Source organism: Arachis hypogaea, chromosome 1, assembly GCF_003086295.3.
Source record: "Arachis hypogaea cultivar Tifrunner chromosome 1, arahy.Tifrunner.gnm2.J5K5, whole genome shotgun sequence".
Classification (NCBI taxonomy): Eukaryota; Viridiplantae; Streptophyta; class Magnoliopsida; order Fabales; family Fabaceae; genus Arachis; species Arachis hypogaea.
Genome location: NC_092036.1, coordinates 43,690,398 through 43,762,486, shown reverse-complemented (window position 1 = coordinate 43,762,486; position 72,089 = coordinate 43,690,398). Strand labels below are relative to the sequence as shown.

Below are 72,089 nucleotides of genomic sequence, written 5' to 3'. Positions count from 1 at the left end.
CATTGTTTTTGGGTTCGGCCATGTCTCTTTCTTTTCCGATATTCTCTGTAAGGTTTTCTCTGGATTGTTGTGTTTTAGCTTCTCTTAGCTTCTTCTTCAGAGTCCTTTCAGGTTCAGGATCTGCTTTAACAAGAATGTCCTTGTCCTTGCTCCTACTCATATGAAAAAGAAGAGAACAGAAAAGAAGAGGAATCCTCTATGTCTTAGTATAGAGATTCCTTTATGTGAGTAGAAGAAGAAAAGAAATATAAGAAGGAGGAGAAAAATTCGAACACAAAAGGGGAAGAGAGGGTTCGAATTTTTAGATGAAGAGAAGTGTTAGTAAATGAATAAATAAATAGAAGAAGATGAGAGGGAGAGAATTTCGAAAATTATTTTTGAAAAATAGTTAGTGATTTTCAAAAATTAAGAGAAGAAATACAATTAAAATTAAAATTTGAAACAATTAGTTAATTAAAAGAATTTTGAAAAAGAGGAAGGACTTTTCGAAAATTAGAGAGAGAAAAGTAGTTAGGTGGTTTTGAAAAAGATAAGAAACAAACAAAAAGTCAATTAGTTGGTTGAAAAAGAATTGAAAATCAATGTTGAAAAGATAAGAAGTTAAAAAAGATTTTGAATTTGATTTTGAAAAAGATATGATTTAAAAGATATTTTGAACAGATATGATTGAAAAAGATATTTTGGAAAAGATTTGATTTTTAAAATTAAAATTTTATTACTTGACTAACAAGAAATTAAAAGATGTGATTCTAGAATTTAAAGATTGAACCTTTCTTAATAAGAAAGTAACAAACTTAAAATTTTTGAATCAATCACATTAATTGTTAGTAAAGTTTTCGAAAATTTGAAATAAAGATAAGAAAAAAATTTTGAAAATGAATTTAAAAAAATTTTCGAAAATATAAAAGAAAAATGAAAAAGATTTTATTTTTGAAAAATATTTTGAAAAGATAAGATCTTTAAAATTGAAATCTTGACTTGACTAATAAGAAACAACTTATTTTAAAATTTTTTGACTAAGTCAACCCAAAGATTTAAAAAATTTTGAGTAAAATAAGGAAAAGATATTTTTTATTTTTGAATTTTTAATGAGGAAAGAGAAAAATACAAAAATGACTCAAAACATAAAAATTTTGGATTAAAACACATGATGCATGCAAGAACACTATGAATGTCAAGATGAACACCAAGAACACTTTGAAGATCAAGATGAACATCAGGACTTATTTTTGAAAAATTTTCGAGGAAAGAAAAACATGCAAGACACCAAACTTAGAAATTTTTAATGCTTAGACACTATGAATGCAAAAATGCATATGAAAAACAACAAAAGACACAAAACAAGAAAATATGAAGATCAAACAAGAAGACTTACCAAGAACAACTTGAAGATCATGAAGAACACCATGCATGAATTTTTCGAAAAAATGCATAAATTTTAAAAACATGCAATTGACACCAAACTTAAAAATTGACACTAGACTCAAACAAGAAACACAAAATATTTTTGGTTTTTATGATTTTATTAATTTTTTTGGGTTTTTTCCGAAAATTTCTTTTTGGAAAAACGAAAACAAATAAAAAATTTTTGAAAGATTTTTGAAAACTTTTTGAAAATAAAATTACCTAATCTGAGCAACAAGATGAACCGTCAGTTGTCCAAACTCGAACAATCCCCGGCAACGGCACCAAAAACTTGGTGCATGAAATTGTGATCATCAACAATGGCGCCAAAGACTTGGAGCTCTCAAACGTGAATCACACTTTGTCACAACTTCGCACAACTAACCAGCAAGTGCATTGGGTCGTCCAAGTAATAAACCTTACGTGAGTAAGGGTCGATCCCACGGAGATTGTTGGTATGAAGCAAGCTATGGTCATCTTGTAAATCTCAGTTAGGCAGATTCAAATGGTTATAATGGTTTTCGAATATAAAGATAAATAAAGCATAATATAGAGATAGAGATACTTATGTAATTCATTGGTGGGAATTTCAGATAAGTGCATGAAGATACTGTGTTCCTTTTGAATCTCTCCTTTTCTACTGCTTTCATCCAATCATTCTTACTCTTTTCCATGGCAAGCTGTATGTTCGGGTTTCACCGGCGTCAATGGCTACCTCCCATCCTCTCAGTGAAAATGGTCCAAATGCGCTGTCACCGCACGACTAATCATCTGTCGGTTCTTGATCATGTCGGAATCAGATCTATTGATCCTTTTGCGTCTGTCACTACGCCCAACACTCGCGAGTTTGAAGCTCGTCACAGTCATCCCATCTCAGATCCTACTCGGAATACCACAGACAAGGTTTAGACTTTCCGTATCTTAGGAATGGCCGCCAATAATTCTAGCTTATACCACGAAGATTCTGATTAAGGAATCCAAGAGATACGCGCTCAATCTAAGGTAGAACGGAAGTGGTTGTCAGGCACGTGTTCATAGGTGAGAATGATGATGAGTGTCATGGATCATCACATTCATCATGTTGAAGTGCAGCGAATATCTTAGAATAAGAATAAACTGAATTGAATAGAAGAATAATAGAAATTGCATTAATACTCGAGGAACAACAGAGCTCCACACCTTAATCTATGGTGTGTAGAAACTCCACTGTTGAAAATACATAAGTGATGGTCCAGGCATGGCCGAATGGCCAGCCCCCATGAAGGTCTAAAATCGCATACACTGATTAAAGATCAATCAAAAGACTTCGAATACAATAGTAATAAGTTTTATTTATACTAAACTAGTTACTAGGGTTTACAGAAATAAGTCTAAGTGCAGAAATCCACTTCCGGAGCCCACTTTGGTGTGTGCTTGGGCTTATCTTGAGCTTTACACATGCAGAGGCTTCTCTTAGGGTTAAACGCCAAGTTGTAACGTGTTTTTGGCGTTTAACTCTGGTTTGTGACGTGTTTTTGGCGTTTTACTCCAGAATGCAGCATGGAACTGGCGTTGAACGCTAGTTTGCGTCGTCTAAACTCGAATAAAGTATGGACTATTATATATTGATGGAAAGCCCTGGATGTCTACTTTCCAACGCAATTGAGAGCGCGCCATTTGGAGTTCAGTAGCTCCAGAAAATCTATTTCGAGTGCAGGGAGGTCAGAATCCAACAGCATCAGTAGTGCTTTTTCAGCCTAAATCAGATTTTTGCTCAGGTCCCTCAATTTCAGTAAGAAAATATCTGAAATCATAGAAAAACACACAAACACATAGTAAAGTAGACAAATGTGAATTTTGCATAAAACTAATAAAAACCTCCCTAAAGTAGCTAGATCCTACTAAAAACTACCTAAAAACTATGCCAAAAAGTGTATAAATTATCCATTCATCAGAGCTCATCATTGAAAATCTTATTTAATGCATATATTAGATCAAATAGAAAGAAAAGGAATGAGAGAACCTACCAAAGCAAAGTAGAAACAAGATGAATGCAATGTGTGTAGAGAAACAATAATAGAAAGATAATATGGAACTCATTTGAGGAGAATATAATTTGATGACAATATATATTATGGTAAGAGAAGAATAGAGATTGTGACATGTGACAATGTTTTAGATTTTTTATTATTTGAACTTGTAACAATTTTTTTTTGTGTTTCAACAGATGGATTTAGAGTATTAATTTTTTTTTAGTTAGGCAATTTAATTGGTAAGTGATAAACCACTATTTTATGGTTTATATTGTGTTTAATTGTGTGGTTTTATCATAATCCTTACCCACTTATTCATTAATTTAGCAGGCATTTATATTTCCTTCCTGAAATTATTACATGGTTGAAAACTGCTTCCTAGAGACTTTTTAATTATGCATTTTAGTTCTCCTTTATCCCATTCGATGCCATGATCTGTGTGTTAAGTGTTTCAGGCTTTATAAGGCATGGATAAGTTGGAGATTGGAAAGGAAGCTAGAAAAAATGGAAGGAACACAAGAAATTGAGGAAATAACCAGCGAGAAGTGACGCGGCCGCATGGCTCACGCGTTCGCGCGAAAGAGGAGAAATTGCAGTGACGCGGCCGCATGGCTCACGCAACTGCGCGGAATGGAAAAGCACAAGTGACGCGGAGGTGTGGACGACGCGAACGCGTGGCAGGGAAAAACGCGAATGACGCGTCCGCATGGATGACGCGATCGCGTGACGTGCGCGATCTGCATAATCTGCAGATTCCGCTGGGGGTGACTTTGGGCCCCGTTTTGACCCAGTTCTCGGCCTAGAACAGCAGACTAGAGCCAGAGAACATGCAGAAACCCGAGACAACATTCATTCTACACAGTTTTAGATCTAGTTTTTACTCCTCTTCTAGGTTTTTCTCTCTACACATTGATAGTTTTTAGGATTTTATTTTTCTATCACTTTTTGCATTGGGATATTTAGAAGAGTTATTACCTCATCAAGACTTCGTCATTCTAGTTCATTTTCTTAACTTGGCTTTACTCTTCTATGTCCTTTGCTTTGTTAACTTTACCATTGGAATATTATTAGGATTTATTTAATACAAGGATTACTTTTATTTTTATTTGATTATTTTGATTTTTATTTACAATGTCCTTCTTTAATTCCTTTTCATATGTTATTAATTTTACATTCACAATGAGCGAGTAGTTCCCTAACTTGATGGGGAGTTGATTGAAAGGAACCAATTGAGTTAGAAGGCTTAAAAGAAAGATTGTAATTGGGTTTATTGTTGGATTGCCCTCTAGTTACTAACACCAACCCCTTTTAATTAAGTGGGTTGCAACTTGTGAACAGACATAGCATTCCAACCTGTTTGACTTTCTCTTACCTAGTAAGAGATAACTAAACAGGATAACCTTTAATTATCAATTAATCTAGAGAGTAATCCGACAACAGCGGGACTTCCAACTAATCAACTCCCAGTCAAGTCTTTTATTTACATTATTCAAATTCTCCAATTTTATTTCCTGTTTACTCAACCCAAACCTTTTGAAAACATCTGATTAATAAAAATAACACACTTTTCTACAACTCGTTGGGAGACGACCTGGGATTCATACTCCCAGTATTTAAAATTTAAATTTCTGTGACACTTTTCTAAATTGATAAGTGAATTTCTAGTGAGTTAAGAACTATACTTGCAACGTACACATTTTAATAATTTTTAATTCACCAATTTCCGCCGCATCAGTAAGTTATGTGTTTCTTATTGTATACAACAGCATTATATATTATTATATTATGATAGTGAAAGAACTAACCCACCAAATGCGTGAAAACCAAGGAGTTATATGAAATTAGCTACTATATATACTAGTTTCGATTAGAAGGTTTTATTAGCTTTATATTTTTTTTACCAACATATATTATTCAAGGATGTTATCACCAATGAAAATTTTGTTTGGGCTTTTAGGATGTTATCTAGTGGTATAGAAAAAGATAGTGATAGATATCAGCCATATTTTGAGGAAGGTTATATTGGTATAGAAAAATGTTCTAGATATACTGAAAAAGGTATAAGTATTAATGTGGGAGTTAGTATTAAATTTTAACACAAATCTTAGTTCTTCTAAAAAAAATATTAGTCATAAGAGTACTAAAAAAACAAAAAGAGACGTGATTTTTGAAATAACAAAAAAAAAACATTCTAAAGCCTTTGTCCCAAAATAAATTGTAGATGCAATAAGTAGAATTGCTTTTGTATTTGAATTACGCTTAATCATTGTGTCTATATTTGTAGTACCTGGTGCATCTATTGAAAAAAATAATGACTAAGATTCAAAAGATAAAAATTATTATTAGTGATTTCGATTTTCATAGTCATTGTTGTCACTTAATGATGTTTAAGCCTGTTAAAAATTATCCTTAAAAAAATACGAGCAAAGATGGTTGGATTGACTTAAACGTGTAACTTATAGACATTATTATTCATGTAAAACTAATTAAGTTATTATTGTATTCTGTTTTAATATTTGGCCATAAATTTCTTGTTATACTAAGTTAAAATAACAGAAAAAATTTGTATGCTGTTTATATATTATTGTCTTATAAGATATTATTTATCATACTTAATTATTGTTCTTATTATATATTATTTATTCTTTACTTTATATTGTTATGTTTATAAAAAAAATTTTTTTTTTTTGTAGGTCTTAATAAGAGTTAATTAATTTGGAATGAACATGGAACATTTTTTTGAAAATACTAGAAAAGAATAAAATGAAAAATTAAAATTACTTTTCATTATAGAAGAATATATAGATGATATTGAATATTATACGATTGATTGGTCAATATGCAGTCAATTATTTATATAAAGAACTATGTAGGACTAGTGAACAAACATGTCATTAATCGGTGTAAGAAATTTTATATGGTCATGACATTTATTGTTATGAAATGTTTCGGATGAAAAAATATTTTTTTTTAATTTTGTGTTGAATTGGTTGAATATGGCCTAAACTACACAAAGCATATGGGAGTTTAAGAGATGGTTGCAATATTCTTAATTACGGTTTGTCATGAAATAGATAATAAGATGATACAAAAAAATGTTTCAACACTCTAGAGAGATAGTAAATAGATATTTTTCATGAGATATTGGTTGTTTGTGTGAGGTTGTATATTAAATATATTAAGTGTAAGAATCAGAAATAATTATCGATTAATTAACATAAAATAATAATAAATTAATTGTCCAAAATAGGTTCCAAAAATATAGAATATTAATTAGAAAATATAAATATGATATTTGAACATAATAGATTTTTTTGAGTTGGAGAATGTAATTTTCTGCAAAAAACTGCATAAGAACGCGAACCAGTAAATTAACTGGCAGTACCAGCTAAATCTATCTGGTACTGTGTGAGATCAATAAAAAAATTGTAGAAAACCTTAGGAAGATAATTAAAGTTGAAAATCGGGCACTAATTTTAAAGGTTTGGCCCGAAATTAGGCCAAATGGGCCAAAAACGCTAACGGGATGGACCGGGTGTAACACCGCAATTACTCTAAGCCTTACCTCAAGCCGTAAAGAGAAGGTTAATCAGAGGTCATGACAAGTCTAAGGCTTATACAATAATATACATAGAAAGAGATAATAATTCTAGAATCTCGATGAAGGAGTAGAGCTCAAAGTCGCATAAAGCGGAATTACAAAATGCGTAGCATTCACACCCGATAACTAAACGCGTAGGCACGGAAAGATCGAAACAGAATATATACAAAACCTTGTAGATAGCTCTAGGATACACAAGGTAATAATTGAATTAATAATATATATATATATATATATATATATATATATATATATATATATATATATGAAATACCAAAAAGAGGACTAGTCACAGCCTACGGAGTTTATGCCGGCTAGTCAAACGGAACACAATAGAGTTATGGAAGTTTAAAATAGCTTATACAACTTATCTCTCAAATCAAGCCTCTAAGGCCATAATGTCTAAAAATAAAGAAATGAGAGAATACTACAACAAAAGTAAAGTAAAATAAGGCATATGAAAGACCATCCTCCGCTCTGTCACCATATTCATAAACTCACCAAAGTGGGTTGCGACCTGCATTTGAAAAGCAACAACAATATATGGTATTAGAACCGAAGATTTTCACTATGGTAACAGTGCCCAATATATAAGATGTAAGGTTCCGGGATGTCAAAGACAATCCTAGAACTTCACACCGATACAAATATTCAAGCTTAACGAAAATAAATAAATTAAACCATAAACCATAAATAGGATTATCTAAATTTAGGAGATTTCTAAGTAATACTAGTCACACTGCTGTATCCCACAACCTTTACCAACCAAACCTCCGTGCGATCCCATCGCCACTACTTCCCTATCCTCCTCAACGCCAGTAAAACACATTTAATACAACCAAGTAACACACAAGTAATATACATATACAGCACGTAATTCAACTAGCATTTAGGCATGTTATTCAAATAGGCATAACTCAAGTAATCAAAGGAAGCAAGCATGTAGAAGATGCATATGATGAATGCCTATTTGGCTCGTGATATCAATTGTCAGTTCAAAATGCTAACCCGACACATCCCCGGGATGTCGTCTTTCTGCCACGACCAGGTTATAGTGCCCTGCTCACTATTACTTTATCTTGCGCCCCACGAGTTATAGTGTCTGGCACACTCTTTCGGGTTATAGTGCCCGAGTTCACTCTGGCAGCAGAAAGGTTATGTGAGTGGGAGACTGTCACAGCCCTCACATCTCAACGTAGGCGGGAGACTGTCCCGTCCCCTACCGGCATTGCTACCTCAGACAAGTAGGAGACTGCTACAGCCCTTGACAAAGGCGCATAGCGACTTTCTAAATCAATGCATGTTACGTGAGCGGGAGTCTGCCACAGCCCTCACATCTAAACATAGGCGGGAGACTGCCACAGTCCCTATGACGGAGAACAATGCATGTCACAATCACATAATCCATCTCAGAGGCAACTGCTCATAGCACACTTTCATTCATACTCATTCCATTAACCATAGTCATTCATTTTCAACTTCCCCTATCATCATCCATTATCAATCCTCAAGTTCCGCAAATACGACTTAATCATTCGAAATCTCAAAATCTTGTCAAAAAATACCTCACCACATGACTTTTGTTACTCTCATCCCCAAACCTTCCAAAGCCTAAGTCACTGTCTTCTAAAACCCATATATAAATCTATTAGTCTCTAACGTAAACCCCTATATACTAGTTTTTTGGCCTAATTACTATCCATTAGTCTTTAGGAGAAGTTAAAGAAGTTTGGAAAGCAAGAGAATCCTTAAAAGTGAAGAAAAACACATTTTCAACAAAGCAGGGGTCATGTGTCCGCGTGGGCCACGCATACGTGTGGGTACATTTTCCTTTGTTCTCATACGCATGCACCTTGCTCCCGTACGCGAGATACCAAACCAAAAGGGTTGGTCGCGTCGCGTGCAGGTGGTCGCCAATGCATGCTGCATCAGACCCAGAAATTAAATGCTGCAGAATTTTAATTTTTAAACACCAAACTTTAAACGCTCATAACTTTCTCTACAAAACTCTGTTTTCTAAAAACTTTATATCAATTTAAAGCTCTTGAAAACATCTTTAATTTAAAATAAAACCCAATCAATTTTGAAAATCTAAGCTCAAGTTATGATTCGCCAAAGTTCATCAAAAATAGATTTTTACCAAATTTCACTGGGTTCTCTATTTTTCCAAAACTCAAAATCAAACCAAAACATTTACAACCATAATTCATTACCAAAACACTACCACATATTTTCCATTATTCCTCGATCATATCCAAAACATTTTCACACCTAATCACTCAATTCATTCTCAATCCGAAAACTCCTCAATATGTTACCAAACCTCAATCTCCTTATCATTCAACAACACCACCACTGCATACTACAAATTCTCATCAACATTCAACACCAAGCATCAACAATAACCATCATAATTCATCAAAATCATTATAATAATAAACAACACAATTACTCATCATTTTATTATCATAAGGCATATATCACACATTACCACACTCCATATCATCCTCTTCATCATCAAACATAAATTCACATACATATAATTAATCACACACCAACATCATTCAATCCTATCTTAGGTGGTCAACTAGCCTAAGTTTTCAGAAACATTACATATTACATAAAGAAAACCAAAATCATACCCTGGCCGATTCCCAAAATGCACCAAACACCAAAACAAAGCCACCAAGCTCAATCCAAAGCCTCAAACCAACTCCAACAAACACCAAAACTCAATCTAACATCACAGAACATACAAACATCAAACCTAGGATTCACAAAAATAACTAAACACAAGGGTTTAGTGAAACTTTACTTTTTCCAATGAGATTAAGGGAAAAATCCAACCATAGTCCAATGCTAAATTACCCCTAAACAAACAAAAAAAATCACAAAATATATTCAAAAACCAAACCTAAAAATGCAGAAAATGTTAGGGCTGGAAATTGGATTGCAATTTTAGAGATCTTACCTACGAAACTTAGCTAGAAATGATGGACTCGGCAAGAGCGATGCATGGCCGTAAATGGTGATGAGTGGATAATTTATACGCTTTTTGGCATTGTTTTTAGGTAGTTTTAGTAGGATCTAGCTACTTTTAGGGATGTTTTTATTAGTTTTTATGCAACATTCACATTTCTAGACTTTATTATGAGTTTGTGTGTTTTTCTGTGATTTCAGGTATTTTCTAGCTGAAATTGAGGGACCTGAGCAAAAATCTGATAGGAGGTTGACAAAGGACTGCTAATGCTGTTGGATTCTGACCTCCCTACACTCGAAATGGATTTTCTGGAGCTACAAAACTCCAAATGGCACACTCTCAATTGCGTTGAAAAGTAGACATCCAGGACTTTCCAGCAATATATAATAGTCTATACTTTATTTGCGTTTTGACGACACAAACTGCCATTCAACGCCAGTTCCATACTGCATTCTGGAGTAAAACGCAAGAAACACGCTACAAACCAGAGTTAAACGCCAAAAACACGTTACAACTTGGCGTTTAACTTCAAGAGAAGCCTCTACACGTGTAAATCTCAAGCTCAGCCCAAGCACACACCAAAGTGGGCCCCGGAAGTGGATTTCTGTACTTAGACTTATTTCTGTAAACCCTAGTAGCTAGTCTAGTATAAATAGGACTTTTTACTATTGTATTAGAAGTTTTTGGATTGATCTTTAATCAGTGTATGCAATTTTAGACCTCCATGAGGGCTGGCCACTCGGCCATGCCTGGACCTTCATCACTTATGTATTTTCAATGGTGGAGTTTCTACACACCATAGATTAAGGTGTGGAGCTCTGCTGTTCTTCGAGTATTAATGCAAAGTACTATTATTCTTCTATTCAATTCATGCTTATTATTATTCTAAGATATTCATTCACACTTTAACCTAATGAATGTGATGATCCGTGACACTCATCACCATCCTAAACCTATGAAAGCGTGCCTGACAACCATCTCCGTTCTACTTTCGATTGAATGAGTATCTCTTGGATTCCTTAATCAGAATCTTCGTGGTATAAGCTAGAATCCATTGGTAGCAATCTTGAGAATCCGAAAAGTCTAAACCTTGTCTGTGGTATTTCGAGTAGGATTCAGGGATTGAATGATTGTGAGGAGCTTCAAACTCGCGAGTGTTGGGCGTAGTGACAGACGTAAAAGGATCAATGGATCCTATTCCGACATGATCGAGAACCGACAGATGATTAACCGTGCTGTGACAGAGTATTTGGACCATTTTCACTGAGAGGACGAGAGGTAGCCATTGACACCGGTGAAACCCGAACATACAGCTAGCCATGGAAAGGAGTAAGAATGATTGGATGAAAGCAGTAGGAAAGCAGAGATTCAAAAGGAACACAGTATCTCCATGCGCTTATCTGAAATTCCCACCAATGAATTACATAAGTATCCCTATCTTTATTTTATGCTTTATTTATCTTTATTTTTGAAAACCATAATAACCATTAGAATCTGCCTAACTGAGATTTACAAGATGACCATAGCTTGCTTCATACCAACAATCTCAGTGGGATCGACCCTTACTCACGTAAGGTATTACTTGGACGACCCAGTGCACTTGCTGGTTAGTTGTGCGAAGTTGTGACAAAGTGTGATTCACATTTGAGAGCTCCAAGTCTTTGGCACCATTGTTGATGATCACAATTTCGTGCACCATGTTTTTGGCACCGTTGACGGGGATTGTTTGAGTTTGGACAACTGACGGTTCATCTTGTTGCTCAGATTAGGTAATTTTCTTTTCAAAAAGTTTGCAAAAATCTTTCAAAAAAATTTTTTCTCTGTTTTCATTTTTCCAAAAAATTAATTTGCAAAAAAAAAATTAATAAAATCATAAAAATAAAAAAATATTTTGTGTTTCTTATTTGAGTCTAGTGTCAATTTTTAAGTTTGGTGTCAATTGCATGTTTTTAAAATTTGTGCATTTTTCGAAAAAAATTCATGCATTGCATTTTTCATGATATTCAAGTTGTTCTTGACAAGTCTTCTTGTTTGATCTTCATATTTTCTTGTTTTGTGTCTTTTGTTGTTTTTCATATGTATTTTTGCATTCATAGTGTCTAAACATGAAAAATTTCTAAGTTGGTGTCTTGCATGTTTTTCTTTTCTTGAAAATTTTTCAAAAATAAGTCTTGATGTTCATCTTGATCTTCAAAGTGTTCTTGGTGTTCATCTTGACATTCATAGTGTTCTTGCATGCATCATTGGTTTTGATCCAAAATTTTCATGTTTTGGGTCATATTTATGTTTTTCTCTCTCATCATTAAAAAAATAAAAAAATATTAAAAAAATATCTTTTCCTTGTTTTTCTCATAAATTTCGAAATCTTTGGGTTGACTTAGTTAAAAAATTTTAAAATAAGTTGTTTATTGTTAGTCAAGTCAAGATTTTAATTTTAAAAATCCTATCTTTTCAAAATCTTTTTCAAAAATCAAATCTTTTTCATTTTTTTTATATTTTCGAAAAATTTTTTAAAATTGATTTTCAAAATCTTTTTCTTAATTTCATTTCAAAATTTCAAAAACTTTATTAACAATTAATGTGATTGATTCAAAAATTTGAAGTTTGTTACTCTCTTGTTAAGAAAGGTTCAATCTTTAAATTTTAGGATCATATCTTTTAGTTTCTTGTTAGCCAAGTAATCAATTTTAATTTTAAAAATAAAATCTTTTCCAAAATATCTTTTTCAAATCATATCTTTTCAAAATATCTTTTTCAAATCATATCTTTTTCAAAATCTTTTCCAACTTTTTATCTTTTCAAAATTGATTTTAAAATCTTTTTCAACTAACTAATAGACTTTTTGTTTGTTTCTTATCTTTTTCAAAACCACCTAACTACTTTTCTCTCTCTAATTTTCGAAAATTCCTTCCTCTTTTTCAAAATTCTTTTAATTAATTAAATGTTTCAAATTTTAATTTTAATTGTATTTCTTCTCTCAATTTTCGAAAATCACTAACTATTTTTTAGAAACAATTTTCGAAATTCTCTCCCTTTCATCTTCTTCTATTTATTTATTCATTTACTAACACTTCTCTACATCTTAAAATTCGAACCCTCTCTTCCTCTCTGTGTTCGAATTTTTCTCTTCTCCTTCTTCTATTCTTTTCTTCTTCTACTCACATAAAGGAATCTCTCTACTGTGGTAAAGAGGATCCCTATTATTATTTTCTGTTCCCTTTTTTTTCATATGAGCAAGAGCAAGGACAAGAACATTCTTGTTGAAGCAGATCCTGAACCTGAAAGGACTCTGAAGAAGGAGCTAAGAGAAGCTAAAGCACAACAAATCAGAGAAAACCTTACAGAGAATCTCAAAAAAGAAGACATGGCCGAACCCAATAACAATGGTGGAGGCGCAAGGAGGATGCTTGGTGATTATACTACACCTACTTCCAATTTTTATGGAAGAAGCATCTCAATCCCTGATATTGGAGCAAACAATTTTGAGCTGAAGCCTCAACTAGTTGCTCTAATGCAACAGAACTACAAGTTTCATGGACTTCCATCAGAAGACCCCTACCAGTTTTTAACTGAGTTCTTGCATATCTGTGATACTGTTAAGACTAATGGAGTAGATCCTGAAGTCTACAGGCTCATGCTTTTTCCTTTTGCTGTAAGAGACAGAGCTAGAACATGGTTGGACTCACAACCTAAAGATAGCTTGGACTCTTGGGATAAGCTGGTCATGGCCTTCCTGGCCAAGTTTTTTCCTCCTCAAAAGCTGAGCAAGCTTAGAGTGGATGTTCAGACCTTCAAGCAGAAAGATGGTGAATCCCTCTATGAAGCTTGGGAAAGATACAAGCAGTTAACCAAAAAGTGTCCTTTTGATATGCTTTCAAAGTGGACCATTCTGGATATATTCTATGATGGTCTATCTGAGTTCTCTAAGATGTCACTGGACCATTCTACAGGTGGATCCATTCACCTAAAGAAAATGCCTGCAGAAGCTCAAGAACTCATTGACATGGTTGCAAATGACCAATTCATGTACACCTCTTAGAGGAATCCTGTGAGTAATGGGATGCTTCGGAAGAGGGGATTTCTTAAAATTGATGCTCTAAATGCAATATTGGCTCAGAACAAAATGTTAACTCAGCAAGTCAACATGATTTCTCAGAGTCTGAATGGATGGCAAAATGCATCCAACAGTACTAAAGAGGCATCTTCTGAAGAAGAAGCTTATGATCTTGAGAACCCTGCAATGGCAGAGGTGAATTACATGGGTGAACCCTATGGAAACACCTATAATTTCTCATGGAGAAATCATCCAAATTTCTCATGGAAGGATCAACAGAAGCCTCAACAAGGTTTTAATAATGGTAGAAGAAACAGGTTTAGCAATAGCAAGCCTTTTCCATTATCTTCTCAGTAACAGACAGAGAATTTTGAGCAGAGCCCCTCTAGCTTAGCAAACATAGTCTCTAATCTATCTAAGGCCACTTTAAATTTCATGAGTGAAACAAGGTCCTCCATTAGAAATTTGGAGGCACAAGTGGGTCAGCTGAGTAAGAAAATCACTGAAACTCCTCCTAGTACTCTCCCAAGCAATAGAGAAGAGAATCCAAAAAGAGAGTGCAAGGCCATTGATATAATCAATATGGTCGAATGCACAAAGGAGGAGAAGGACGTGAATCCTAGTGAGGAAGACCTCCTGGGATGTCCCTCAGACAGAAAGAAGTTCCATATTGAGGACCTAAAGGAATCTGAGGCTCACATAGAGACCATAGATATTCAATTAAACTTCCTTCTGCCATTCATGAGCTCTGAGAATTATTCTTCCGCTGAAGAGGATGAAGATGTAACTGAAGGGCAAGTTGCTCAATATTTAGGAGCCATCATGAAGCTGAATGCTAAGTTGTTTGGTAATGAGACTTGGGAAGATGAACCTCCCTTGCTTATTAGTGAACTAAATACATGAGTTCAACAAACTTTACCTCAAAAAAAAATAAGATCCTGGTAAATTCTTAATACCCTGTACCATAGGCACCATGACCTTTGAGAAGGCTCTGTGTGACCTGGGGTCAGGTATAAATCTTATGCCACTCTCTGTAATGGAGAAACTGGGGATCTTTGAGGTACAAGCTGCAAGAATCTCATTAGAGATGGCAGACAAGTCAATAAAACAAGCTTATGGATTGGTAGAGGATGTGTTGGTAAAGGTTGAAGGCCTTTACATCCTTGCTGATTTCATAATCTTAGACACTAGGAAGGATGAAAATGAATCCATCATTCTTGAAAGACCCTTCCTAGCCACAGCAAAAGCTGTAATTGATGTTGACAGAGGTGAACTAGTCCTTCAATTGAATGGGGACTACCTTGTGTTTAAAGCTCAAGGATCTTACTCTGCAACCATGGAAAAGAGGCACGATAAGCTTCTCTCAATACAGAGTCAAACAAAGCCCCCACAATCAAACTCTAAGTTTGGTATTGAGAGGCCACAACCAAACTCTAAGTTTGGTGTTGAACCCCTACATTCAAACTCTAAATTTGGTGTTGGGAGGCCCCAACAATGCTCTGAACATCTGTGAAGCTCCATGAGAGCTCACTGTCAAGCTATTGACATTAAAGAAGCGCTTATTGGGAGGCAACCCAATTTTTATTTATATTTCTATTGTTCTTTTATGTCTTATTAGGTTTATGATCATGTGGAGTCACAAAACAATTGCAAAAATTAAAAATAGAATAAAAAATAGCAGAAGAAAAAGCACACCCTGGAGGAATAGCTGTCTGGCGTTTAAATGCCAGAAACAAGCATCTGTCTGGCGTTTAACGCCAGAAACAAGCACCAAGCTGGCGTTTAATGCCAGAAACAAGCATCAGGCTGGCGTTAAATGCTAGAAACATGCTACATCTGGGTGTTTAACGCCAGAAACAAGCTACAGTCTGGCGTTAAAATGCCAGGATTGCATATAGAGGGCGTTTTACACGCCTAAAAGGTGCATGGATGAGAAATTCTTGACACCTCAAGATCTGTGGACCCCACAGGATCACCTCCGGATCTGTGGACCCCACAGGATCCCCACCTACCCCACTTCTCTCTTCTTCCTTCTTTTGCTCGAGGTCGAGCAACATTCTAAGTTTGGTGTGGTAAAAGCATAGCTTTTTATTTTTCCATAACCATTTATGGCACCTAAGGCTGGAGAAAACCTCTAGAAAGAGGAAAAGGAAGACAAAAGCTTCCACCTCCGAGTCATGGGAGATGGAGAGATTCATCTCAAGGGTCCATAGCTCAGTAGTAGAGTATTTGACTGCACATAAAGAGAGCCCACTTATGGACCTCAACAAGAGCATGAGGAATTCTCTCATCAAGAAATCCCTGAGATACCTCAGGGGACACATTTTTCTCCACACAATTATTGGGAGCAACTAAGGATAGGAGCATCAAAATCACTAGGGATCAAGCAATAGAGGCAAGGAAGAGACATAGAGGAGCTCAAGAGCACCTTTGGTTCTTCAAGAGGAAGACGCTACCCTCACTAAGGTGGACTCATTCCTTAACTTCCTTGTTCTTATCTTTCTGTTTTTTGGTTTTTGAGCTTCATGTTTGTCTATGTTTGTGTCTTTATTACATGATCATTAGTATTTAGTAACTATGTCTTAAGGCTATGAATAATTCCATGAATCCTTCACCTTTCTTAAATGAAAAATGTTTTTAATACAAAAGAACAAGAAGTACATGAGTTTCAAATTCATCCTTGAAATTAGTTTAATTATATTGATGTGGTGACAATACTTTTTATTTTCTGAATGAATGCTTAAACAATGCATATTTTTGATCTTGTTGTTTATGAATGTTAAAATTGTTGGCTCTTGAAAGAATGATGAAAAAGAGAAATGTTATTGATGATCTGAAAAATCATAAAATTGATTCTTGAAGCAAGAAAAAGCAGTGAAGAACAAAGCTTGCGAAAAAAAATTTAAAGAAAGAAAAAGAAAAGTGAGCAGAAAAAGCTAATAGCTCTTAAAACCAAAAGGCAAGGGTAAAAAGGATCCAAGGCTTTGAGCATCAATAGATAGGAGGGCCCAAGGAAATAAAATTCAGGCCTAAGAGGCTAAATCAAGCTGTCCCTAACCATGTGCTTGTGGCATGCAGGTCCAAGTGAAAAGCTTGAGACTGAGTGGTTAAAGTCGTGATCCAAAGCAAAAAGAGTGTGCTTAAGAACTCTAGACACCTCTAACTGGGGACTTTAGCAAAGCTGAGTCACAATCTGAAAAGGTTCACCCAGTCATGTGTCTGTGGCATTTATGTATCCGGTGGTAATACTGGAAAACAAAGTGCTTAGGGCCACGACCAAGACTCATAAAAGTAGTTGTGTTCAAGAATCAACATACTTAACTAGGAGAATCAATAACACTATCTGAACTCTGAGTTCCTATGGATGCCAATCATTCTAAACTTCAAAGGATAAAGTGAGATGCCAAAACTGTTTAGAAGCAAAAAGCTACAAGTCCCGCTCATCTAGTTAGAACTAATATTCATTGATATTTTGCGATTTATAGTATATTCTCTTCTTTTTATCCCATTTGATTTTCAGTTGCTTGGGAACAAGCAACAATTTAATTTTGGTGTTGTGATGAGCGGATAATTTATACGCTTTTTGGCATTGTTTTTATGTAGTTTTTAGTAGGATCTAGCTAATTTTAAGGATGTTTTTATTAGTTTTTATGCAAAATTTACATTTCTGGACTTTACTATGCGTTTGTGTATTTTTCTGTGATTTCAGGTATTTTCTGGCTGAAATTGAGGGACCTGAGCAAAAATCTGATAGGAGACTGACAAAGGACTGCTGATGCTGTTGGATTCTGACCTCTCTGCACTCGAAATAGATTTTCTAGAGCTATAGAACTCCAAATGGCGCGCTCTCAATTGCTTTGGAAAGTAGACGTCTAGGGCTTTCCAGAAACATATAATAGTTTATACTTTATTTGAGTTTAAATGATGCAAACTGGCATTCAATGCCAGTTTCATGCTGCATTCTGGAATAAAACGCCAAAAACACGTCACAAACCAGAGTTAAACGCCAAAAACACGTTACAACTTGGCATTTAACTCCAAGAGAAGCCTCTGCACGTATAAAGCTTAAGCTCAGCCCAAGAACACACCAAAGTGGGCCCCGGAAGTGGATTTCTGCACTTAGATTTATTTTTGTAAACCCTAGTAGTTAGTCTAGTATAAATAGCACTTTTTACTATTGTATTAGAAGTCTTTGGATTGATCTTTAATCAGTGTATGCAATTTTAGACCTCCATGAGGGCTGGCCTCTCGGCCATGCCTGGACCTTCATCACTTATGTATTTTCAACGGTGGAGTTTCTACACACCATAGATTAAGGTGTGGAGCTCTGCTGTTCTTCGAGTATTAATGCAAAGCACTATTGTTCTTCTATTCAATTCATGCTTATTCTTATTCTAAGATATTCATTCGCACTTCAACCTGATGAATGTGATGATCCATGACACTCATCACCATCCTCAACCTATGAACGCGTGCCTGACAACCACCTTCGTTCTACTTTCGATTGAATGAGTATCTCTTGGATTCCTCAATCATAGTCTTCGTGGTATAAGCTAGAATCCATTGGCAGCTTTCTTGAGAATCCAGAAAGTCTAAACCTTGTCTGTGGTATTACGAGTAGGATTCAGGGATTGAATGATTGTGACGAGCTTCAAACTCGCAAGTGTTGGGCGTAGTGATAGACGCAAAAGGATCAATGGATCCTATTTCGACATGATCGAGAACCGAGAGATGATTAGTCGTGCTGTGACAGATAATTTGGACCATTTTCACTGAGAAGACGGGAGGTAGCCATTGACGCCGGTGAAACCCGAACATACAGCTTGCCATGGAAAGGAGTAAGAATGATTGGATGAAAGCAGTAGGAAAGCAGATATTCAGAAGGAACACAGTATCTCCATGCGCTTATCTGAAATTTCCACCAATGAATTACATAAGTATCCCTATCTTTATTTTATGCTTTATTTATCTTTATTTTCGAAAACCATTATAACCATTAGAATCCGCCTAACTGAGATTTACAAGATGACCATAGCTTGCTTCATACCAACAATCTCCGTAGGATAGACCCTTACTCACGTAAGGTATTACTTGGACGACCCAATGCACTTGCTGGTTAGTTTTGCGAAGTTGTGACAAAGTGTGATTCACATTTGAGAGCTCTAAGTCTTTGGCTCCATTGTTGATGATCACAATTTTGTGCACCAAACGGCTTGTCAATCGAAGCTCTGTAGCTTAAGTTATGATCAAAACAAGGTTTGGGTGAATAGTGAAACCCCAAACCCCTTCTCTTCTCTCTTCTCACCGTCCTTCTCTCCCTCTTTTCTGCAAAATGAGGCTGAATGCCTCTTAATGATCATATATTGGGTTTGGGCCAACTTAGGTCCGATCCAACCCGTTAGCATTTTAGGTCCATTTGGCCTACTTTGGGCCAAAACCTTTAGAATTAGTGCCCGGTTTTCAATTTCAACTGATTTTTATCCTTTCAAAACAATAAATTCAATTTTCAAAAACTTATTTTCTTAAAACACGGTATCGGACAGTCTAGAGCTGGTACTAACAGCTTAAATACTGGTACACATTTTTACAAAAATTTTTCACAACAGATGCATTTTCCAACTCAGAAAAATTCATTGAAATCAAATTTCACCTTTTTATTTTCAAAATATAAGTTTTATATTTTCAAACCTATTTTGGGCGATTAAATTATTATTTTATTAAAGCGATTAAGCTGGTTCTTACACTCTCCCCTCCTAATTAGGAAGTTTGTCCCAAAAATTTGAATCGCGTGATATTCTCCACGAAGCGTTCTACTTCCAACGTTGTCACATCATCCCGTCCATCATAGTCCTACCGTGTTGATGTTCCCTCTCGCTTTCCGCTGCGTCACTCTGATTATCGTCTTTAAGAATCCGAAATTTTTCCTTAAAGTAAATACCATTTTAGTAATATTTTCCAAAGCCTTCAAAACAAGTTCAATCTAAACCTTTTCAATGTCAAAACTTTTCAAAAGACTCAAAATCATTCATTCTTAAATCAATTACTTTAAATCATTATACTCTTAAATTCACTAAAATCCTTAAATCACATCTTTTCAATTTGACCCAATTCGATAAGTTAAATTACAAACCAATTTCACAACTTAACAAAATCATAGAACTCACTTTTCTTTTAAAACATATCATTCAAACCAAGAGTTTCGACCTAGTTTCAAAACCGAATCATTTAAACCAAAGTTCCAAACCAAATTTTAAAATCATTCTATGCTCTAAAATTTTTCAACATGATTCAAATCCATACCGGTTAGAAATTGAAAATCTTAGTTAAAAACCGCAAAAGCATTTAACCTTAGTCTGTAGCTGCATCAGTCGGCACTTCTCCTGCCACTAGTGCTGAACCTCACCCATCAACTGATATGCCGCAAACCCCACGAACTAGTTTTTTTTTTGGAACATGTTGAGCTAGTAATGCATAGGCTAGGTTAATCATCCTTACTAACTCTCTGTTAACGTGATTGATCTCGTCTGTGAGTTGCCATTCAAGTTTTCTTTCCACACCAAACAATCGATGTCAAGGTGATTAGTCTCGATATCTCAAGTTCAATGCTTCAATTATTCCCAAAGGCACTCGCAAATAAGCATGATATGCATATCAAACAGATACCCTAAATAGCATGAAAAGAAAAGACAACCCAGAGTATGCAATGAAGCACAATCCGTCTATCCCTCAGGCTTACGAGAACGAACCGCTCTGATATCATAAATGTAACACCCCAATTACCCTAAGCCTTACCTCATGCCGTAAAGCAAAGGTTAATCAGAGATCATGACAAGTCTAAGACTTATACAATAATATATATATATATATATATATATATATATATATATATATATATATAAAGAGATAATAATTCTAGAAGCCCGATGAAGGAGTAGAGCTCAAAGTCACATAAAGAGGAATTACAAAATGCGTAGTGTTCACACCCGATAACTAAATGCGTAGGCACGGACAGATCAAAACATAATATATATATAAAACCTTGTAGATAGCTCCAAGATACACAAGGTAATAATTGAATTAATAATATATATATATATATAAGTATGAAATATATATATATATATATATATATATATATATATATATAAGTATGAAATACCAAAAAGAGGACTAGTCACAGCCTGCAGAGTTTAAGCCGGCTAGTCAAACTGAACACAACAGAGTTTTGGAAGTTTAAAACAGCTTATACAACTTATCTCTCAAATCAAGCCACTAAGGCCATAAAGTCTAAAAATAAAGAGATGAGAGAATACTACAACAAAAGTAAAGTAAAATAAGGCATATGAAAGACCATCCTTCGCTCTGTCACCATATTCATAAACTCACCGAGGTAGGTTGCGACCTGCATATGAAAAGCAACAACAATATATGGTATGAGAATTGGAGATTCTCAGTATGGTAACAGTGCCCAATATATTAGATGTAAGGTTCCGGGACGCCAAAGGGAATGCTAGAACTTCACACCGATACAGATATTCAAGCTTAACGAAAATAAATAAATTAAACTATAAACCATAAATACGGTTATCTAAACTTAGGAGATTTCTAACTAATACCAGTCACACCGCCGTATCCCACCACTTTGCCAACCTAACCTCTGTGTGATCCCATCGCCACCACCTCCCTATCATCCTCAATGCCAGTAAAACATATTTAATGCAACCAAGTAACACACAAGTAATATACATATACAGTACGTAATTCAACTAGCATTTAGGCATGTTATTCAAATAGGCATAACTCAAGTAATCAAAGCAAGCATACATATAGAAGATGCATATGATGAATGTCTATCCTATTTGGCTCGTGCTATCACTTGTCGGTTCAAAATGCCAACCTGACACATCCCTGGGATGTCGCCTTTCTGCCACGACCAAGGTTATAGTGCCCTGCTCACTATTACTTTATCTTGCGCCCCACGAGTTATAGTACTCGGCACACTCTTTTAGGTTATACTGCCCGAGTTCACTCTAGAAGCAGAAAGGTTATGTGAGCGGGAGACTGCCACAGCCCTCACATCACAATATAGGCGGGAGACTGCCTCGTCTCCTACGCTGGCACCGCTACCTCAGGCAAACGGGAGACTACCATAGCCTTTGCCAAAGGCGCATAGTGACTTTCCAAATCAATGCATGTCACGGGAGCGGGAGACCGCCACAGCCCTCACATCTGAACATAGGCGGGAGACTGCCACAGTCCCTACGACGGAGAACAATGCATGTTACAATCACATAATCCATCTCAGAGGTCACTACTCATAGCACACTTCCGTTCATACTCATTCCATTAACCATAGCCATTCATTTTCAACTTCCCCTCTCATCATCCATTATCAATCCTCAAGTTACTCAAATACGATTTAATCATTCTAAATCTCAAAGTCTCGTCAAAGAAATACCTCACTACACGACATTCATTACTCTCATCCCCAAACCTTCCAAAGCCTAAGTCATCGTCTTTTAAAACCCGTATATAAATCTATTACTCTCAAACGTAAATCCCTCTATACTAGTCTTAAGGCTTAATTACTATCCACTAGTTTTAAGGAAAAGTTAAAGATGTTTGGAAAGCTAGGGAATACTTAGAAGTGAAGAAAAATACATTTTCAGCAAAGCAAGGATCACGCATACGCGTAAGTCATGCGTACGCGTGGGAATGCAGTATAGAAAGGTCACGCGTACGAGTGGGCCACACTTTCGCGTGGGTGCGTTTTCCATTGCTCACGTATGCATCCACCTTGCTCGCGTACGCAAGATACCAAACCCAGAAAGGTTGGTCACGTTGCGTTCAGGTTGTCGCGTACGCATGCTGCATTAGACCCAGAAACTAAATGCTGTAGAATTACAATTTTTAAACACCAAACATTAAATGCTCATAACTTCCTATACAAAATTCGGTTTTCTACAAACTTTATATCAATTTAAAGCTCTTGAAACTATCTTTAATTTAAAATAAAACCCAATCAATTTTGAAAATCGAGGCTTAAGTTATGATTCGCAAAATTTCATTAAAAACATATTTTTACCAAATTTCACAGGGTTCTCTATTTTTCCAAAACTCAATCAAACCAAAACATTTACAACCATAATTCATTACCAAAACACTACCACATATTTACTAGTATTCCTCAATCATATCCCAAACATTTTCACACCTAATCACTCAATTCATTCTCAATCCAAAAACTCCTCAATATGTTACCAAACCTCATACTCCTCATCATTCAACAACACCACCACTACACACTACAAGTTCTCATCAACATTCAACACCAAACATCAACAATAACCATCATAATTCATCAAAATCATCATAATCATAAACAACACTATTACTCATCATTTTATTATCATAATGCATGTATCAAATATTACCACACTCCATATCATCCTCTTCATCATCAAACATAAATTCACATACATATAATAAATCACACACCAACATCATTCAATCCTATCTTAGGGTCAACTAGCCTAAGTGTCCAGAAACATTATATATTACAAAAAAAGCCAAAATCATACATTGACCAATTCCTAAAATGCACCAAACACCAAAACAAAGCCACCAAGCTCAATCCAAAGCCTCAAACCAACTCTAACAAACACCAAAACTCAATCTAACATTACATAATATACAAACATGAAACCTAGGGTTAACAAAAATAACTAAACACAAGGGTTTAGTGAAACCTTACCTTATCCAACGAGATTAGGCACAAAAGCCAACCATAGGCTAATGCTAGATCACCCCTAAACAAATAAAATCACAAAATCTATTCAAAAACCAAACCCAAAAACGCAGAAAATGCTAGGGCTGGAAACTAGAGCGCAATTTTAGAGATCTTACATACAAAACTTAGCTAGAAATGATAGGCTTAGCGAGGGTGATGCATGGCTGTAAACAATTTGTCAATCGGAGCTCCGTAGCTCAAGTTATGATCAAAACAAGGTTTGGGTGAGTAGTGAAACCCCAAACCCCTTCTCTTCTCTCTTCTCACCGTCCCTCTCTCCCTCTTTTCTACAAAATGAGGCTGAATAGCTCTTAATGATCATATATATATTGGGTTTGGGCCCAACTTAGGTCCGGTTAAACCCGTTAGCATTTTAGGTCCGTTTGGCCTACTTTAGGCCAAAACCTTTAGAATTAGTGCCTGGTTTTCAATTTCAACTGATTTTTATCCTTTCAAAGTAAAAAATTCAATTTTCAAAAACTTATTTTCTTAAAACACGGTACCGAACAGTCTAGAGCCGATACTGCCGGCTTAAACACCGGTACACACTTTTACAAAAATTTTCCGCAACAGATACATTTTTCAACTTAGAAAAATTTATTGAAATCAAATTTTACCTTTTTATTTTCAAAATATCATTTCTATATTTTTAAACCTATTTCGGAGCTTTGGATTAATTGTTGGTGATTGGAGGCTTTGGATTAATTGTTGGTGATTGGAGGCTTAGTTTGGGCTCAATTTCGGTGATTGGTGCATATTAGGAATTGTCCAAGGTATGGTTTTAGTTTTTTCTATGTAATATATAATATCTCTGGACACTTAGGCTAGTAGATACTAGGATAGGATTGAATTAATTATTGGAAATTGTTGAATTTGATAATGTATGATGGTGTTGTTGATTTTGATGAATTATGGTGTTGAACTTTGAAGATGTTGTTGATTGTTGAAATAGAGGTTGAAATTGATGATTTTGAGTGTTGATAATAGTTGTGAATCTTATTGATATTAATAAATGTTAGAAATGGTGATACAATGCATTGTGTGGATTAATTGTGAATTGGAGGAAGGTAAATGAGGATTTTTGGATGAAATTAGTGGAATTGCATGTCAATAAGCTGTGGAATGAATTGGAAGGTATATAGACATCATCTAGGCCCATTGGAACTATTTTACGTGTAGGATATTTGGTGTTGGTTATGAATTTTGGAAGTTGAAAACCTTGTTAACTTTTGGTAAAAACCAATTTTTTGGTGAACTTTGACGGATCATAACTTGAGCCTCAGTATTCAAAAATTGTTAAAATTTATTTTAAATAAAAGTTCATTTAAAGATCTTTACATTGATATAAAGTTTGATGAAAATGAATTTCTGTAGAGGAAGTTATGACTATTTGAAGTTTGGTGCCACAAACTGAATTCTGCAACTTTGAAATTTTTCTGAGTTTGGTGAGAGTCATGTACGCGACGTAGTGCGCACGGCGCAACCAAACCACTCGGGTTGGACATCTCGCGTATGCAAGGCACTTGATGCATATGCGAACTATAAAAAATGCAACCTTTGCATATGCGAACTTTTACACGTGACGCAAGCAACCCATTCGGGTTGGGCATCTTGCGTACGTGAGTAAGGGGTTGCGTACGCGACCACCCTTTTTCAACAGCATGTGTACGCGAGGCAGGGACTTGTGTACGTGAGACCCTTATTTTGCTAAAATTTGATTTTACTCTGTTTTCAAAGATTCTCATACTTTCTAAAATTCCTTCAAAGGCTGATTAAGAGTATTGTCTAATATTTAGGTTCTAATATTACTAAAGATAAGTTAGTAAATTATTTTAGTAAGTTTCTATATGAATTTAGAAGACATAGACTTAGGTTTTTGGGGTATTGAGGAAAGATTAGTTGAGTGAGATGACGGAGTGTTCTAGTGACGATTGAAATGATGAATTGTGAATTTCAGATTGATGATGTTGAGACGAGTCTAGGACTCGGAGTGGACTGAATATTGAAAATGATTTTTGAAAACCACTGATGTATTATTTTATAATTATATTGATGAGATACTATGTTGCTGGCAAGGACGGTGGTTAATCTCACTTGTCGAGATCGCGGCGGCGGTGTAAGGATGGTGGCTAATCTCGCTTACATTGAGATGTGAGGTCCGTGGCAAGAGTATCCTGCTCGCATTCCTTCAGAATAACTAGATTGTGCAGGCACTATATCCTAGACCGTATTTCGGGCATGATATCTCGGAGGTTCCCATTTCGAGACCGAAGGGCGACATCTCCATGGAAATGTGTCAGGTTGGCAGTTGAACTGACGATGTGATATCATAGCCAAATAGGACAGGCATTTATCATGTGCATCTTCTATCTGTTTGTTTGCTTTGCCCGACTTGAATTGCTTGCCTAATTGTATAACATGATTAATTGCTTCTTGAATTTCTTGATATACATGCTATACTTGTGTCTTACTTGCATTGTTTTTACTTGTATTTTCTACTGAGATTGAAGAGGTTCGGTAGGCGGTGGCGATGGGATCGCATGGCGGTTAGGCTAGTGAAGGCTGTGGGACAGCGGTGAACTGATAGTTAGAAATCCTTTAAGTTATTTTACCCCATTTCGTAAAGGTTTTAACATTGTGGTTTGAATTTCAGTTATGCCTTAAGTTGAATCATGTGTGGATATGAAGTTCTAGGGTTGTCTCTAGCATCCTGAAGTCTTATATCTTACATTACTGGGCACTATTACCATACTGAGAACCTCCAGTTCTCATTCTATACTTTGTTGTTGTTTTTTAAATGCAGGTCGCAACCCGCCTCTATGAGTTGCTTGATGGTGATGCAGCAGAGGACCTTATTCCATTTTGTTATCATTTTGGTTATTTTGATTAGTTCTCTCACTTTTATATTTATATTTGCCTTAGAGGCTAACTTTGAGAGAGAGATTCTGTATATGCTGTTTTAACTTTTAAAACTCTGTATGTTTGTATATACTAGTGGGCCTAAATTCCGCGGGATGAGGCTATCTAGTTCCTTATGACTATTATAATCTCTTATATACTTATATCTTGTATCTTTATCTTGTGCCTTAAGTTTGTAGTTTCGTGTGAACATTTTGCGCTCTTGTAACTCTGTTTTTGAGCTTATATCTTCATCGGCCTTCTAGAATTATTATTCCTTTCTATATATATAATGTGTATAACCCTTAGGATGTGTCGTAACCTTTGATTAACCTTTGCTTTACGGCATGAGGTAAGACTTAGGTTAATTAGGGTGTTACAATAGGAGAAATTGATGGTACTCATATTCCATGTGTAGTTAGCCCAAGTGAACAACTTAAATTTATTAGAAAAAAAATAATATCTAACACAAGATATAATGGCTGTATGTGATTGGGACATGTGCTTTATTTTTACATGACCTCAATAGGAAGGCATTGCGAAAGATGCACGTGTATTTGATAATGCTATTACAACTTCTACTATGATTTTTTCACATTCACCTCCAGGTTAATTTTTATCATATTCTTATAAATGAGCTATATTTACTTGGTTATCATATGATATGTTACTAATTTTGTTATTTATTAGGTAAATATTATTTAGTAGATGTCAGTTATCCAATACCAAAAAAATATATTGGTCCATATAAATATGTATCCTATTATTTTGCAAATTTAGGTGTTTCTCTAGATTTACAAATTATAATGAAGTGTTCAATTATTATCACTCAAGCTTAAAATGTATAATATAGAGGACTTTTTGAGTGTAAAAAATAGATTTGTTATCTGCGACATATGTCCATGTTTAACATTGAAATTCAAATTTAACATTGAAATTCAAGTTCAGATAATATGTACAACAATGACTACTCATAATTTTATTATAATATTGGTGAAAGTTTTGATCAAATTTTAACTGTTAATTTTTTTATAGAAATGGACTGTATTCGAGACTCGATTAAAGATCAAATTATTAATTACATATAGTAAAAATAATAGTGTTTTTATGTAATGATTTTATATAACATTATATTATCTTTTATGTACTTTATTAGTATTTTTTCCTTAATTTAATATTTATTTACACTAACAGGTTAAACTATCGGTTTATTCATATAATATTTTTATTTCTGATATAAATTATTAATTTTTATATGTTATTTTTTATTTAATAAGTAATGTTAATTTTTATTATAAAATTAATTAATAAAATTTATTTAAATATTTAAAATAAAAAGATAGGATAATATAAAAATATTATTTAAATTTATGTCTTTTTTAATAATTTTTTTATGTAAAAGTGATTTTGAGTAGTGCAATTCAAATAATATTTATTTATTATAATTTATTTTGATATAAAAATTACGAAACATAAATCACGTTAACACAAATTTACTTTTTATTAAAATCAAATTTAAAAAAATAATTTGTAGCAAACTCCCATTTACAAATTTTAATATAAATACACACTAAGTTAGTTAAGTTAATTTTATATCTAACGGCTACATAGGCAATAACATCAATTCATGATAATTGCATAGTTCATCATAAAATATATCTTAATTAACGGGTAATAGTACCTAAAAATATATTAATTATTCTGAAGTATAGATAATTTATAAAAAATAATGAGAGTATATGATTTATATTTAAATTTGGAATTGATATCTATACTCACTTATTTTGGATAATTTCATGTGATCTAATTGTTTTGAATAATGAGATATTTGAATCAATTATCTTATATGAAGATTGAAAATAAGGAAAACTGGAAAGATTTGCGAAGATTCAAATTTTAAATTTAAATATTTTAAAAAATTTAGAAATAAAATGTGGAAGACATGATAAGCACAACTTAGAGAACAAGAATTAAGAATATGAATTTTTCTTTCTGATAAATAGAATACTAGAAAATTTCACTCAGGTTCATCTTCTAATCTATTATTTTCTTACATATCTATGGCTTGCCGTGGTTTTTTAGGGTGTTACAGTAGATGGATCCTTTACAATTATTCTCTTGATTTGTTTTCTTTTTGCCTTTCTAATTTAATGGATTATACACTTATTTTACTGCTTTTCTTATGAGTCATAAATCTAAGAGTTGATGTACATTTCTAATTATTGAACATGAGTTCATATGTTAAAATAAGTTAAACAAATAGTTGAATAACTTAAAGTTGTCGAGAAAGTGCTTACTTATGTGGTCTTAGGAATTCATGTGCTTTATCACTAGTTTAGTTTAAGTTGGAGTAGTTAAGTTATTAACCTAGTTAATCTAATTAGGAGGGTCATTGCACTTGAGCCTTCAAGCTGTGACTATAGTTAAGAGCAATTCGACTATAATTACACTACATTACAAAAATTAGGGACAAACAATTATTAGAAAGTCTAAGATATTGGGTGAAATTGAATTCTAAGGCCTACTTTTGATACATATCTTTAAAGTTTACTATTTTTGATACTTTAATACTTTTCAATTATGGTCATGCTACGATGAAGAACGCCTTTTTTTTTTTTTTTCTTCAGGTTAGGAACAAGTGTGGCTCAAGATTAAACTTAACACATATTAGGATAGCTACTGTTACGTTCTACCACTACTTCTGGTTTCTGTTCTTTCTGTCCCTATGCCATAGTATTTCTCTTCTTTTTAGATGGATAATTAATGATAATAATCTATTTTAGTTGAAATTTAATAATATTTTTTAAAAATGCCATTTAATGAAAATTTTTTATTAATTTGAAAAATTGGACTAACATTCTTAAAGGTAGTTGGGCTTTTTGGGGGTGGAGTAGTAAGAAGTCTAAGAACATGCATTCGGATCAAATAATAATAATAATAATAACAATAATATCAAAAGTGTAAGTGATTTTTAAAAATATAATAATGAGACGTATTTTATACATAGAAATGTATTGTGGGTTTTTGCTCAACTCTTTTCCGAAAATACTTCAATACAAATTTGAACAGGAAACAATTATAATATTTCAATATCTTTTATAGAAAAATATTTTTTAAAAAATAGATAAAATAATTATACAATTCTATTATAGAAACAATGAGAAATCTTGATAATGTGAACAATAGATTGGTTATCTAACCCAATAGGAGTAAAAAATAAAAATACCTATGCAAATTACTCTAAATCCAAAAAACTCCCGTTCAGTTATTTCACAAAAACAACCATCCAAACCCTAATTACAAACAGTTTTCACCTCTAAATTCTTCTTCCTCCCTAGCCAGTAGCTACCCCCAACGTTCTTCGCTGACCATCCTACCTCAGTGGCATCAGAGACACCAACACCGTCCATCAGCTTCAACCCCAGTCCACCCTTCTCTGTCGCGTGCATCTGTCTCAGTCGTTGGCAGCCAACAGTTCGGACGGACGCCACCTTCCCGTTGTGAGTCTCTGTGTCATCCGCGGTAGCCCGCGTCGAGGAAGGCCTTCATCGTTCCCGCCGCGCGTCCCTGGTGCTTGGCTTGCCGCTGTCTCCTGTATCGATACCCAGCCTGGAGGATGTAAAATCCGGTCAAACCGTGATTAATTAGAAAATTTAGCAATCGGAATTTGGTAATTTAAATATGATATTTGGATTAAGTAATTTTTTCTGAGTCAAAAACATAGTTTTCTGCGTAAAAGCGCGCACTGAAATTTTGACTGGCAATACCGGCTGAGATCTGTCTGATACTGCAGTTGAGAAAATTGAATATAAGTAAATGAGTTTAAGAAATTAGAAATTTTAATTAGGGAAGGTAGAAATTTTTAAAGTGCGATTTAGAGCGCGAATCTTAAAGGTTTTGGCCCAAAATTGGGCCAACGGATAAAAATAAGTGAACCGGGTCTAAGTGAGTCCAAGACCCAATATATATAAACATTAGTTATGAGCATTTCAGCTCGTTTGCCCTAAAGAATGGGGTTTGGGGCGCTGAATTGAGAAGGGAGGAAGAAGAGAAAACCCTAACTATCTTTGATCTTCAAATCACCATAACTTTCTCTCCAGAGCTTCGATTGACGAGCCGTTTGCAGCCACGCGTCACTCTTCTCATCCTCTATAATTCTATCTAAGTTTTGTGGTGAGTATTTCATTCATCTCTGCCCAGTTTTCGAGTTTTCCCACTGCTATGCATTTTTGCGGTAGTTAGTGTTAAAATCTTGTGATTTTGGTTGTTTAGGGATACTCTAGCATGGATTCTAAGTAGGTTCTATCCCTATTTCATATGGTTTAAGGTAAGAAGTGCTAAAATCCTTGTGATTTATCAATTTCATGAATCCTAGGTTAATGTATATATGTGAAATTGGTTACGTTAGTGTATTTGGTGATTTTGGTGCACAATTGGGAGATTGGTGTTGCTTGAGGAGCTTTGGTGAGGCTTGGAACCAAGGCTGGTGGAGACTTCCAAAGAAGAGGCTCAATTAGTTTGGCTACAAGAGGTACGGTTTAAGTTTCATTTATGTACCATGTGGTGTGATGAGAATTCCTAGGCTAGATGCTCTAGGATTAAGTTTGGATTGTGTGAATGGTTGGTGCTACTATGCCTAGTTGATATGTAATGAAAATTAATGATTGGGTTGAGAATTGTGTGAATTATATATTTGGTGTGTTGAGAATTTGATGAATTGGATAATGAATATTGGTTTGTGGAATATGCATTTAAATTGTGAATTTGGGCCGGAGGCCGTGAATTTTGGGCCGGAGGCCAGAAAGATGTAAGGAAGGTAAGTTGATGTGTGTATTGTGTGCTGATATAAGAGATTGGATGGATTTTTTATATTGAATGTATGAATAATTGGTTTGGTTATTGAACAATAAAGTTTGAGAAAATTGAAGTGTGAAATTTGATGGTTTTGGGTGAAATTGTGTAGATGAGGTAAGTTTGGTTTTGGTTGAGTGTCATTATGTGAATGTGATTGGGTTGTGGTCATTTGCATGAGTGGAAATAAATTTGGCTTGTGAGCATGGAAAAAGTTGGTAATTTCTATGTTTGGGTAAAAACTAATTTTTGAGCAACTTTGGTGGTGCATAATTCGGCCCACAGAGTTTGGAATTCTTCAAAACTGAATTTTTATGAAAGTTTATTCAACGATCTTTCCAACGGATCAAAAATAGTTGAAAAAGAAATTTTGTAAAAGAAGTTATGTGTGTTGGAAGTTTGGGGTTTGAAACTGTGAATTCTGCAGCTTGTTAACTTAGTAAAACTTTTAGCAAAACGCACTCCCACGCGTAGGCGCGGCCTTCAAAAGTTTACTACCCACGCGTGCGCTTGGCCGACGTATATGCGTCGATGAGCTGCATCAGTTGCCCAGCCAAATTCCCGAGAGATGTGCGAGAATTACGCTGGCTTTGTGCGTGGGGCACAAAACGCACCCACTTGTACGCATGGCTGACGCGCGGGCATCACTTGGCTTTTCTCCCATCCACGCATACGCGTGGGCGACGCATACGCGTCACTATACCTTTTGGCTTTCCACGCGTGCGTGTAGGCGACGCGCACGCATGACCCTGTTTTCACCCCAAGGTTGATTTTTTACTTTTCAAAGCAAAATTTCAGACTTCTAGGTCTCCATTCTCATCCTTTTTGTCCTAAATCTTTATAGTATGCCTAGTAATGAAAGGAAGCTAGGACACGTGATAACTTGTGGATGAAGCAAGTGAGATTAATGATGAGTTATGATTAATAATGACTGTATGAGTTGCTGAGGGTAATGATAGAAATGCAGTGTATGTCGTGAGCCAAAGGGCTGTATTTGATAGTGATTATTGGCTAGTTATGGGTTATGCCATGAGCCGGATGGCTGCAATAAGAATTGAGTTATGGCTAAGTATGTATATGTGTTTGATTAATGATCAACTGTGGAATGTGACGTGTGACCCCGGGTAATAGGTAGTATAGTTGTCCACTTGCTCTGAGTATGAGATGGGAAAGGAGGATTATGATAATGAGTTTAATTATAGAATTTTGAATAAATGTGTATCTGTGATACCTGGGTAGTAGCAAGGGTCGTGGTTTATCCCGCTTGCTCCGGGTCATTATCTGAGAATGGATAATAATGAAGGGTGATTATGAATAAATGTGTGTTTGTGATACCTGGGTAGTAGTAAGCGTCGTGGTTCGTCCCGCTTGCTCCAGGTTAATGTTTGAGATTTAATAAATGATAATTGATTGAGGAAGCGTTAACATGTGGCGAGTATGCCGGAGATGCATATGTGATTAATGAATGAATGTGGTAAATGAATAATGTTGGAAAATGTTGAATGTGAGTATGCTTGTGTTTTCTCTCTGGTTGTAACGGCGACAGGGCATAAATACCCTCTAATGGCGATAGGGTGCAGATACCCTCTAATGATATTAATGTGCAATAGAGAGACTGTGCCTGGGTTAGCTACCGGACGTGTCGGGTTGGCTTGATAACCGACAGATGATATCATCAGCCATAGAACAGGCATGCATCATTTGCATATGTTTGAATTGTTTGGGTTTGCCTATTTGTTTTAGATTGCTATATCATATATGCTATGTTACCTGATTATGTGCTACTTGTTCTACTTGTACTTTAATTGTGTATTACTTGTTTGTATTGCTTCTGTTTGTACAACTGAGAGGTCCCTCAAGCTGGTGTCGGTGGATGCTGAGGGCTGTGCTTGATGAGACGAGTTGATGATGTAATTGAATAATGACGATGACTATTGAATGAGATAATTTGAGCTCCCTAGGTAGACGTAGTGAAGTGAATTCACTTGCTCCAAGTGAGGATATGATGTATTGATATAGAATTGCTGAGACAGAATAACTAGCGATGGTTTTGTTTATGATTCTGATTCTGATTCGTTGGAGAGTTAGAAAGTTGAGAAGCATGAGGAAGATGAATTAGATTTAGCATTCCCTTATGATAGTTGCCTGTTTATGGAATAGTAAGAACATAGGGTGAATATTCGGTGAAAGGAAGTTTAGGATGCTTAGTGAGTTTTTATTGCAGTGCATTGTATTTATTTGGCACTTTTACCGTACTGGGAACCCATGGGTCGGGGATTCTCATTCCGTATATATCTCTTGTTTCTTAGATACAGGTCCAGGTGCTCAGAAGTGAGCTGTGGTTCATCTGAGAGATGGCAAAAATCTTTACATTCTCTACTTTATATTTTGCTTAGAATCTCTCCACCTTTATTTTTGAAAAACTTATGTTATGTATTGAACTCTTTTGAACTTGAATATAGAGGCTCTTATGTTTCTTTTGGGAAAGATTAGGAGGTGTTGTTGTCATCTACTTTTATACTGTATCCTAGCCGGCCTAAAGTTCGCGGGTCGCGACTAGTGGCTGTTTACTTATATTATATATATCTATATGTTGTCTATCCCTTAATCTCCTCTATGCCTTTATCCTTATATCGCTTTCAACTCCACGCTTTATCTTTTAGTTGTCAGAACGTGAGTGACACGTCTTCGCAATTTTATTTTTTACTCTTTTCAGGCTTTTCGTTTAATACTCTTTTTGAATTTACCTATATTTATGTATTAAAAATCCACCTGAGAGTCGTACCACCATAATATCATGGACTTATGACTCGAGCATAAGGATTTGAATATTAGGGAGTTACATTATGGTATCAGAGCAGTTCGTCCTCGTGAGCTTGAGGGATGGAACTGCTTATGGTTAAATGCATACTCTGAGTCTGTGCCTGTGGTAGTTAGGGTATCTGACCGATTCGTCTAACATGAAGTTCATAAGTGTACATTTGGTAAATTGAAGCACTTAACTTGAGATATTGAGACTGATCAACTTGATATCGATTGTTTGGTGTGTATAGGAACTAGATGGCACCTCATGGACCCGATCGGGGACGTGAGAGAGATCATACTAATACTCAGGAAATGGAAATCAACCCGAATAACCCAGTAAACCTTATGGCGGCATTGGAGAATATGGCTGCTGCTATGCAGGCCACTACGGAGGCTCTTGGGTAACAGATAAATAATAATGGCAATGGCGAACGTGGAGCTCAGGGCCCGATGACACTGGAAACCTTCTTAAAGGTTAATCCACCTAAGTTCAAGGGAACCACCAATCCGAATGAAGCTGACACGTGGTTTCAGGCTATGGAGCGAACAATGTAAGCGCAGTTGGTGCCTGAAGAGCAGCATGTTGAATTTACTACCTATCTGCTCACTGGAAAAGCATCGCATTGGTAGCAAGGGGCCCGACGTCTCCTGCAACAGAGGGATGATCCTATCACCTAGGATGCCTTCCAGGTGGAATTTTATAAGAAGTACTTTCCGAATTCTTCTAGGACAGCCAAGAAACTTGAGTTACTGCAACTGAAGCAGGGTACTATGTCTGTATCTGAGTATACGGATAAATTTGAGGAGCTATTTAGCTTTTCTCGCATGTGTCAGGAAACTCTGGGAGGCTTCGAGGAATGGAAGTGTATTAAGTATGAGGGAGGACTTAGAAGTGACATTCTGAGCTCTGTTGGACCGATGGAGATTAGGGTCTTCTCCAAACTTGTGAACAAGAGCTGTATTGCTGAAGAATGTGTGAGGAAGGCTGTTGAGGCAGAGAATGACTGTCGGGAGTCCCACCGTAGGGAGCACAACCAAGGATACGCAACAAGGGGTCAAGAGTTTAAGGGAAGAGGATACCCACAACATTTTTTCCAAGGACGGAATAACCTTGCGACGAATGAGAATTCCCAAGGAAACAGTAAGGAAAAACAGATAGTGGTTGCTTCAGATATTTTGAGCTGTCAGAGATGTGGAGGTTATCACCCAAATAGGCCGTGTTGTTATGGTTCGGGTTTGTATTACAATTGCGGGAAGCCAAGACATTTGGTCAGAGATTGCCCACACTGGAAGGACCGGGTTACTGCCAGGTCCAATTCTCATACCTGCGGTAATAAAAAAACTGATAACTTAATTCTTTACTACTTTAGACAATGCTGAAGGCTGGTATTCACTCATAACACATGGTCGAATGAAAAATTATGATTTGTTCTAGACGACCCTAAGTTATCTTAATAGAAGGTTTGGCGAGCAGAAATGATTAGGTAGGCCTTTAATAAAAAGCAATCAGAGTGATGCAGCAGAAGCAGTAACACAGGATAATTACGTATAGGAGGTGTAAAGTTGACTAGAATGTCTTAAGCTTCAAATACTCGAAGGGTCTAGTGAGTTAATGCAAGTAATGATTCTCAGGTACTTGAAATTATTGTGGCTATGAACTTTGATGTCTCTAAAATGGATGAGGAAATGATCATTGATGCGTAATTAGATTTAGATGATGAGTGAGTGCAAGTCGCCGTGTTTGAGAGATGAGTACTATGATATTTAGTCATGGTGATTGTTTGAGGTTTTGGCTTCCAAAACTATTAGACAAGGTAAGATCTCTTGAAACCCTTGTGATTTTATGTTTATGTTGAGCCTTAGATTGTTTAGTGATGATTGGTGTGTATATAGCTTGTTTGTTGTGAGTTTGGGAGCTTTTGGAGCTTGTTGGAGTCATATTGGAGGCTTACTTGTGGTTGGAAGCTCACCTTGTGCTCTTTTGGGGTTTTGGTTCATATTGAAAATCGGCCAAGGTATGGTTTCGATTTCCTCTATGTAGTATATAATATTCATGGAGACTTAAGTTAGTTGACCCTAAGATAGGTTGAGAGATGTAAATGTATGATTTGATTGTATATAAATGTATGCTTGATGATGGGTTGAATGTAGGTAAATGGGTTTGAATGTGATGAGTTACATAGTGTTAGATGATGATTATTAATGATTTGTGTTGGTGGGTATTGAGATTTGAAGATGGATGTTGATGATAATTTTGATTATTGGTTATTGTGGTTGATGATGATGTTGAGATTATGATGTATGATAAATTTGGATGTTTGATAATTGTTGATCATTGATATGAAGCATGAATGAGTTTAATGATGGAAGTTGATAGTGATATAGTGATGAATGGTGAATGTATTGGAGGAAAATTGTTTGCAAATGTTATATGTTGATATTTGAGAATGAGAATGATGAAGTGTGGTGGAAGATTGGTATATATTGTGAAATTATGACCTAAGAGGGTAGGATTTGGTTAAAAATGGAGTTTGGAATGGTTTGGTATGGTTTTTGTTGTGTTTTGTAAGAAATTGTGGAAATTGTGGTATTTGGTAAGAGTTAGTTTTTGGTGAACTTTGTCTGATCATGACTTTTGCCTCAGTTTTTCAAAATTTGTTGAAACTGGTTTAGAATTAAGTATTTTTGAAAACCCTTTGATTTGATATAAAGTTTGTAAAATTTGGAATTCTGTAGAGGGAGTTATGATCATTCAAAGAATGGGGTAAAAATCTGAAATTCTGCAAAGTTGCAGAATTTTGTGATTTCTGGTATGTGCGTACGCACAGCCTTGTGCGCACGCACAACCCTGCGAAAAGTTTGACCTGTACAGATGGATAGACCTGTGCGTACGTACACGCAGGGGAAGGCTCCCTGTTTGCAGTGCTAGCACAGCTTGTGCGCGTGCATACCAATGAGGAATCGCAACCTGTGGGTACGCACATCCCTGTGCGCACGCACACGTTGGGTAGAGTCGTCTGTTGGGGGCCCTAGCACACCCTGTGTGAGTGAATAAAACTTACAAAATTTAGTACATGTGCGTACGCACACCTTTTCGCGTATGCACACTTTCAAAAACTTCTTCTGGGCGTGCACACACACACCCTTGTGCATACGCACACGCCCTGTTTCTCAATTTTTAACTTTGTTTTCAACTATTCCACCTTCCCAACAAGATTCTAAGCTTCTATAACACCATCTTAAGACTTTTGGGCTTGTTTTTGAGTATGAGGATGTGGGAAATAACCTAAGGGTTTTAGTTGAGGATTATTATGAAAAATTAGTAAACGGAGGGTTTAGGTTTCTAGTATATTGAGAATGAGTTTGGTTGAAAGAGAGGGAAGAGCAGTGAGCTTGGTGAGTAATGACAATGAGTTGAGAAACTGATAAACATGAGAAGTATGAATGTTTAAGGGTGTTGCTGGGAATGATGAATCTGTATGAATAGTGAGAGTGTGCCAGGCACTATATCCTTGGAATGATTTTGTTTGAAAGAGAGTGTGCAAGGCACTATATCCTTAGAATGTTGAGAATTGATAAGTTGAAAGTGGATTGAGATGAGAAATGGTGATGACTGGTGATGATTTAAGGTGAATGGACTTGTTGGATGTGGAAAGTGTGCCAGGGACTATATCCTTGGAGTGATAGTGTGCCAGGCACTATATCCTTGGAATGATTTATGATGAAATATATGTTGTAGTTGTTTTTCTTCTCTGCCGCAAGAGTGTGCCAGGCACTATATCCTCGGAAAGAGCATGCATGTGTGCCAAGCACTATATCCTTGGAACGATAGTGTGCCAAGCACTATATGTTCGAAACAAAAGCGTGTCAGGCGCTATATCCTCGGATGTGGCAGAAAGGCGACATCCGAAAGGATGTGTCGGGTTGGCATTTATAGACCGACAAGTGATATCATGAGCCAATAGGATAGACATTCATCTTGTGCATTTTCTATATGTCTTGTTTGTTTTGCCTAATTGTAATTCTTGTCTAAATGAATAATATGATTAAATGCTAGTTGCCCTACTTACTGTATATGTAAACTACTTGTGTTTTACCTGCTTGTATCAATTGTGATTGTCTAGTGCTGAGGAGGTTAGGTAGGCAGTGGCGATGGGATCGCATGGAGGATAGGCAGGTGGAGGTTGTGGGACAGCAGTGTTTAGTTAAAATAGAAATCCTCTAAGATAGGGTACCCTGTTTATTTCTATGAAGATATATATATATATATATATATATATATATATATATATATATATATATATATATATATATATATATATATATATATATATATATATATATATATATATATATGATTTATTGTTTCAGTTATGTCTTAAGATGAATCGTGTGATGGATATGAAGTCTAGGATTGCCTTTGGCGTCCTGGGGTCTTATATCCTACATCACTGGGCATTGTTACCATACTGAGAACCTCCGATTCTCAAACCATATTTCTGTTGTGTTTTTCAGATGCTGGTCGCAACCCACCTCGGTGAGTTGCTTAGATGGTGACAGAAGCGGAGGATTCTGTTACTCTTGGAGTCTTTTTGGTTTATTTTGTTTATATATCTCTTACTTTTGTATTTTGTTTTTGGCCTAGAGGCATGTATTGAGAGAACAAAACTTGTATAAGCTCTTTTTATTGTCAGGTTTCTGTTAGTCTATATATATGACTAGCCGGCTTAAACTCTGCGAGCCGTGGCTAGATTATTATGATATCATACTCCTTATCTTTTGTTATATCATATCTGTTTCTTGTGCTCTAAGTTAGGAGCTTCGTTAGTATGTTTTGCGCTTTTAAATCCTATTTTTGAGCTATATTCTTCATCGGGCTTCTAGATTATATTAATTATTTCTATATAATATATGTATAAGCTTAGAATTTTCGTAATCTCTTATTAACCTTTGCTTTACGACGCGAGGTAAAGCTTAGGCTAATTGGGGTGTTACAATGAATAGGAAACTAAAGTTAATTGGCTAAAAGGTCAATCCTGAAACTAGCATGGTAAAAAATTTAGAACTTAAAAGGTTTCAGACACTTGCAACTTCTTCTTATCCTAGTAGAAAGAATTGGCTATATAAAATAAATGACACTATTGGATATCATAGAAATTAATAAATGAATAACGGCCTATACAACAAGCAGTAGTTACCTAACATAGCTTAAGTTTTCCTCTTATAAAGCACATGAATGTTACAAACGACAACTTTAGTTGAATCTTTCGTGCTGTAGAATATTACTATCCTAGCATTGGTATTGAGTATTCTATCTTTAAATGTCTGAACAAGTTCCATGCCTTCTAATATTTGGACTTCAGAATCTTCTGATGTGATCATGACTCTTTGGTGGTTTTTCTTGGAAAACTGCAATAGAACCAAGTGTTGCACCATTAACAAAGTAAGTATAAGATATAAGATTCTTTTTAGTGAGGAATGTCAAGATCAAAACCAGAATTCCAGTTATCTTGTTGCAAGATATTGATGTTCTTATTAATCTTTGCCTCAAGATGGAAATGTTTGCCTAAATCATTAGTAATCAAATTTAGACACTCGTTTAATTCATTTTCTATCTTTTTTTTTTTTCAGAAAACCATGTATCAAAACTATGGTAATCTCTAAACTCACTACAACATTTTTTAGTTATCGCAACATATGTTCAAGACAACACTTAAAAAATGTTGTCCAATATATATATAAGCAACATTTTATACTAGTAGTAATAAAATAGAATTATAACAACAAGTTTGTAATCAACACACTATAAGTGATGTCTTTAATAAATTAAAAGACACTTATCAAGTGTTGCTATATTAAATATACAAACACAACTATTATAAAAATAATATATTACTTTTTTTTAAAATTTGTCTTTAAATTTATTTTAAACTTCACTTTTTAAATGTTGCTTAAAATTTTAAAAATTTTTAAAAAATAAAAATAAGTTATATCGTGCAGAAAAAAGAGAAGAAAATCCCAATCCATTCCAAAATGTTTCGTTCCTAAAACTCCAACCCTAACAAAATTCCTAAAATATTTTAATTAAAAAAATCACAAAATCCCCAATCCATTCCAAATGTTTGGTTCCTCTTTGGTTCTTCAATCTATTCGATGATGGAGCGCGTTCCTTTATTGAGCTTCAATCTCAATCTCTCTCACGAATGAGCTTCGATCTTCTTTGCTCGTGAATGTGCTTCGATCCTCTGCTCCTCTTCTCGTTGAGCTTCGATTCCCTGGTCGTTGAGATTTCCATCATCTACTCGTTGAGCTTCAATCTCTGCTTCTTTTTTCGTCAAGCTTCAATCCTCTACTCGTGTTCATCACCGCTAGTCAATGTTCGATTATCACTGCTCGCATTTTTGGTGAGATTCTCATTTTTGGCATTCTTCAGGAGGTATTGATGATTCTACCGTTCTTTTTCAATTCTATTTTAGCACTTGTTTTAATTAACTGAGCAATTATCGAATATATGCAATTACCGAACATAGATTGTTGTGTCTGAGTATAGGCATTGAATCAGCGAGTGTGAACTTAATTATAAGTGTGATTGTTGCACTGAATCAGCGTTGGTATATATATCTAGAAATTCTTTAATAACCTCACTCTTAGTAGCTATGTTTCTTTGATTCTAATATTGTCTTGTATGTTACATACAAATTGGAATAGTGTGATAAATGGTGGTGAGAGCAGCAATAAGAATGATCAAGTTCCAAAGGTAGTGAATTTTCTTAGTGTGAGGAAGGCAGAGGAAGATTCATCATCATCATCAGATCTTGTTGCCCTCACTACACACCTCTTCACCGGTAACAGTCTCTTGCCGTTACAGCAAAACAACAACTATGAGGTGGAGGAGCAGCAGTTTCAAACAAATAATAATCTGCAAGCACTCACATTGTCCATGGGAAGTGGTAGTAATAATAATAATAATAATAATAATAAGGATTCATCAACAACCAGCTGTGACAATAATAGCATTATTGAAGCCCCACCTTCTAATAGAAGAACTCTAGATACCTTTGGCCAGAGAACTTTAATATACCATGGTGTAACAAGATTTCAATTTCATTATTTTGTGTTTAATTTGGAAATTCCTGCCTTGTATATTCCAATATTAATTAATGAAAAAAATAAATAAATAGACATAGATGGACTGGAAGATATGAAGCTCATCTTTGGGATAATAGCTGCAGAAGGGAAGGACAATCAAGAAAAGGTAGGTGTGTGTCTACTACTTTATTTTATTTTATTTTATTTTTACATTCAACCAAGGTTTTTATGACTTTTCTCTTGTGATTTTTATGAATGCAATGCGACTTCTCTCTTCCTTCAGTGTATTTGGGTAAGAGTCTCTCTTTGATTCCTTCTTGTTATTATGTGTTTAGGGAGAATCTAGTTTATTTAATTGGTATGCATATATAAATGCAGGTGGATATAATAAAGAAGATAAAGTAGCTAGGGCTTATGATTTGGCTGCATTGAAGTATTGGGGGACATCCACTACTACCAACTTTCTTGTAATTTACTCTATGTACCTTGATGCTTCACTTCAATCAATTAATTCTATATATAACTCTGTATCTGTCACTATTTTTACAGATCAGCAACTATGAGAAAAATTGGATGAAATAAAACACATGACAAGACAAGAATCTGTAACCACCATAAGAAGGTTGTACTAGTGCAATAAAAATTCCTGAGTAGAATATTATTCAAACTCATTTATTTTTTGTTCATCAATTGCAGGAAAAGTAGTGGTTTCTCGAGAGGTGCATCAATGTATCGTGGAGTTACACGGTTTCTACTCAAGATTAATTTATCTAATCTATATTCTGTAATCATCACCAATGGAGTTTATATAATTTATTATTGTTATTATTAGGCATCACCAACATGGGAGATGGCAAGCAAGAATTGGAAGGGTCACCGGAAACAAAGATCTTTACTTAGGAACATTTAGTAAGAAAGACAAATAATAGAGAAAAATGAAAAGTGAATTATAAGAAATAATGTGAATATAAGAAAAATTGTTGCATGCAGGTACGGAAGAAGAGGCTGCAGAAGCTTATGACATAGCAGCCATCAAGTTCAAAGGCCTTAAGGCCGTTACAAACTTCGACATGAGCCGTTACGACAACAAAGCCATTCTTGAAAGCAATGCTCTCCCAATTGGAGGTGGTGCTGCTAAGAGATTGAAAGAAAACAGTTGCTTGCACTCGGAGCTGGTGCCTCTTCTTCTTCTACTGGGTTCCCTTTCATGCAACAGCACCATCTCTATTATTCTTTTCATTTCTTTCATCATCAGCCTCTTATTCTTCTTCTTCTTCATGAATGGTTACTAAGATGTGGCAAGAGTTGTAGATTGAGAATGATCAACTATTTGAGAAGACTTTAAGATAAATTTAAGATAAATTTAAATTTAATAAAATCATTAATGAGAAGACTTTTAGTATGTGTTCGTTAGATCTTAGTGAACATATATATGTAGTTAGATGTGGAATTTGTTGCTAAATTGATTAAATTTTAGACTGTGGCCTCATGACATTAACTAAGCTTTCATTTTTCGCATTGATTGTGTTTGGATATATCTTTTGTTTCAACGAAATCCCATCGTCCTATACCTTGGCCACATTAGAAGGAGTTTTTCAGACCTATTTATAATTTTTCAGTTTTAATGATAAGTTGCTTATTTTTTGTTGTGTATTATTTGCAGATTTAGGCATTTAGCGTATGGGACAAGTCAAGCATGGATATAAAATATACAAGTAGATTGACATCTTTTTGATAAATATTAATTACTATTTTGTTATGACAATTATTATTAGACAAGAATTTTATTATTTTGTTGAGAATTATTGATGAACATGTATTTGAAATACTAATTGAACATTTTAATATCTATTTTAATTAGAACTTTATTATTAGTTATTTTGTCTCTTTTATAATTTTTTTCTATTATGCACAAATTTATTTATTAATTAAAATAATTACACATGTATAAACAAAAAAATTTATTGTAAATTTTATTTTTTGTACTTTTATTACAAAAGTAATTTTTATTTTTACCAAAAAGGCCACCCTTCTATTAGTTGCATATTTTGTATATTATTAGACAACACTTGTATGGTTGCATATCCAGAAGAAAAAGCAACACTTGCATAGGTTGCATATCCAAAAGAATAGGTTGCATATCCAAAAGAAAAGGCAATGCTTTAAAAGGTTGCATATTCAAAACTAATAGGTAACACTTTAAAGTATTACAAATTCAAACTTATAAGCAACACATAAAAGGGTTGCATTTTATTGCAAATAGGCAACATTTTTTAGTACTGGCCAAAATAGGCAAAGTGTTGTCTCAAACACACCTTTGAAGTGTTGTTATTTTTCAACCAAAGGCAACACTTGCCAAGTGTTGTTCTCAAAAGCGTTGCTTTTGAAGCAAAAAAGTGTTGCCTTGATCTAAAGCAACGGCTGCATCTGCAATGCCGTCCAAAAAAGTTGCCTTAGGTCTAAAAGTGTTGCCATAGATCAAAAGCAACCTTTTGGCAGCCTTTAGACAACACTTTTTAAATGTTACCTCAACCTGAAAATGTTGTAGTGACTATAAGTACTTACCCGAAGCAACATAAAAGCGACATATGCTGGTAAGGAAACTAACAACAAATCCTTGCACAAATAAATAATCTAAGGTTCCAAATCCCCTAGTTTTTATATTAAGAATAAGCAAAAACAGATCAAAATTTTTTTTGACAAGATTTAGTTGAGTACTGATAAGATTAACATACATTTTCAATTGGTTGGTAACTTATGGCAGTTATGACATCTCGAATGTCTGCCCAGTCAACCACTCGCTCTTCGTGCATTCCCCATATTCGAACTTTAACATCTATAGAGCCACTGCTGAAGTAATTTTCATCAACAGGGTTGAATTGAATGCATGTCACTGCTTCCATGTAAACAAGAGATACAATAATTAAATATCATACTAGTTGAAGTGTTGAAATAAGTTATGCTAATAGCAGTTCATATTATAGTTAAAACTAATAATGGTTCATATTAAAGATTGGATACATCAATTGATACAACATGCCAAATGCAAACAACGCCGTCTTGGCCTCCACTAGCAAGATACAAGCCACTGGGAGTAAATTTCATGGTCCAAATTAGGCCATTGTGAGTTATTCTGTCTAGTAAACAATACACTCAACTCCATCCACCTCTTTTAATGTTACTTGAACCACAACTTTATTTCTTTCTTGGCCTACGAATGCACTCCAGCCAATTGAAAGCAAGTAACTCTTCGGATGCCCTTAACAAATTGTGCAAAACAATAAGCAAGATTTCTCAGTTAAAACATAAATTCAAAGAAAAACAATGAAGATTTTCCAATATTATAAACCAAAAAAAAAGTTACCTCTGTATATATACTTAAACTTCCATTCAACCCCATGAATATCTTTTGCTACCAACTCCTGAGTAGGATTTTTCATTGTCATATCCTACAACAACAAAACCCGATAAAAAATAGCAAAATCAATTAAACATTTTTCAATTTTCAATGAGAGAATTAATTGTTCAGAAAATGTATCAAATTCTCAATCTGAAGATGGTTCCAAGGTGGTTTGAGCATAAACCTTACTACTTTTCATCTTGGCCGACAAAACAAAATTAACAAGATTCTATAATCAGTATATGAAAAATCATCATTCCAATGAGCCAATCAATAATACATAACACAACATAAGGAACCAAAAAAAGATAAACATTACCACACACTTAACATCAATGACACGACATAAGATCTTAGATGGAAAATCGTATTTGGGAGATTTCTAATTCTTCATCTACCTCAATTCTGGTTCTGGCAACTACAAAAGAAAAAAAAACAAAATTATATAACACTAACTACACCCTTTAAGGCTTAAATTTGAAAGCATACAAGAACAAAAATGGAAAAAATGAAATTCACAAACAAAATCAGAAACAAGGTGAAGAAGTATATATTATACCAATTCACTGGGACCCAGGGAAATAGAAAACTCTGTCTTGAACACAAGGAAGATCCATTAATGGCCCTGCACACAACCAGAGAGAAACAGAGGAGGAGCAACAACCGTTGGCGACAGCGATAACAACAAAATCCTGATGAATTTCAGAATTAGCAAAAATATAAAATTAAAAACAAAACATCGAAAAAATAAAGGGACTATAAACTTATGTTTCTTGTGAATTAATTAATTAGCATGAATCATATAAACCCTAGAAAATGAGAATTTCTCAAATAAGGAACCACAATTAAACAAGAGAAGGTTGAAAAGGTTACTGAGATGCAAACTGAAACCAGAGATCATAATGTATGGTAGAGGTGGCGATAGAAACCACCGCATGAGGCTACAACCCATCGACAGAAACTGTAACATGTATCAGCGACAACCAACGCAGATTAAGGATGAGGTAGTAGCGAAGAATGTTACTTGAGTCGTTCGGCATAAAACTTGGTGTGAGGAAGAGGAGGAGATGGCGGCAACGGCGAAGTGAAGAGGTTGCGACACCAAAGTGAGGTGGAGGCAGTGACAAAGTAAAAAGGTGTGAAATGCGAGAAACGAGAAAATATCTTCAGCTGTGAAAGTGATATTCTTCGTAATAAAAAAAGATTGAAAGAAGAAGAATTACAGGCATAATTAATGATTATTTCGTGGCCAATCATCTAATTGCCGTTACAAATGAAGTATTAAAGGCAATTATTTTATTTTCCGTAAAAGAAGTCATTTAACAAAAGAAATTACGGCTATATTAATATGACGCTAAAAATTTGTCAGTAAAAATCAAATTTTTTGTAGTGCCACCGTCCTCACCGTGGTGGGACAAACCATCATCCCCACATCACACCGCAACCACGGACAAGCAGGATAAGACCACCATCCTTACCCGATGCAGGTGCTTCAATCACAATCGGGAATATAATCGCAATCAAATATATCTATTATTATTTTATAAATCAAATTAAAATTCATAATCATTTAGGTTCACATTTATCACAAGAATGAATATTCTCAGGCCGTGAGTGGGATAAAAAAACCACCGTCCTCACGTAGGCGAGACGAACCACCGTCCCTACAACATTTTCATCCGGTTACCCAAGTGTTTATCCGGGAATTTATCAATTCAATTCATTAGATTTACCCATTCTCTTTTCAAAGCTTTAAAATTGGTCATCGGATGTGATATGGAGGTTACGGGAGGTTACAAGCTTGTCGAGAAGGTTAAACAATAAAAAAAAACAGCATTTTGTAGAAAACAGGTCGTGTGCACACGCACACCTCTGTGAGCGCGCACCGATCAGCAAGCTTCTCAGAGTGGTGCTACGCACCACCCTGTGCGTACGTACAAGTCCATTATTTTGTCTTGTGCTGCGCACATCCCTGTGCGCATGCAAACATCAGAAGTTTTTTGGTGTGCTGTAAAATCTGTAATTTTTATTTATCGACACAGATTTTTAAACCTTTATAACTTTTGCTACAAAATTTATTTTTTCTTCGTTCTTCGATGGTTTTAAAGTACTTATCACCAGCTTCAATTCAAGACAAGTTTCACTCAATTCCAAACTCCAACTGCCAAATTATGGCTTGTCCAAATTGACTAAAAATGACTTTTTACCAAAATTTTTTGCATAATTCATTTTTGTCATTTTTTCAAATCCACCTCTTTTAACACCAACATAAACCAAACTTCATCCATCATTTACACTACCCCATCAAGTCACTCAAACACCCAATTCGTTACCAAACCTAAATCTCCATTTTCAAAATGATTTCATTTCTCATTAACAATTAAAACCGTGGCTAAATCCATTATTTCTTGTAGTGACACTTTTCTTACCTATAATAAAAACTGTTTGATAATTTTAATTGGCGAAATAACCTTACTCTTCTTAGGGTGGTATACTACTATATGATTTTTGAAGCTGGCATTTCACCGAACAAAGTCTTCTATCCCTACTAGTTAACCTAAAGAATTACGATAAGCTCTAGCGAGAAGAAGAATGCAGCAGAGAGATCACAGAATTCATGGAAGTGATAAAACGAGCAAATTTACAGTAGCTGGTGCTTTGGTCTTTAAGCTTTTCGGAACATATTGCATCTCTAAAGACCACCCAAAAATGAATAAAAAATTATACCATTTTTAATTGAAACCAGCTGTAAATTTGAATTGAATGTACATGATTATGCTTTGGGAGTTGATATTAATATAGTGCTAGTAGTCTGTACTTGGTTATGAAGTAATGGAGTGGCTGAAATAATGGCATCTTTCGTGGCCAACATGGTTTTGGTTGATCCTTTTCCAAGCCAAGTTATTCGTCTTAGATATGCAAATCTTGATCATAATAATTATTCATAGCCAACATGGTTTAATTACTATGTTTGGTTTAATAATTTGTTTTTCTAGTGTTGTAGAGTAGTGGAATCGAATTATTTATTCCCCACTCTATGGTCCATTTATGCCTGTTTGTATTGAAAAGAAAAAGTATACAAAATAAGCTTAATTTTAAACTAAGAAATTTAATGTTTTAGTAAATAGAATACTTAGTACTTTATCAATTTTAAAACAAACGAGAATATTTTATTTGAAAAGAAAAACTAGACGAGGAACGAATACCATGAATAGAAGGCACCTCCCACGCTCTAATAATTTATAATTCTCAACAAAATGCTATTTATTATTTGTACTGCAGTTGATATGGCCAGACAGATTGTAAAGTACGGAGTTGAGAGTGATAATACTAATTTAATCTGACAAGAGTCAACATCCAACGATGTCAAGCCAAGCCAAGCCAATCCATGAATATTTGTTTCTTCAAGAAAAGAGTAATTATATTGCATCAAGTTATAGTAGTATGTTAGGACTTACATCTTACAAGTATGTTACATGTTTATTAATAATTTAATATAATACATGTCCATTTCTTGGCCCATATGCATGCCATAACTACTTACAAAAAACAGTTGTATATATGTTATTTATGCTGTATCTTACTTATATGCTTGTTATAAAATTTAAAAGTTTAAATTATTATTATTATTATTATTATTATTATTATTATTATTATTATTATTATTATATCACATTTAAAATTGATAAAAATACTGAGTGATTAAATCTCTTTTGTGATTAAATCCAACCAAGTTAGACAATAACAGATTGGCCTAAAAATCAATTCATGTACCACTTCTTTTTAAAGTCTATTTAACTTCATAACATAAAGTTGATAAATGAGTAAATGATCAAATTCGTCTCTAATTACTCGTTTTTTAAATTAGACTCTAAAATATTTTTTTAATCAAATTCATAGTTAGTTACATTAGTCCTTTTATCACTTTTGTTACTGATTTTATCAAAATTTATCGATCTAGCACATTAAGTGATACCATACTGACCACAGAGCACATATCTGACCATTCTAATTGACTACTAATTTGATAAATTGATAAATTTTTTAAATTAGATCAATTCAATCTCAAATATAAAGGGGACCTTGAAGTATTAAAATTCTTCAATTTAGGATTGATTTGATCAAATTTCAAATCCTATTATGTTAGCAGCTAATTAGGGCGGTTAGGTGTGCAATGTGATGCAACGAATTTTGACGCCATCAACAACAGAAGTGACGAAAAGATTAATATGACCAACTAAAATATTTAAAGGACGAACATGATTAAAAAAAAAATATTTTTGAGACTAATTTAAAAAACGAGTAATCTTTTAAAAATGAATTTGACTATTTCCTCGTCCATAAACCCTTCTCTTCTTGAGACAACTTTTCAATCCGTTACATACGTCTTCGTAGTTTTGAGTCTTCCTCGGTTCTTTTATACATTTCTCTTTCGATTCTTCATCTTCAAGAGTTTAAAGTGATGAGGTGAGGATATCATCGCAAATTCTGTCTTTTAAGATTCTAATGCAGCTACAATAATATCTGAAATTCTGGAATTCTTTTATTTTTAATCTTCTTCATATTTGTCTTAAGATCATTTTCAAGCTCTTTAAACTTTATATGGATAGTTTTTTCAATTCAAAGTCTTTTTACTATATACTTTGTATGCTTTAGATAACTGTGAATGTTTTAAAAATATACCATCATCGAATTTGAGATTAAACTTTGCGAGTTTATCCCTTATTGTGTTAAGTATAAAGCCATGTGAGTCAAATATATAAAAGTAAAAAATTTTGGGCTTATTCATTTTCAGAACTCATAAAGTGTAAGTTTGAGGACTTTGAGGACTGATCTGATAAAGATTCGGTTTTGAATATGACATGATAGTCTAGTGAAGCTGGAATGATCCGTAAAATTCAAATTTGTGGGTTGGGCGAATCATATTTATTTTTGTTCACCTGGAAACAATTAATTTGAAATATTGAGAAGGAACTTGTTACTTGGATGGTGAAATTGCTACGTAAATCAGATAGAAAGGTTCTAAATAAAATTTTTGGTGCTGGTCTTGCAAATTTTGTTTTGTTGTAAACCCTATGATATTACTTTGGACAATTCTAAAGAGCCACTTTTTTTGGCTAAAATTCCCAAAGGAAATCAGGATTCAATACAAACTTCAGCAATATATCGGAGGTATAGAAGCCCCCTCTCTATCATCAGCTATGATCTGCTTTAAAACCAAAGGAGGTAAATCTATAAAATCCACGAAATCCCCTCTACCAGTACGATTTTTGCTAATTATGACGTGGGCTTTATAGATGCAAATATGAAGAAACCGCCCAACCTACTCTTTACAATCATCGGCCCAGCCCACTGTTTTACCCATATACTAAACTGACTCCAAATCCAATATTTGTTCAACAATGCTAGGAACCAAAAAGGTATTAGCCAAAAATCAAGCAAATATCTTTGAATGAATCCAAAATCTCTACGAGTTAATATATATAGATGTTTTTCTGCTAAATATCAGAATGTTTCTTTTTCATACTAAATGGATGTTCTTTTATTTATTTTTCGAATTTTATTGTATTACAAATATGAATGTTTCTATTTCTTTAAGAATTTCATAATTTTTTTAAATTTTATAAATATTTAATTATTTTTGCTAAAATATAACTGAATATTTCTTTTGTTAAGTATTAGAATATTTTTTTCATATTAAATAAATATTTTTTATATAGAAAAGTATATGGAATCAAGAGGTTACCAGCCAAAAATTAAACAAAACTATATTAATTTATATTAATAATTAATTAATTTTAAATTTTTAAAATTCAAAATTTAAAAAATTTTAAATTGATTAAGTAAACCTAATTAAAACTTATAAAAACCTTTCTCTTCTCTCTCACGTTAACCTACGCACCTCCAACAATCACACACACAGACTCCTCTCTCTCACCGTCAGCCCTCTCTGCCTCTCCATCGCGACCCACTCCTCTTCTATCACCGACATCTGGCTCATCGGATTCGCCACTGTCGACGAGAACCGATCTCCTCTTCTTGTTCCAATTTTGAAGCTTTATTCTTCTGGCCCCTTCCATGGATTGCTTGGTGATGCCGGTCTCGTTGATCTGGCGACGCTCTATGAACTCTCGGATGGGATATAGGTTAGTGGGCAATGATGGGCTATTTGATGGTCATGAGAGGCTGGTGACTGTTGTGGTTGGGAAAGAGAGGAGGGTGTTTATGGTGGAGCCTTTCATCTTGCGAGAGAATTCATTCAGGGTTTTGATGAAAATTTCGATGAAGAAGGCGGAGAAGAATCACTTCCACTTCACGAGCAACAAGAAGAGGGTGATATTTGTGGATGTGGATTCAATATTGTTCGAGCATATGATGTGGCTAATGCAAACTACACACTTGATGATTAAAGAGATTGCAAACTACACACTTGATTTTAATAAAAAAGAGTTCTTGAACAATTACAGAAAAATATAAAAAAATATTTATTTAATATGAAAAAAAAATTCAAATACTTAACAAAAGAAATATCTAGTTATATTTTAGCAAAAATAATTAAATATCTATAAAATTTTAAAAAAATTATGAAATTCTTAAAGAAATAGAAACATTCACATTTGTAATGCAATAAAATTTGAAAAATATATAAAAGAACATCCATTTAGTATGAAAAAGAAATATTCTAATATTTAGCAGAAGAAACATCTATATATATTAATTCGTAGAGATTTTGGATTCACTCAAAGTATTTGTATGATTTTTTGCTAATAGCCTTTTGTTTCTAGCATTGTTGATATCAAATACTGAGTCATAAATGGAATTCTTGCAAGTACAATTGCATTGACATGATCAAATTACAACTACTTTACCAGTCATTAATCAAACTAAAAATCGCGGGTATTAGCCTTTGAAGAATAACCGGTAACAAACTCTGGGTAATTCACTACAAGGCCTTTTTTCTTTTGTGTCCTCTCTAACTAAAAACCGAAAAATGTTCAAGAATAATTTTGATGAGCCAAGATGAAGATATTCTAAGTGTCAGTTTCAGGGTGGTATGGGCGAATAAATGCAGAGTTCATCTGCCAAACTTTGATTGATGCTGTGACAGTGGCATCAGTTGCATTGTTGAAGACGAATAATTTGGCAGCTCCATAGATTGCTCTTGTTGGATACACCCGAGATGTGACACAAGTCCTTCCACCTTGAGCAAAGCTTTCAACTATAGAATGGTCCACCAGTACTCTTAAAGACAACTTTTCACCTCCAAAAACTGGCACAACGCTACCTAACACCTTCTTGTTAACATTCGTTGCTACAGAAGACCTACAAAAAACCAGGGTAACAAAATTTCAATATAAAATATGAAATATACATTTGAAAGTAAATTAAACACATATATTTATACATTAATAAATGATAGTTGATTTAAACAATACCTTGACTGGTCAGAGCAGAAAGTAGTGCGAAGACTTCCATTGAGTCCTTTGGAGACATAGAAGTACAAAGGAGTAAATTCAGAAAGTCCAGCATCTGCTAACACAAGAAGACCAAAAGGTCCCAAGGCACCACGGCCAGAAGCTCCGCCGCTGCTTTCGCAAATGTAGTCTGTATCGCTCTCCGGTAATGTCGTCTCCAGTGCTTCCTTGTCTACTTCAAATTCCGCAACAATATCCAACTGTTACATTATCCAACAAATATACATTAGGCAAGCTACGGAGGCAGGAATCTCGTAGTAATATAACTATATAAGAGGCAAAAATTAACAAACTCAAATAAATCTTTTACAATAATTACTTAACATGTAGTTAAATAAATAGCTATTTAGAAATATACGTTGTAATATAAAAATATATTAGAAAATTGAATAAAATAATTAAATAATACTTTTGTAATTCATTTGGTACTTGAAAAATATTTTTAGACTAATTTGTTATCAAATTTAATATTATTAAGAACAATTTGTCTTTCACCAAATATATCATTTGGTAAAGTATTGTTTTATGTATTTTATTAAGTAAATTATAATACTTAAATATATTAACTTCTAATAAGTTATTATTTTGATTTTACAAGAAAATTAAATGATTTATTTTTAGAAAAAATGAATAAGAACAAGAATTCGAATGTTTTTTTTTTTTAAAGAAATATCATTACATATGAATGAAAAAACCCCTTAGGTTGTGTTTGGAATACAAGAGTTAGAATTCTTAATTTCATTTTAAAATTAAATTCTTTGTTTGAAATGAATAAGAAATACGAATTGAATTAATTTGTAAATTCGGGGAATTTACATTATAAGTAAACTAGAATCTCTCCATTTTCTTTTATAGAAACAGTTGAAATTGAAATGATCTAGTATGTTAAAAATATAAAAATTAATTTTATCATCTAGTTATTTATATAAAAGAGAAGATTTTGGAGAAGAAAAGACGTGGTAAAGATCCACAATAATCTAATGGTGGTCATGGTTATTGGTGGTGATGAAAAATGTATATTAAATAAATGAAAAAAATATAAAGCCAAATAATAATTTTATCAATTTTGAAATAAAATTAATTTTTATTTTACATAATTAATTTCATTTATAATAATATGATTGATTTAATATGTTTTTAAACTTTTAATGAAATAATAATTTAATCATTTGTTAAGTAATATAAAATATTTTAAATATTTTACGTTTTATATATTTCTTTTATGTATTTAAAAGCAAAAGATTATGTCACAAAAAAAAAAAGCAAAGATTATACTTAATTGTGATTTTAATAAATAAAAAAAATTATATCTGTCTATAATGTGCACAAAATTATTTAAGCTTATTTTTAAACACACTCAAAATATTAGCACTGATTATTAATTGTAAAAGAATTAATCTTTAATCTTTTTCCTTTTGATATATTTGTTCATCATATTATATATAGAAAAAAATCTAAAACAGCTCTTAAAATTACTTTAAAAAATAATGAAACTTTTGACAAAAAAAAATATTCAACTGAACTCTTGAATTTTATTTTTATGAAATTGATTAACTCTTATATTAAAAAAATTAATGTTATTTTTTTTTGCACAAAAATTAATTAATCCCAAAACAAAAATATCAAAGATCAGATTAAATATTTTTTTTGTCTGTCTTTTCAAAATAATTGCCACCATAGTGATGTATTCACTCAATTCCTTCTTAGTCAATATGACAACATGGACGCTAACCTGTGTGGCTGTTTCAACTTGTAGTGGAACAACTGAACCAGGCTTGGCCTTCAAATCCTTAAACTCACTGCTTCTCAATCTTAAACTATTCACCTCCTCAACAGGCCACTGAATCAAATTGCTCCATGTCTTCCTATCAAGTCTCACTGTCCTCGGAATGCCCTGCACAATTAAAATATAGCGGTATATTTTTTAGTATATTATAGAAGAATCGAAACCAAACAATGCTTAGTTTGGTAAAGCCTTTTAAAAAGCAAACATATCATCTTTTGTTTAATGAATAAAAAAAAACAAAAATACTATATATATATATATATATATATATATATATATATTAAAATTAGCCATAATATATTTGTGTATAAATATATATTGTTTAATTTATTTTCAAAATATATTTTATATTTCACCATATATTCTATACAAATTGTTAAATTTGACCTCTAACATAAATAAAAAAATAGGTTAATAGTTAAATTAGTCCATAAAAGATAAGATATTTTTTAAATTTATCCCTGAAAGATTTTTTTAATTAAATTAGTCCTTTAAAAATTACAAATTAATCATATTTATCTTCTAGTTACTCTATTAATAATTTTTTTAATGATTGATATTGTAAAACGTTACTTAATAACATATATAATATCTAATATGTCTAATTAGATATTGATTAGATATATTTATGAAAATTTATTAATTTAGTCATTTTTTTCAATTACAAAAATCTTATTCCTAATATAACCTAACGACTAAATTGATAAATTTTCAGTAAGCATAGTTAATCAACGTCCAATTGTACATGTTATGTGTCATGTATGCTATCATCAGTTAACATTTCACATCATCAATCGTTAAGAAAATTGTGAGTGAAGTAATTGAAGGACATATATGATTAATTCGTAATCTTTAAAGGACCAATTTGATTGAAAAAATCTTTAAAAGATGAATTTAAAGAATGTCTTATCTTTCATGAACTAATTTAACTATTAACCCATAAAAAAATTATATACTTATACTTGTTTTATATTTATATTTTCTACAAATTTTTTAAATATTAAAAATTATTTCACCAAACACAATTATTATTTATACTTATTAAATATTATTTTGAGTTTAATTTTATCAAACATAAGTTTGAAAGACACTATTGTTAAAATATAAAAGACGAAACTAAAGGCTTCAAAACGCAATACCTGAAGTGATGCCCAGCTCTTGGTTCTATCAACACACTCGCTATCATACTCTGTAATCCAACCCCACAAGATTCTCCTTTGCTTACTTGGATCAAAGAATGTCTTGGAAGCATAGAAATTACCATAGTCATACCTCAGTCCAATACCAACATCATTCTTAACATCATCAGGCAAGAAGCTTGCAAGCTTCTCATCATAAGAACCAATTGCATAGTAATCATTTCTATCATCATCCAAGCTCACCTTCACCACATGCTTAACACCATCCCCATAGGCAGAGGTATCCAATCCAACATCATTGATGCTTGACACTGGATAAAAGTCAACGCACTCCCACATACCGGTTCCCTGCACGGCCCGGAGCCACCCATTCTTGAGCTCGAAATTTTTGAAATCCTCAGTGTCATAGATAAGCGCAATGCCGGTTTTGTTGATCTTGGACCCAATGCTGATACGCCACTTGCCTTCCGACGTCAGCATGGCCGTCGTCGGATCGCGGAAGTCGCGGTAATGAATGCCCGGAGGAGGGGATAGAACCGGGTTTTTGTCGTACTTGGTCCAATTCAGAAGGAGAGGGTCGGAAGGATCAGCCGGATAAGCCAGGTTTTGTACTTGAACCGACTCGTTGGTCGAACCGGTGTAGAGCATGACGAGTTGGCCATCGGATAAGATGGTGGCTGAGCCGGTCCACACACCATTTGCATCGTACCATTGGTCTGGAACCATTGCGATTGGAAGGTAAAGCCAATGTATCATGTCCCTTGACACTGCGTGGCCCCAAACTATGTCACCCCAAACGGCATCGTTTGGATTATACTGGTAGAAGAAGTGATACCATTCCTTGTAGTATACAGGTCCTGAGATATTATAATGATGTTTGAATATTAAAACTTTTTACGAATAAAATGATTTAAAGGGTAAATAAAAAATAAATACAAATTTTATCAATAAGTTAATTATAAGAAAATTACCTAAAAATAAAAAAAATAAATACTAAATGTGATCAATTTAAAAACTTTCTGATTCATCATTCATCCATGAAAACATAACTTGGTCTTAAAAAGAAAAGTGCTACTTATTTTTTGTTTATATTTTTAGCATTTTATATTTTTATAATTTTATAAAATAAAAAATAATTATTTTCTTTTGTTTTTATTTTTTTATAAAAAGAAACAAAAATATTAAAATAAAAATAAAAAATAAAACATAAACAAAACGCAATTTAAATGAGGAAAAAAATATTGACATTAAATTAAAACTTTTAGCAGCACTCTGGTAAACGAGAGGCAAAGAGAATAGAGAACTCATTTTTATCAATAGTCACTAAAATTAATAAATATAATTCAAATTATACATTAAAATGTTAATTCATTTAAGAAAGAAAATAGGAATTGCATTAAGTGTTTGTTTGAGCACCATTAAATTAATAAAAAATATTTTTTTATATTTAGCGTATTTGGTAAATTTTTAATAGTAAAAATAAAAATACTAAAAAAATTAAAAAAATATATCTTTTTTGAGAAGTTACCATTTTTATCCTTTTTAAAAAGATTTTTTCTTTAAAAACAAAAAATGTTTTTTTAGGTAATAAATAAATAAATACATACTTTTATATTATTATACCTAAATATAAAAGATTTTTTGAAAAAAAAATCTTAAAAAAATATCTTTTTTTAGAAGTTCACCTAAATAAACCTTAATTCTATTGACTAATAATATTAGTCTAACGCACATATATAACATTACTAAAAATAAAATTTTGTTAACAAAAACTCAAAATTGTGCAAGTAGGGCTATTTTCATTCAAATTATTTCAATATATTTTTCTTAAAGCGTACTCTTTTTTTTTTTTCTTTACTTATAAATATATATTCTAAACTATAAAATAAGATAAAAATCCTCTTACCATTAGGATCTGAAGGGAGCCAAGCACGTTTTCCACACCATCAGAGCAAATCAGAGAAGCCAGACAAAGATAAGGGACGGAAAATGTTAAGTTGAGATAAGAAAGTCTAGAATAAAAGTGCTTTATAATTTAAATTTAAATGAAAAGAAATAATTTTTATTGTAATACAGTAATAAAATATATTGCACCTGAACATATATTAGAATAGTCGTATATTTGGTAATTATTTTTAGTATTTTTAGAATAATTTTGTATTAATAAGAAATGAAAAGATCGGAGACTTAATGAATAGCTAACAAGTATCTACCTGTTTTACAAAATGTGAGTATACTCAATACTTATTTCATTCCAATACAATTTCCATTCAAATAATTTTTCTTTTAATTTTAATAAATAATTTTTCTTTTAATAAAAATTTCTAAATTCAAATTTTGAAAGAACAAAAACATAATTTTTTATATATAAAGAAACGTGTACCAATCCCTCCTATTCAATATTATAGTTGATTATGTTTGATATTGTCGTCACTTAACATTTGAATTTAGCTTGTGTTTAAACATGAAAGATATATAATTGCACGTAGGTTTGCCTCTGTTCCATCTCCATTGTTCTATCTCCATGGAACGTAGAAGACCAAACAAACAAATAAAAAAAAAATTCATTTTATTTTATTTTTAAATTGATTGAACATTTTCGTTTAAAAAAACAAAAATGTTACGCTAACAGAAAAAATTAACTATCAAATTAAATCATTATATATTTATGTATGAATACATAAATTGTTTAGTTTATTTTTAATATATATTTTATATAAATAATTAATTTAGTGATTGTTATGGGGTATACATATATGAGGGCATTAAAAAAACATATAAATGCTCTTTCTATTGATTAATTAATTAACAAGTATGAAGGAGAAGAAGAAGAAAGAGGAGGCATTACCGTTCATCCAGTTCTTATCGGGCTGGAAGTGGAAGGCAGTCCTCTGCCACGAGAGCATGGTGTTGCTCCAGCCAGGGAATGGCTTTGCTCCCAAATGCCTATTGGTCTTCTCCGATACACCGGCCGACACCCCTCGCGAAAGAATTGGCTGTCCATGCGTTGTTCCTTGAACCGCACAATACAAGGTCTCCCCACTATATGCATTGTGAAATCCTATCAATGCCGCTAACGAAATCAGTACCAAGAACCCGCACACTGCCCCAATCACAACCCTTCTGCTCGGTTGCCGAGACCCTTCTTCATTTCCCCCGTTCAGCAAGGGCACGTTCACAGACCAACCCTTCTCTTCTCCCATCTTCTTTTATTATTTTTCCAAATTTTGTTTTATTTTTTTTTATTTACGAGAATGGAGGAGAAAGTAGAAAACTAGAAGGAAGAGGCCGCAGGTGGTTTTATATGAGAGGAGTTAAATTGAAGCCAAACGTGGGGCTCTGTTTGTTTCGTGTGTGTGTGGAAATTGGAAAGAGTTCTATTAACGGGAATGGTCTGTGGAATGCACCAAACAGAAAAGAGAGGTTTTGTATTATGATGCTAATTTAATTAGCTACATGGAAGGGGTGGGTTAACGTGAGAGAAATGCCAAATCACATCACATGAATAATTGAAATTGGTTGGCCAAGAATCCAGCAATTTCGTTAAGCTTTTGGTATAGTTTCAAGACTGTTATTTGTTTATCAAAGATAATATATTCGAGAGAGATTTTTTTTTTCTTTTATAAAATAAATAAAAATTTTAATTCCCAAACCTAATTAAAATTTAAAAATACATTATTATTTTTCAAGATCCATTTTTTTGTGTGTTTTCATAAAATTCAGCCAATTTACTTGGATCATGCTATAATTTAAATCCTATTGATATATTTTATTTTTTTTAATTATTTTTATTTTATTTAAATAATTTAATATTTAAATAGATATAATTTAAATTTAACAATTTAATTTAATTTGATAAAAATAAACATAACCATAATATTTTCATATTATTAATTATATTTATTTATTTTAAAAATTAATAGTTTAAAATCATCAAATTTGAATTAAAATATAATTATACTTATAGTACGCGTACGTTTATTTAAAATTTAAAATTTTCAAATAAATCTACTTTTATTCATTGTAAAATTATTTAAAATAATACGAGTACGTTTATTTAAATTAACAAAATTTAAAATAATACGTGTATGTTTATTTAATTTAAAAATAATACAAGTATATTTTTTTAATTTAAAATTAATAGTTTCAGATAGTTAACTTTTTGAAAACTGGATAAATATAATTAATCATATGAGTACAATAATAATGAGTATTTTTATTTTTATCAAATTAAATTATTAATTATTTAAATTATATCTATTTAAATTTTAAAATTAAATTTGATAATCTAAAATTTAAATTATTTAAATAAAATTAGACTAATTAAAAAAATAAAAATATACCAATACAATCCAAATTATACCATAACTCGAGTAAATTTGCCAAATGCATAAGCAAATTTTATATAAATAGACAAGTTTGTCTATTTGTTAAACAAATTTTATGACAACACCAAAAAATAGATATTAAAAAATCATATATTTTTAATTTGTTTTGGAAATTAAAATTTTTATATTTTATAAAAAAAATTGGAAAAGAAAAAATGAGAGTGGAATGCAATTATGTCTTAGTTTTAATTGAGTAACTATGGTATCACGTGATCTTTTCACATGCTAATCGTTAATTTAGTTATTAGAGAAAACTAAAAAAATTTGGTATTCTAGCTGGTATTGTTTTGGAAAATACTCTGAATCATAGATACTGATTTTATTTTATCTAAAATTAGATGCATTCTTTTTTTTGGCTTTGTATCTATGAGCTAAGCAAGAAGTTGACAAGTGGACAATAAAAAAAGTGCTATAGTTTTAATTACTATATGTACCTAATGGAATTAATTTTTAGATTATTAGGAAAGAAATGTAAAGTATCTTTAATTACAAGAATATAAACTATTATATGTAGAATATTTTGGTTTTTTACAAAAATAAAAAATTTCATGTTTATACTTTTTAACAATTTTTAAATTTTTTACTATTTTAAACATTCAATTATTATATGACAGACAATAACTGCGACATAAACTAAGAAACGATAATATAACCGCTGCCATTGTAATATTATTATAGTGCAGTCTCTGACAAAATTATTATATGTATGAGAAAGATAGTGATTGTTGTCTACGATATTGTATCGGAACTTCTTGCAATATATATATATATATATATATATATATATAAAGATAGTGATTGTTGTCTGCGATATTGTATCGGAACTTCTTGCAATATATATATATATATATATATATATATATATATATATATATATATATATTTCATCCCTCTTAATAACTTTCACCTTTCATCAATTCTTTATTCTTTTTCTCAAACTCAATTTTTCTAAATAACTAACGAGTGTATGGTAATTCACTACAAAAAATAGGGTTAAAACGGCGATTATTTTTGGAAATTATAGTAGTTAGAACCACCATTATTACCAAAAATGACGCCTCCAAAAAACGCCGTTATTTTGGGTGCCATTTTGGTTATTATGGCGGTTTTGTGAGGGTTAAAATAAAAGTTTTTTGAATTGTTTAAAATGGCGGCTATAACAGCCGTTTTTACCAGGTTATAATGGCATCTTTTGTGTTTAAAATGGCAATTTCTAACCGCCGTTTTTACTGGGTTATAATGGCATCACTTTCGTTTAAAATGAAGTTTTTAACCGCTGTTTTTACCAGCGTATAATAGCATCGTTTTCATTTAAAATAAGGGTTTTTAACCGCCGTTTGTACCTAATTATGATGATAATTTTATGCTTTTTAAAATAAGATTGAAACCACCAATTTAAAGTGATATTTTCGAAACTCACTCAAAAATCTCATAATAACCAAAAGGCATAGCAATAAATCAACATTATAAGATGATTTTTAATTCATACATGATCCAAAAGTCATAATCCAAGTCATAATTGAAATATCATAATCCAAAAACAAAGTATCAAAGTAATATTTTTCAATAATACGTCTTAACATATAATCCTTAATATACGTCTTTAACATATCAAGTAAGGTCATGCTTCCTTGTTGCTTGTTCCAGAAGACATACTTCCTAACTCTTTTGGTGATGGAATCTCACTCTCTTGATCAAATTCCTACAACAAAAATATAATTATTATGAGCACGAAAAATGCAAGAAAAAGAAATATATTAATAATAAGTGAATAATTATGAATTTGAATTCATCTAAAAAAATTCACATAAAAGAGCAAATTAAATACGAAAAAGATTTCAAACACTCATCATACACACTAAATTAAAAAAAATCAATCAAAACCAAAATATGAGAAAGATTTCAAACACTTTAATTAAGTCCTTAATAATAACCGAGGATTATATAGTAGTTCAATAATGAAGTATTTAAATTTCTTTCATTCAATACAGGCACACATACATGTTAATTAATTCTGATCTCTGAAAAAAATTTATATGCTTCATCACTGTGAGATAACCTTCTTATTCATTAATCAACAATCAAATAAGCAAATTAACTCATCATCCATGCATGCATATCTCTCTCTACATATTTCGAAGCATTAAATTTGCAACCATAATTTAAAACCATGATATATATATATATATATATATATAACTTAATTATGGGAATATATAATGCTAGTTATTAGATAGTGCGTGTGTGTGTATATATATATATATATATATATATATATATATATATATATATATATATATATATATATATATATATATATATATAGGAGGAATTGAACTACTTAGTTTCATCTTCATCAGAGCAAGTGGTAATGCATTCCTTCTCATCCTCCAAACCTTCAAGAGAAGGATACGGAGAGGAACTAGCACAAAAACGATTATCCAGACCAACAAAATTCACTTAAACAAAGTACTAAAAGATCCGATAACCATCTACATTTCAGTAATTATAAAAGAATTTAGTAATATATGAGGAGCAACAACAATCCCAAACACCATTCTATGTAGGCTGTAGCATATTAAAGCTATAATTGATACAGGAAACTATATCAATATTCAACATATTTCTTGTAATGTTTTTAATTTATGAATTAATCCATAAATAGCTATAGGATTATAACTTCCTAATCTAACAACATTCCATTAATGAATTGAGGAAGGATTTCCTTACTATGAACCTAAGAAATACTGAAGGAGATAAAGCAAAGAAAAAAAAAAGAGGATAATTGTATTTGTACCTGTAAAACTTGTTAAATAGAGAACATTCCAGCTAATTGTATTGGAATTTTACTTCCTTCCTTAGAAGCAATATAGGAGACTAGCACTTTCAATTGCGCTTTAACGGTATCCAACTCTTCTTGCACATTTGGACCACAAGTAGATGATGTGCCATCATCATTTGAAGAACCTAAATTCATTTGACTAATCCTTGTAATGTTGTTCTTGAAAGCAATTGTTGGAACATCTCCCATACCTAAACCTCGAATACGACCAAGGTGCTCTTTCCCAAAAACTACTCCAAGAGCATCAACAGGAGAATTAACAGTTGATTCCATCAGTTGTTGGCTGCTATGTGCTTCAATCTTCTTCTACATATATAAAAAGAAAAAGAAAGAATAAAAAATAGTATTATCTTATAAAAAAGAAAGAAAAAAAATACAAGCAAGTTACTTATTGCAATTTAGTCTTACCGCTATTTCTTTAACCTTTTCATTAACATAACATCCATCTATTTTTTTTTTTTGAGTAATGTCCCACATTTGAACCCTACTAATTTCTTTTCCCGTCTCTTCCGTCTAAAATTTAAGAAAAGTAGAAAAACTCGATCAAAAAATAGCAGCTTGCTAACTTCAATCATGTATATATAATTCATCTAATTATTATTTTTGATAGATTAGATATGCAGAAAATTAAGAGATAATGCATGCATTATATTTGAGATAGATTAGATATGCATGCATTAATTGATTACCAATTCAGCCCTTCTTCGTGTAATTGATTTAGCACCTAAAGTATGAGGAATTATTTGTTTTTGCCGAATTTTTTATTCCTCTTACAAAGTTTTTGCAAGTTAAATTTGGACACAATTAAATAGAGGCAAACATGCATTCAGCATATAACAAAGCTTATAAAAAGAGAGTCAAAAAATAATAATAATAACAATAATAATGGTTTCAAGAGAGCAAAAGAGTGCAGCACTACTGCATGAGAAGTTATCACTAGTTCATTACCAACTCTATATAAAATAAAATACAAGAGCAGGCAGCAGCAATATCTACTTCATATAAGGCTTTTTAGTGGGTATGTCTAATAATTATATATATTCCAAAGGCTGTAAAAAAGGACAACATTTAACTAGGAGAGTAAGTACTTACCTGAGTTTTAGGCTTCAAACGATATTCTACGAATAAAGCCCATTAATCAGGAGCAATATCTTCTGGTGCATTATTTATGATCTTGGTTTTACTCAACCTCGGATCATAAAAATCATTCCAAAACTTTATCCTATGTTCCCTTCATTTTTTGCCAAGCGATTGGAGCAAAAATTGTTTGGCCAAGTTATCACTTATTTTGAAGCAAAATCGAGCCTTCAATATTATAACAAAGAATATATATTAACCAGCAAATATAACTAAATAATGGCAAAGAAATAAGCTTTAGAGTTTGAGTAATCTTCTTACTAGAATAAAAATATTCCATTGATTTTCAAAAAAGTTTGCTAGAATGTCTGACCACTTTTCAAAACTGATTGGAAATGCTACACAATTAGTGGCCAATTGCCCACAAACTCCTGCAAGGAGTCCAGCTGCTTCTCCAATTGCTGCATGATGTTTATCGAAATTGACAATTATGCACAAACCTTCTGCCAAATTATGCACATCCTTTACTAATAAATGAAGGTGTGTACTATCTTCGTATTCATCTAAAATAGACAAATGAGTATAAATAAATGAGTAAATGAGCGACTAAAGAATAAAATAAATAAAATTTGCTGTACTAATAAAATGATAAAGTCTTATTTAATTAAAGCCCTAAAATACAATTTAGTTAATGTTAATCTGCTTTAATTTTTTGGGTATTGCTGCCAGAATTTCGTTCCCTTCCCATTAAAAATGGCATGAAAGCACAAATAGAAGTTTGGCTTATTATTCCTTTTTCTTCATGGCTTCTTTTTCACCGCGTGACTCATGACTCAAAGAATCACACCGCCTAGCCCTGTATGTAGTAGTGATTATTATTCATTGGCAGATAACTTAGTCGGACATAATTCTTAAGGAATCATGGCTGCTTAATTAATATATAATAATTTCACACACTAGTATTCTCTAAACCAATAATGTGTTTGTTCTTTATTTTAGGTTCCGAATGCTTCTTGCTTTTTGAGCTTCAAGATAATATATTTGAAATTTCATGCACGTTTAATTAATGACTTGCATGCTCAAAGTGAGAAAAGAAACTTGCTCCTAATTCGTAGGCTTTCTTTTTATAGTATTTCTATTTATTTTTAATCCTGCTTAACTAATTACAAGTTTAATAATTATGTCTCTGTCTTAGTTAAATAATGTGGGGACCGTAAGACGAAACTTTTAGTTATATTAGTTAATTGATGAACTTAATTTGATAATAATAACATAATAAAACATCTATACATGCCTATGGCATCAACATTCTAATAATGTTTAGATTCACGTCCACGTTTACGTCTAGGTTCGGATGGATGCTTAGAAGAATTTGAAGCTGCCGACTTGTCTCGGGATGAACTTGCAGCTGCTGACGACTTGTCCGGGAGGAACTTGAAGCTGCCAACTTGTCCCAGGAGGAATTTGAAGCTGCCAACTTGTCCCGGGAGAAATTTGCAGCTGCTGCTGACTTGTCTTGGGAGAAATTTGAAGCTGTCGATGTCTCTCGGGAGAAATTTACAGCTGCTGTGGACTTGACTTGTGATGCATTTGAAGCTGCCGACTTGTCTCAGGATGAATTTGCAACTACAATTGACTTGTCTTATGAAGAATTTGCAGCTGCTGCTGCTTTAAGTATATTCTTGTACCCTTTTGCTTTGGTATATCTGCATAATAGATCAAGAAATTTGGCAAGTTACATATCTGCAAGTTAAATTTGAAGACCTGGTAACTAGTATGTATTAGCAGGCGCTACTATAATGTAACCTATTAACATTAGTTGATCTCACAGGAACACCAAAATAATAGTTGGAAATAAAATAATTAATAAGTATAGATAAAATGTGAATTATAACTAAATGAAAACTTAAATATAAATTAATTTAACCTACTAACTATTCCGACATGTGCTCGTCTTCTCCAATGTCATCATCTAGTTGTTCATCATCTACCTCATCTCTTAACAATGATAGATTATCACCATTTTCAAATAAAGAATCCAAGTTTTGCTCTAACCATGGCTCATTCTCGCATGCTTCATCATCTTCATTTTCCCCCATATCATATGAGTCTCTTGCCTTCAAATGCACGACAACACTCCAATCTTTGTTCACTTCATCATTGACAAAATACACCATTTGAGCTTGTGAGACTTTAATATATGGATCATCTTCCTCTCGGTCACCACTATGTATTACTTGTGAAAAATTAACAGAAGTAAAACCCCAACTATCCTTTCTACAACCTCATTCTCTAGTGGTGTCAGCCCATTTACATTTGAATAAAGTAACATGAAATTAGGCATTGTAGTTTAGTTCTATAATATCTTCTAATTTGCCATAATATGACAAATCAGCATTCCTAACATTAGCATCACTAGCGCTAGCAACACAAGAAGTTGAAGACATTAAGAAAACTCCACTATTCTGGGTCTTTAACCTATTGTCTCGATTGGTAGTTCGAAAGGAGAACCCATTGATACTAAATGTAGAAAACCACTTGGCATATCGTGATGGACCCCTTGCTAAGTATCTCAAATCCTCATGCACAGTATTCATAATGTCTGGGTTCATAAGCTATTATGATAGAACAACATATTAGTTATTATATCCATAAATACTGCTCAATATTAGCAAAAAATATCACTTTTCTATTTATCTGCGTAGGAAACCAAGTAACAAAATCTTTATTGACTCTTTTTTCTATCTCTACATTTGAAGGCCTTCTACCCTTAGATCGTCTTCGTACAAAATCTTTGAAGTCACTGTTAGATATGGAAGTTTAACTCTAACTAAACAACTATTTTCATGTAAATAAAAAACATGTACGCAAATCCTTAAGCACTTAATCAATGAACGGTTTGATATATGGACAATTTAGAACCATATAGCGATGTGCTTGTTTTTTTTCCATAGGTGACAACTCAAATACTGTGAAAGCTCCCTTAGAGTTACTCATTTGTGGAAAAAGCGAATCAACATGTGTACTGTAATTACCATCCGAACGATCATCAACACGTGGTGGCCTATTAAATCTTGTCTCAATCCCTTCTAAGTATCGAGAGCAAAATGTAAGAGCTTCTTTAGCCACATATCCCTCAGCTATAGAACCTTCTGATTTAGCTTTGTTTCGTACATAGGACTTCAAATGTCCTAAATACCTAGTTTGTATAATTGGCTTTAGTAAGCAAGATATAACTAAGTGACAGATTAAATGAACAATGATTGAAAAGAGATATTTACGTCTCAATAGGATACATCCACCTATAGTGTATTAGTCCTCCAAGTTTTGCTTCATCAACTAGATGACAGGTTAAATGAACCATGATTGTAAAGAAAGAATGAGGGAACAACATTTCTAAATGACAAAGGGTAAGGATTATTCGAGGTTGGAGCTTCTCAAGTTTAGTAAGACTTAAGCTTTTAGAGCACAACTATTGAAAGAATGAAGACAACTCTATTAGCACTGCAGTAACTTTATCTAGTAGCACAGTACATATGGAAATGGGTAATAGTTGCTGCAGAAGGACGTGGCAATCATGGCTCTTCAATCCAGAGAGCTTTCTTTGCTTCAAGTCAACACACTGTAAAATATTACTCGAGAGACCATCTGGTACTCTAATATTCTTTATAGTACGCAAGAATATATCTTTCATAAAATTTGACATTGTGAACAAAGATGGATGATATCTCCCATTTCATCTGGCCATAAATCTTTTCTTATACCCATTTCTTTAAGATCCTTACGAGCTTTGAGATTATCCTTTGACCTTCCGGTCTCATTGAGCAAAGTGTATAACACATTGTCGCAAACATTCTTTTCAATATGCATAACATCTAGATTGTGGCGCAATAAGTTAGACTCCCAATAAGGAATATAAAAAAAATGCTTTTCTACCTCCACATCCCCGATTTATCATCTTCTTCAACAACTTTTCGTCGAGTCCTCTTACCTTTACTTGCCTATAGTTCCTTCCCGAATGAAAGATTGATGCCTTCAAGTTGTTCCAATATTTCTGACCCTGTTAGTGCTGCTGGAGAATTCCTCAACTCAACTTTTCCATTAAATTTTGCATGACTTAGCCTAAACTTATGACCCCTTTCTTAGGAACGGTGATGCCCCAAAAAATACCATTTTCTACCATGCTTTAATCTATATGAATCAGTGTTGAAGTTACATGTGGGACAAGCATATTTACTGTGTACGTTCCACCCAGATAAGTTACCAAGGCCTGGAAAATCACTAATTGTCCACAGTAATACTGCTCGCAATGTAAACATTTCATTCTTGAACCTATCTAATGTTTGAACACTATCATGCCACAACTCTTTGATAAGAGGTTGTAAGTATACGTCTATGTTGTTCCCCGGCATTTTCTCTTTGGGAATAATCATTGACAAGATAAGTGTTGCAACACCACCTCCATCTACATGTTTAACAGCTAAGATCTCATCTCCATTTTTCATCTTGAGCTGGAGTGCATCAACAGTTAAAATAAGTTCAGTTAACAACATAGTATAGCACAGTACTAAACACAAATTTCTTATATTCTTTTACAGCATAATTTAGTGTATTTTCAGAACATGCTTAACTGTTTATTTTAATCTGTGAAAGTTATTAAGCCACCACAACAAATAAGAGGTCCTCCTTGTTAATTGTCTCATGACAAAAAACATATATATAATTTACACAGTTGATGAGCGGATAATTTATACGCTTTTTGGCATTGTTTTTAGATATTTTTTAGTAGGATCTAGCTACTTTTTAGTATATTTTATTAAATTTTAAGCAAAATTCATATTTCTGGACTTTACTATGAGTTTGTGTGTTTTTCTGTGATTTCAGGTATTTTCTGGCTAAAATTGAGGGACCTGAGCAAAAATCTGATTCAGAGGCTGAAAAAAGACTGCTGATGCTGTTGGATTCTGACCTCCCTGCACTCGAAATGGATTTTTTGGAGCTAAAGAAATTCAAATGGCGCACTTTTAATTACTTTGGAAAGTAGACATCCAGGGCTTTCCAGTAATATATAATAGTTCATACTTTTCCCTAGTTTAGATGACGCAAACTGGCGTTCAACGCCAGCTTTCTGCCCTATTCTGGCGTTAAACACCAGAAACAAGTTGCAAGCTAGAGTCAAACGCCAGAAACAAGTTACAAACTGGCGTTTAACTCCAAAGAAGGCCTCTACATGTGAAATCTTCAATGCTCAGCCCAAGCACACACCAAGTGGGCTCGGAAGTGAATTTCTGCATCATTTACTTATTTATGTAACCCTAGTAACTAGTTTAGTATAAATAGAACTTTTTACTATTGTACTCACATCTTTTGATCATCCTTGATCTTAGGATCAGGTCTTTTTCCCTATTTTCAAATTCATGTGCCATTTAGGGAGGCTGGCCATTCGGCCATGCCTGGACCTTGTTCTTATGTATTTTCAACGGTGGATTTTCTACACACCATAGATTAAGGTGTGGAGCTCTGCTATTCCTCGAGTATTAATGCAAAGTACTATTATTCTTCTATTCAATTCATGCTTATTCTTATTCTAATATATTCATTTACACACAAGAACATGATGAATGTGATGATTATGTGACACTCATCACCATTCTCACTTATGAACGTGTGATTGACAACCACTTCCGTTCTACATGAAGACAAGCTTGAATGTATATCTCTTGGGTTTCTAATCAATGATTCACATCGACTCCCCTCTGACAATGGGGCATCTGAATCTGAGATTGGAACCTCCATGGTATAGGCAAGAATCCATTATCAGCATTCCTGAGATCTGGAAAGTCTAAACCTTGTATGTGGTATTTCGAGTAGGATCTGGGATGGGATGACTGTGACGAGCTTCAAACTCGCGACTTAGGGCGTGGTGACAGATGCAAAAGGATAGTAAATCCTATTCCTACACGATCGAGAACCAACAGCTGATTAGCCATACGATATCTGTGCATGGTATTTTTCATCCGAGACGAGCAATCCGACAGTTGATTAGCCATACAGAAATCGTAGAGGACCATTTTCACTAAGAGGATAAAAAGTAGTCATTGACAACAGTGACACCCAACATACAGCTTGCCATAGAAAGGAGTATGAAGGATTTAATAAAGGCAGTAGGAAAGCAGAGATTCAGAAGGAATAACACATCTCCATACGCTTATCTGAAATTTCCACCAATGAATTGTATAAGTATCTCTATCTTTATTTTATGTTTATTTATCTTTTAATTATCAAAACTCTATAACCATTTAAATCCGCTTGACTGAGATTTACAAGATGACCATAGCTTGCTTCAAGCCGACAATCTCCGTGGGATCGACCCTTACTCACGTAAGGTTTATTACTTGGACGACCCAGTGCACTTGTTGGTTAGTTGTGCGAAGTTGTGAAAAAGAGTTGAGATTACAATTGTGTGTACCAAGTTGTTGGTGCCATTGAGATCACAAATTTGTGCACCAACAGTACATATACATTAGGAGAAATAAAGTTATATAAAGAATCAAATAATTTAACAATGCAAAATATCTCTATTTTAGAGCTAAACTTGTTTAATTTTCTTTTTATCAAAAATCTCAAAATCAGAGAATACAGATGCAAACAGATTTTCTCAACTGAATCTCTCTTTCATATTTCCATATTTTCTGGTATAAAATTCTTATTCAAACACGTCCTTCTGATGGGGCTTGTTGCATAACACAGTAGCAGCACCCTTCTGAGGCTGATAAAATGATAACCAGACTGCTGATGAAGATGATCTTGATATAAATATAGGTATAAATACTTACATTATCTAAGACATGAGTCTGTATTCATAGAATTTCTATATACAATCTGAGATGTTCTTAATTATTCTTGTATAGATGACATTGACATAAATGATCATGAAGAAAAACACAGAGAACAAAACAAATTGGGATTGGGAGCTCTTAACAAGAAAAAATTGGACAAATTCGGAATTAGACAAATTAAATTTAGCACTAATCTGATTATTGCAAGAACACCTATACTGGAAAATTATTTCTACTTTTCGAATCCCAACTCATACTATAATACTATGCAGCTACTTGACTAACTAAACTAAAATTCTGTCAATCAATTGCCAACAATTTATAAAAGGCTTATCAATTGATCCTAACTGTTTAATTTCACTTTTGGAATAGAAAGCCAAAAACAATAACCAGTTAGAGTACCTAAAAATGTGATCGAAATCCTCCACTGCAATGTTGGCTATGGTCGAGTACTTGCTATCAAGAACACCGGCCGAGTTAACGAGAATGTGAACCGCGGAGCCGAATTCGAGCAATTTTCTTAACAACAATAGTATATGAACACAAAAATTAATATTAGAAATTCAAAGCATCTAGAATTTTGAACACAAAAATCAATATTAGAAATCTATATATGACAACAACAACAGTAACAACCATTAAATCTTATTCCATCTCAATAAGCAACAACTTAAAGAAAAAGAATAAATAAAGAAAATCTTCGATAATAAACAGTGAATAAATGGAGAAGACAATAAAAGGGAGTAAATAAAAATAGTGTATATATACAATGATGCTAATAAACCACTCCTTTGGGAAGTTCAATTAATGTTTAATGCACGCATGATATTAAAGACTGCATTTCTTGTTTTATACGCCATATATATATATATATATATATATATATATATATATATATATATATATATATATATATATATATATATATATATATATATATATATATAATTATGTTAGAGGTTATGCAAGTAGTGCTTTAAGACACATAAGCCTTATTCTTAAGTAACAGAATTAGCAAACTTAGTTTCTCTGAAAAACTTGAGAAATTGATACAACAAGAACTAAAAACTGGATGCCTTAAATACCATGATTGATAACTCCAGAGAAATATCTCAAAAAGCAATTTTAAGATGACTTGAAGTGGCTTATAAAGTAGGATCTTCAAAATAGTATAACACACGAGTTGGCATTGGATTAAAATTGGTCATGCTCTGTTCTATCAAGATGATATTTATCATATTTTTTGCTAAACCAGATATAGAGGTCATTTTATGAGCTTGTTTGGGTAATGTACACCTAAAGTTAAATTAATGGGTAATGCATGCATGCATGATTGGAAGAATAAGTTTTTTTTCTTTTAAATAAAGTTCTCTAATTTCCAGAAAAAGTTGATTTGATATTCCAAACATCATTATCGAATATGACAAATTATAATTATAGAAATATATCAAAACAAAGTTGTAGCTCACAAGATATAAGCACTTGAGGTAAGCAGAATATTTATCAAATATGATTTTAAAAAATAAATAAATCATGTATCTGTAAGCAGATTGATTATTCTTAACACTAAAACAAGAGAGACAGATTCTTCTTTTCCATTTTTTTCTCCAAATTGTTTTGAAAAGTTAAAGTGAAGATAAATTATATAAAAAGTGAAGA

General features: G+C 33.3%; 1 protein-coding gene, 2 long non-coding RNA genes, 1 other non-coding gene and 1 pseudogene across 9 annotated transcripts; 2 read left to right on the top strand and 3 right to left on the bottom strand.

The window, feature by feature from the left end:
* Positions 1–13,763: 13,763 nt before the first annotated feature.
* On the bottom strand, positions 13,764–13,871 carry LOC112711215 (small nucleolar RNA R71). Its single transcript, XR_003157357.1, has one exon. It is a non-coding gene; the product is annotated as a small nucleolar RNA R71 (small nucleolar RNA).
* A 26,630-nt stretch (positions 13,872–40,501) lies between these two features.
* On the top strand, positions 40,502–41,649 carry LOC140173155 (uncharacterized). The gene is made up of 2 exons (XR_011862911.1): positions 40,502–40,799; positions 41,104–41,649. It is a non-coding gene; the product is annotated as an uncharacterized lncRNA (long non-coding RNA).
* A 25-nt stretch (positions 41,650–41,674) lies between these two features.
* On the top strand, positions 41,675–43,362 carry LOC112803151 (AP2-like ethylene-responsive transcription factor PLT1; annotated as a pseudogene).
* Positions 42,405–46,139, bottom strand: LOC112803157 (uncharacterized). Of its 6 annotated transcripts, none has more exons than XR_011862908.1 (7): positions 45,758–46,139; positions 45,444–45,576; positions 45,204–45,302; positions 44,849–44,933; positions 44,506–44,743; positions 44,220–44,377; positions 42,405–42,772 (listed from the first exon to the last, which is right to left on the bottom strand). It is a non-coding gene; the product is annotated as an uncharacterized lncRNA (long non-coding RNA). The 6 variants fall into 6 exon arrangements; XR_011862910.1 differs by having other exon boundaries at positions 45,444–45,509; positions 45,758–46,135; XR_011862907.1 differs by lacking the exon at positions 42,405–42,772 and adding an exon at positions 43,572–44,017.
* A 5,565-nt stretch (positions 46,140–51,704) lies between these two features.
* Positions 51,705–58,652, bottom strand: LOC112803145 (acid beta-fructofuranosidase-like). Its single transcript, XM_025846649.3, has 6 exons — positions 58,133–58,652; positions 57,191–57,199; positions 55,285–56,141; positions 54,092–54,253; positions 52,321–52,559; positions 51,705–52,207 (listed from the first exon to the last, which is right to left on the bottom strand). Exons 1-6 carry the CDS (start codon positions 58,485–58,487, stop codon positions 51,916–51,918), a joined length of 1,914 nt encoding a protein of 637 aa, XP_025702434.1. The 5' UTR covers positions 58,488–58,652; the 3' UTR covers positions 51,705–51,915.
* Between the last annotated feature and the right edge of the window lie 13,437 nt (positions 58,653–72,089).

Coding starts and splice junctions, on each gene's coding strand:
- LOC112803145 (XM_025846649.3), bottom strand. CDS start 58,487: ATGGGAGAAGAGAAGGGTTGGTCTGTGAACGTGCCCTTGCTGAACGGG. Junction 54,254..55,284: donor AGAGCTGGGCATCACTTCAG/GTATTGCGTTTT, acceptor TTAATTGTGCAG/GGCATTCCGAGGACAGTGAG. Junction 52,208..52,320: donor TTCTGCTCTGACCAGTCAAG/GTATTGTTTAAA, acceptor GGTTTTTTGTAG/GTCTTCTGTAGCAACGAATG.